This window comes from Salvia splendens, chromosome 1 (assembly GCF_004379255.2).
Source record: "Salvia splendens isolate huo1 chromosome 1, SspV2, whole genome shotgun sequence".
Taxonomy (NCBI): Eukaryota; Viridiplantae; Streptophyta; class Magnoliopsida; order Lamiales; family Lamiaceae; genus Salvia; species Salvia splendens.
Genome location: NC_056032.1, coordinates 14,439,950 through 14,512,038, shown reverse-complemented (window position 1 = coordinate 14,512,038; position 72,089 = coordinate 14,439,950). Strand labels below are relative to the sequence as shown.

At 39.3% G+C, this 72,089-nt stretch overlaps 3 protein-coding genes and 1 pseudogene across 8 annotated transcripts; 3 read left to right on the top strand and 1 right to left on the bottom strand.

The window, feature by feature from the left end:
• Positions 1–28,778: 28,778 nt before the first annotated feature.
• On the top strand, positions 28,779–38,678 carry LOC121801924 (annotated as a pseudogene).
• Positions 38,679–40,997: 2,319 nt separating this feature from the next.
• Positions 40,998–52,446, bottom strand: LOC121743495 (chromatin modification-related protein EAF1 B-like). 5 transcript variants are annotated; one of them, XM_042136805.1, is made up of 23 exons: positions 52,141–52,446; positions 51,081–51,280; positions 50,928–50,982; positions 50,759–50,856; positions 49,223–50,669; positions 49,000–49,119; positions 48,721–48,888; positions 48,086–48,271; positions 47,835–47,915; positions 47,531–47,588; positions 46,931–47,454; positions 46,798–46,851; positions 46,069–46,132; positions 45,802–45,992; positions 45,642–45,695; positions 45,457–45,537; positions 45,219–45,356; positions 44,949–45,065; positions 44,244–44,347; positions 43,894–44,106; positions 43,463–43,820; positions 41,578–43,278; positions 40,998–41,396 (listed from the first exon to the last, which is right to left on the bottom strand). In XM_042136805.1, the coding sequence occupies exons 2-22, from the start codon at positions 51,218–51,220 to the stop codon at positions 41,662–41,664; spliced, it is 5,868 nt and encodes a 1,955-aa protein (XP_041992739.1). In that variant the 5' UTR covers positions 51,221–51,280; positions 52,141–52,446; the 3' UTR covers positions 40,998–41,396; positions 41,578–41,661. The 5 variants fall into 5 exon arrangements, with proteins under 5 accessions (XP_041992739.1, XP_041992753.1, XP_041992761.1 ...); XM_042136819.1 differs by having other exon boundaries at positions 40,998–41,391; XM_042136827.1 differs by having other exon boundaries at positions 44,244–44,335.
• Positions 52,447–55,270: 2,824 nt separating this feature from the next.
• Positions 55,271–57,024, top strand: LOC121796458 (UDP-glycosyltransferase 87A1-like). Its single transcript, XM_042195309.1, has 2 exons — positions 55,271–55,773; positions 55,954–57,024. Exons 1-2 carry the CDS (start codon positions 55,278–55,280, stop codon positions 56,859–56,861), a joined length of 1,404 nt encoding a protein of 467 aa, XP_042051243.1. The 5' UTR covers positions 55,271–55,277; the 3' UTR covers positions 56,862–57,024.
• Positions 57,025–68,623: 11,599 nt separating this feature from the next.
• Positions 68,624–71,543, top strand: LOC121796448 (UDP-glycosyltransferase 87A1-like). 2 transcript variants are annotated; one of them, XM_042195308.1, is made up of 3 exons: positions 68,624–68,707; positions 68,849–69,407; positions 70,507–71,543. In XM_042195308.1, exons 2-3 carry the CDS (start codon positions 68,912–68,914, stop codon positions 71,400–71,402), a joined length of 1,392 nt encoding a protein of 463 aa, XP_042051242.1. In that variant the 5' UTR covers positions 68,624–68,707; positions 68,849–68,911; the 3' UTR covers positions 71,403–71,543. The 2 variants fall into 2 exon arrangements, with proteins under 2 accessions (XP_042051242.1, XP_042051241.1); XM_042195307.1 differs by having other exon boundaries at positions 68,686–69,407.
• The last annotated feature ends 546 nt before the right edge of the window (positions 71,544–72,089 follow it).

The following is a 72,089-nucleotide window of genomic DNA, read 5'->3' as shown; positions in this document are numbered from 1 at the left end:
CTTTAGTCATTACTACTTGTGCAATTTTCATCTCAATATTAAAAGTCAGCCTCTCGTAATTTTTTTTCTTTTGTAAAAATAGTAGAAAGTGCTCTACTTTTGGCTTATAACTCACATATAGAGAGGCTTCACAGTTGGTTTAGAAATTGAGCGTTTCCATCATACTTGCGTCATTCAAATTGATCAAGTTTTTGCAATCAAGTTTTACATGTGAGCATACTGAATCCTTTTCCTAACTCTCCCAAAAAGTAATCAAGTCTTCCATTTATCCAATTTCATGCATATTGCCTATCTATTACTACCTGGAATTTGTTATTTTTGAGAAAAATTTTAGCATGTATGATTTTATTGTAACTAACTCGTCCCCCCTCCCCACTGCATATGAACTCGTCCTCGAGGGACTGGATGCAGTGGAAACTTTTCACAGGCGATGGCATAACAACAATCAAGGGTTAGGCACAAGCGATGGCATAACAACAATCAAGGGAACTTTTCACACTTAGATCAGACACTGGGCTAAGTGTGAGGCAGTGCCGACAAACAAAAACTTGCTAATCAAAATAGAAAAACAGAACTTAAATATGTAAACGCAGGTAAACAGAGATAGCAAAAATATCATGCATACTTCTCACACTTAGCCCAGACATTGGGCTAAGTGTAAGAGAACAAAAGAGCATGAGTATATACAGACCAACAAAAAAAAATGTTTGTAAACTTAAAACGAGTGGAGATATGGGGGGTGTACTTCAAAGTTCCCTGGGGGGTTGACTCAGAGACGCTGAAGGTGGCCTGGAGGACATCCGGCGCCGAGGTGGAGGAGAGCTTGTAGAGGGAGGTGGTTGCATAGCGAGGGTCAATTGGTGAATAGCTTGCAAGACCCTGGATTGAGCGACCAGCTGGGCATTCGAATTCTCCACTAGCTGCGTTAGCAACTGCTCCACGCAGAGCCTCCATTCGTTGATAGCGCGTGCAGCCGCCTCTGGTTTTGCTATGGTTGTTAGCTCCAACCTCTGCCGTGGTTGTCTGTCGGGGCTTGCCGGTTGGTCCGTTGTTATCCTCTTGTTCCCGCGTCCGGCCTCCTCTGTCTCCGCCTGCCGGATCTCTTGTTGCTCTGCATGTTTCTCCTTCCGAGCCTTCGAGATGAAGCGAAGTCTCCCGTCGCGCAGTCGTTCAAGCACCTGAATTCTTACAAAGAAATCAATGTTAAACAGTTCAGGTTTTGGGCAACGACTGGGAAGCTCCACACCCTCCTGGAATTCAAGGGTCTAGTTTCGCCTTAGATATGCTCCGAGAAGGTGGCAGACGTTGAGGCGGTGGGCAGGGTGACTGGTAATCTGACTTATCGAGTAGGCAATCCAATAGCCCAGGTGCACCTTCCTTTGCTCTTTCATGCACCACATAAAGTAGAGCTCGGCCAGAGTAAGGATTGCCAATGTATTGGCTTGGTCAAGGAGATTGCAGGCTAGGTAGGCTTGGGCAAGGCGGAAGGCCGGATCAGCAATATGGTCCCCTCTGGACTCAGAAGCTTTAAACTCGGGGGGCACGTCCGTTGCACAGGCTTTGCCAGGCTGCCTGCTGATCAAAATCTGGCCTCCTCTGAGGATGGCCAATGTCGCACCCGAACCACTCTCCACTGGCTACCTGGGCCTCGGTATGGAGTGCCATCCTCACTGAGAACTCGTTCAGGCTCATCTTTTGTTTATGCCTGAACACCCGGAAGGAGACGCTCCTAGCCTCCAAGTTTGTACTTCCGGTAAACCGGAAGGATGTGAAGAATTCTTTGGCCAGGCTCGTGGGGACGAAGGCATCCTCGATCTCCAGCAACCAGTCAAAACCAATCCCAGTAATGTACTGGGTAAATCTATCCTCAACCCGGATCGTCTCCATGGCTGGCTGGTAGAGTCTCCTGCCTACATTCATCTGCTTTGTAGCCGTCACCCTATGGTGGACCTCCTCGTTCCACTTGGGATTTTCAAATACCAGCATCTGCCGGAGGAGGTCCGTGGTCAACTCCACAGTTTGTTTGGCATATTCGGCAGCAGAGGGTGTTGCAGGTCTTTGCGACTCTTCACGTACGGACACGCCTTTTCAGAGTGCCAGCTGGTAAAGCTTTTCTGATACGTTTCGTCCTTTTAATGCAGTAGTTGGCGCTTCCTGGCACCTCTTAAGTGACTGTGCACTCCCTTTCATCACCTGCCCTGATCAACTCAATCACTGTACCACCAATTAAATTCGAATTGTACTGATCAAGTAGACAATAGTTTTTTATGAAAAACTCCAATAGTTTCGCTTGATCAGTTTCCTTCCTTACTTCCGACTTTTAATTTTAAATTAAGAAAATAAATTAACATGATAAAAACTATTTACACTAGCTACTTAAGAAGTTGACCAGGCTCTCTCAGGATGTCACTTGATTAAGTCTTTGTCGCCTGATCAAGCAGTCTTCCCATAAGTGCCCAGTCAACCCTTTTTACCTGTCTACTGGAGAGAGTTAGGCATTAGTAGTGGAATGTCGTCCACTACAAAGGCCTTCATTCCTTCTCTGTATGGTTTAACCCTATGTCCATTCACTATGAAAGAAGGTGAATCAGGATCGCCTCCTTGGAGTTCGATTGCTCCATTCGCTCGGATGGCGATAATGGTATAAGGACCTATCCACCTAGATCTGAGCTTTCCTGGCATCAATTTCAGTCTGGATTGTAACAGCAAAACTTTATGGCCTATCTTTAGTTCCTTCTTGCGAAGTTCTTATCATGCCACATTTTCATCTTTTCTTTGTACCACATGGCAGAGTCATAGGCGTCCAGGCGAAGCTCTTCCAACTCCTCTAACTGCATTCTCCTTTCTGCAGCTCCAACCTCGGTATTCATATTCATTTCCTTGATCGCCCAGTATGCTTGATGCTCAACCCCCACCGGCAGATGGCACATCTTCCCAAATACCATTCGGTATGGGGCATTCCAATAGGCGTTTTGAACGCTGTCCTGTACGCCCAGGGTGCGTCCTCCAGTCGACGGCTCCAGTCTTTCCTCGTGGGATTGACCGTCTTCTCTAGAATCGCCTTGATTTCTCTATTAGAGATTTCAGCCTGGCCATTGGATTGTGGGTGATAAGGTCTGGATAGGCGGTGGTGGACTCCATATTTTCGCATCAGAGCTTCGATAGTTCTGTTGACGAAATGAGTCCCTTGGTCAGAGATAATAGCACGTGGCACTCCATATCGGGTAAATATGTTAGATTTCAAAAACTTCGCCACTTCTCTGGACTCACACGTCCTAGTTGCCTTCGCCTCGATCCATTTGGACACATAGTCCACCGCCACCAGTATGTAGAGATTACCTTCAGATGCGGGAAAGGGTCCCATGAAGTCCATTTCCCATACATCGAATATTTCACAGACAATAATGAGGATCTGAGGCATCTCGTCTCTAGTAGATGTTCCTCCAGTAATTTGACATCGAGGGCACTTCTTGCAGAATTCATAAGCATCTCTATGGATAGATGGCCAATAAAACCCACTATCAAGTATTTTCCTTGGTGTTTTCTTTGGCCCAAAATGACCCCCACAAACTAGTGTGTGACAGTGGATCATTACGTCTTCCTGCTCCCATTCTGGTATACAACGTCGGATTACTTGATCTGCCCCCATTTTCCATAGGTAAGGATCATCCCAATAGAAGTATCGAGAATCGCTTTTAAGCTTTAACTTCTGTGCTCTTGAAATTTCGTCACTTCTGGGTAACTCCCCAGTTACCAAGTAATTAGCCATGTCCGCGAACCATGGCTCCTTCCTCGTGTTCTGTCATTTGCTTCCTTGGTTGGCTTGAGAAATTTCTTCCGCTTGGTTGATCCACCGGCGCTCAGGTATTGACTTGATCAGACAGAGATGCTCTTCAGGGAAAGCCTCTGGAATGGCTTCACCATTATCTTCTTGCAGAATTCGACTTAGGTGATCTGCCACCTTGTTCTCACATCCTTTCTTATCCACTGCTTCCCAATCAAACTCCTCTAGAAGGAGTACCCATCTGATTAACCGCGGCTTTGACTCTTTCTTTGCCAAGAGGTATTTGATGGTCGCATGATCTGTATAGACAATCACCTTAGACCCAAGCAGGTAAGGTCTGAACTTCTCAAATGCGAAGACTACTGATAGCATCTCCTTTTAGGTCACATCATAGTTCTTTTGTGTCTGATTTAGAGTTTTGGAGGCGTAAAAAATGACGTAACTTTTCCCTTCGATTTTTTGACCTAATACCGCCCCCACAGCATAGTCACTAGCATCGCACATCACCTCAAAGGGGTGATTCCAGTCGGGAGCGCGTATTATTGGAGAGCTTATTAATCGGTCCTTCAGAAACTGGAATGCGGCCTTGTAGGCATCTGAGAATTCAAATTCTACATCGTTGTGGAGAAGTCTTGTTAGAGGTTGGGCTATCTTTGTGAAATCTTTGATGAATCTCCTGTAGAACCCAGCGTGCCCTAAAAAGGCTCGGATCTCCTTCTGGTTGGTAGGATATGGGAGTTTTGCAATGACTGCTACCTTTGCTGGGTCGACCTCTATTCCCCTGCTTGATACTACGTGGCCCAGAACTATTCCTTCAGTAACCATAAAATGGCATTTCTCAAAGTTCAGAACTAAATCCTTCTGGCGGCATCTTTCCAATACCCTGTTCAGACTATGCAGCCCTTGATCAAAATCATCCCCATAGACAGTGAAATCGTCCATGAAGATCTCAATACAATATTCCAACAGATCCGAGAAAATGCTCATCATACATCTTTGGAAAGTGCCTGGAGCATTGCAGAGGCCAAAGGGCATCCTCCTGTAAGCGTAAGTGCTAAAGGGGCAGGTGAACGTCATTTTTTCTTGGTCATCTGGGTTACAGCGATCTGGAAATAGCCACTATAACCATCCAGGAAACTGAAGTATTGTTTCCCTGCCAACTTCTCCAGCATTTGATCAATGAACGGCAGAGGGAAGTGATCTTTCTTTGTGGCTTGGTTCAGCTTTCTATAGTCTATGCACATTCTCCACCCAGTAACTGGCCTTGTCGAGATTAATTCGTTTTTCTCGTTTTTCACCACTTGAATCTCTCCTTTCTTAGGCACCATGTGTACTGGGCTGACCCAATTATTGTCGGGAATGGAATAGATAATTTCGATTGAAACCAGCTTGACAATTTCTTTCAGCATCTCTTCCCTCATGTTGGGGTTGAGTTTCCGTTGTTGGTCGCGGTGTGGCTTGGCTCCTTCCTCCAGCCGGATGTGATGCATACACAAATCTGGGTTAATTCCCACCAAGTCTGTCAGCTTCCAGCCGATAGCCTTCTGATTCCTTCGTAATACTTCCAGTAACTTGTCTTCCTGCCCTTGGGTCAATCGACTGTTTATAATGACGGGCATAGTTTTGTCTTCTCCCAGGAAGGCGTACTTTAGATGCGCTGGAAGGGGTTTCAACTCCTTCGCGGGTTTTGGCTCTTCGGTGGGCAGAGGGTTTTCTGCAGCTTCATCACCCAGTGGCTTTCCTTGATCAAGCTGCTTTGCTAGGCTGGATACTTGAGCTGTCTCACCCGACCCAGTTGGCCTTGGACGTTCGCAAAATTCTGTTATTGCTTCTGCGACGGCTTGGTCGTTCATTTCTCCAACCTTATTTGTCTCAAACCACTCTTCTACTTCCTTTTCGACCTCTTCATCTACAGCGGAATCCGTGAACTGCCTATTTAAAAATTCTTCTTCCAAAAACTCCTGTACCAAGGGCTCAGTTACATCCACGGAATACACGTTCTCTCCGTCGGCTATCCTTTTTATGGACTCATCGATATTGAATGTATATTGCTCTCCCTTGAAGTCCAGACTGATCGTCCCATTGCAGACGTCTATGATAGTGCTGGCCGTGGACAAGAATGGTCGTCCCAGTAGGACTCCACTCGACTCTTTTACCGTGGGTTCTGTCATCTTGATTACGAAAAAATCAGCTGGGTATAGAGAGTTATTCACCTTTACAATAACATCTTCCAGAATTCCTTCGGGGTGAATACATGATCTGTCGGCCAACTGTATCATTATATCCTTGTCGACTAGCTTGGCCTCTCCCGGCTTCCGATAGATGGAGTATGGTAGAATGTTGATAGATGCCCCCAAGTCGCACATGGCGTGCTCTACCTGAATGTCTCCGATTGAAATTGGGAGTGTGAACATTCCTGGATCAGTTTTCTTGGATGGGAGGTCACTTCTCTGGATTACGGCAGAGACGTTCTCATCTGTAATCAGTCTCCCTTCCTCATTGACCTTTCCTGCCAGGTAGTCTTTAATGAACTTACTGATCGGGAGCATTTTTAACGCTGTTAAGAGCGGTACCTTTACATCCACGTCCTTGAACATGCTTGCCACATCGATTGTGGCATCTTTTTTTCTTGTCACCATTCCATGGTACGGATAAAGCTTAACCCTTTCAGTTTCTTCCTTCTGACCTCCTTCCGAGGCCTCTCCTCCCACCTTTTCCTTGCCTCTTTCTTCCACTTGACCACCTCTACTGGATTCTCCATCTTCCTCACGGCTTGGTCCAGAATCAGTTGGTGGAGATATCGCAGGATGGCTGGGGCCTTGGTAGACCTTCCCTGACCGCAGGGATACTTCACTAATATTCTCATGACCAGGTGGTTGCATAATGGCTTCATTTCCCTTTAACTTGCCCAACGATACTGCAACTTGAGAGAGTTGTTTCGCCAGCATTTCCAACGCCGCCCGTTGCTCTTTTTGAGCCTCCTGGATTTCCCGCATTGCATCATTTGGATGGTGTGGTACCAATATTTCTACGTGGCTATCGTTGGGGTGTCTGTTGTATCTTTGATTCGGCGGTCCTCCACTATAGTTGGGCTGCGGGTAGTCAGATTGCCCGTAGTGTTCTTGCTGATATCGCGGCTGGTTGTATTGTCGATTTCCCGGGTGCTGATTTCCCCGTAGGTGTGGTGGGATGTACATGACCATCTGGTTGTTCGGCTGTCTTCCCTGGTTGCTAAACTGAGTGGCTTGGTGTTGGTACCCCCATTCTCCTTCATATTGTCGGCTTTACCAGTTAGGCTGTCCTCCACTTGACCAGTTCCCTTGAGGTCCACTTGACCAACCTGTCTGACCTCATTGCATTCTATTCCCTCTAGTGTTTGGTCTATCCAAGATTCGAGCTGGCCAGTTGGACTGCCCGTCAGAGGGCTGTATCTGTTGTGGTTGGCTTTGATTCTGATCAGTCCATCTAAAGTTGGGGTGGTCCCTCCACGGAGCATCTCTCTGCTTCCCCTGGATCCAGTTGCCATTTGTGTTCCAGTGGCCTACGGCGTTTACTTGCTCTACCTCGGTGGGAAACTCGCAGTAGTAGTAGTGATGTTCTTCTGGTGGGGACGGTTGCGGCACATACTGTGGCTCTTTTGGTGTAGGCGGTGGAGGTGGTCTGGTTTTTTCTACTGCCTCTAGCAGTTTCTTTTCCATTTGCTCAAATCGAGCTTCCAGCTTTTCATCATTCTGCGCCTCTGCCACGTGCACTGCACCTCTCCTATACTACCCTCGAGACGTCTCATACGACCGCTTAGCTTCGATTAACCTTTCCAGTATATTCTTGGCTTGGCTAAATGCGGTTTTCGAGAAGTCCCCTTGAGCAGCGAGGTTGAGATCGTTCTTGCTGTCCACAGTGAGTCCACCATAGAAAACAGAGTATATTTCCTTCTCATCCATTTTGTGATTTGGGCATGCTTGAAGCAAACTTTGGAATCTGTCCCAATACTGGCCAAGGGTTTCATCGTACTCTTGCCTCGCCTCTGTAATTTCCCTTTTCAGGGCACTTGTTTTAGATGCTAGAAAGAAGCGATCCAGGAATCTCATGTGGAATTCAGCCCACATCTTGATGGATCCTTCCGGCAGCCTTGACAACCAGACACCCGCATCGCCCTTCAAAACGAAGGGAATAGCCTTAAGCCTGTAACCTTTGGACGTGGATCCAGCTGGCATGGGCTGAATATCACAGTATCTGCAAAATTCTTCCAGGAAAGCATACGGACATTCCTTTGAAAGGCCATAGAAATGGGACAAAACGGCCAGTACTCCTGATTTGATTGTGATGGTCCACATTCCAGGAGTAGCGGCGATGACATGTGTGGGCTCTCTCTCATCATGAGCGTGTAGAGAGCCGATTCCTGAGTCGTCAGCGACAACGGCCATCTCTACTTTCGTTCGTTCTGGTGGTGGTGGTTGTGTTTTCTGCTCGGTGGCTGCTGCTGCTTCTAATGCGGCTCTGCGACGAGTGATGACAACGCCGGCTTCCTGGACTCTCCACTGAGTGTTAGTTCTTCTGTATATCAAGGGATGATTCCAGTAATCGCCTTGGTGGTACCTTCTCATCAACAGCAGGAAAAACAAAAAAAATGATAAACAAAATTATATACACCTACGCACTACGCACAAACATAAAGTAACACCATGCTTCCCCGGCAACGGCGCCATTTTGGAAGGACTTGGAAAGAGGTCGAAAACACGAATAGAATGCGGATCAAGTTATATGGAAAGATAACCGAACCGATTAGATCAGTTAGCAAATGTCGTTGCCACTTAATCAATGCAATCTAGCTCTCGCCCTTTCCGCCTTGCCAAAGTAATTTATAACTCCCAATTTTGCACAACTTTAACAGTAAAGCGGCAAGTTCGGGGTCGATCCCACAGAGAAGTTGGTGTGTCGAGTGTGTGAGTAGTGAACAGGGGGGTTGGCTGTTGCCACGCTTTAACTTGGGAGTTTTTAACTACTGGTTTTAATCTAGACAGAATTAAACTAGCTAGCTTGATCAATGAAAATTTAACTACTGGATCAAGTGAATTGCAGGTAATAACGGAAAAGTAAATGCGCGGATTAAAAGCGAAAATAACTTTGATTAAACTAAAAGCTGAGTACAACGTGAAATTTAAACTAAGCTAACGCTTTGGAATCTAAGAAAGCGGTAAAAACTGAGAAAAATCTCAGCGGGAAACTTAAGATAACGCTAACATAAATGAGTATTCTGCAGCGCTCCTTTTGGTCACCCTTTAAACTAAGCTAGAGAACTGAACTAAACTAAGCTAGAGAACTGAACTAAACTAAGATAGAGAGCTGAACTACGCTAAATAACTAAGCTAAGCTAAACTAGACGGAAAGTAAAGTCACAGATTCCTTCTTGTGGTGGCACACCCTCTATTTATAAGCTCGATTCGGCCGCCAGCTGGATAACGATCTTGACAGGGAATATTCGCTCATTCTGAGAGTGAGTGACTTATTGATTGCTACATGCTGTTCTACTAGAATGACGACGCTTTTTGGTAACAGATTCGTGACTCAGCTCCGTCCTTGCGTCTCATATTCCAGCACGTGTCTCCTTCTAGAACGTCGTCCTTGATAACAGAATGGTGTGCTATATCCAGCTCATTTCCTCACGTGTTCTTCTTCTAGAAGCCAGCGGTCCCCACCTAACTGCTTGATCGCCCCCCCTTGATCAACTCCCCTGATTATTGGCCTTTTATCGCCTTTTGTACTTGCTTGATCAGTTCGGCCTTGCTGCCTTGGTTAAGTGGTATTTCTGCACATTTAACACTTATTTTACGCGATAAACCGATCAAGTAGCATGTATTTCACCCTTAAACCGATGCATGAAATGAGCCTTATCAACATCTATCATAATCATGCATTTCTCAATTACAACAATTAGGCAAAAAGGATGTATCTAATTGGTAGCTAAGCAATTAGATATTAAAATCTCAATAATCAACAAAACCAACAAAATGAGATAGATAAGCATTAAACCATAGATTCAATCCATACAATCCATTCAAACTTCACCAAATCCCTAAAGGAAATCTAGCTACTCATAGTCAAACACAAAACAAAAGAAATACAAAAGAAACGAAGGAAAACATAATGGAAATGGAAATTAGAACTCCCTAAGGTGAAATTGATGTTGGGGAGAATCTTCTTCTTCAATATCTTGAAGATGGAAGCCTCCTTGACTTCAATCCTCTTCAATCTCTCGATTTCTCTCTTGATTTTGCAGTGTGAGAGATTAGGGCTCGAATGTGTGAAGTCCCTTTTTTACTCGGAGTGAAAATCAGCAAAATAAGGAGTCTGTGTAAAACGCACGACCGGGCGATCCGCAAATAACAAAACGCCCAACCGGGCGTTCTCTCTGGAACCCGCAATCACTTCAAAACGCCCGGGCGGGCGTTTCTTCGGATGGAAAATGCCCGACCGGGCGAACTTTTTGGAATCAACCGTTTGCTCCGTTTTGCCCGTTTTAACCTGTTTTTACTTCAAAACTCCAACAAACTCATTACTTCATCTAATTGATGACTAAATGGGTGAAAACCTATTATAAACACCTTAATTCAACAAAAACATGGGGTAAACACCTCTAAAACCACCCTAAACTATGAGTTTGTCAGTTGCTCGTTGTTGGATCAATCGCACAGACCGGAACCTGATCCACCGTATGATTTTTCTGGGTACTATGATGGCGATTTGGATCAGCATCCTCGTCAAGGGTCTCGTGGACATAAAATTTTATCTACTGGCGATCAGCCTCGCCCTCTTCAAATGGGGTACCCTCCCCATTTTCATGATCCAGGATATTCCGGCGTTTGGCGAATGATCCAGGATATTCCGGCGTTTCTCGTGGCCGGAATGACAGGTTTGCACGACCACAAAATGGTTTTCAAAATCAGTTAACCGAGGGAGCATATGAGCAGTTTCGCGGAAGATCATGTTGGGAACCACCTGGTAACTGCCAACATCACTCCAGATTGGGAGAAACTACCCCATCACATCATCAATCATGCTGGGAACCGCCTATGACCAAGAAAAACTTCAGTGCAAATCATTCTGATTTTTCGCCAAGACTAAAGATGTATCCTCCACATTTTAATGGATCTGATGCTTCCAACTGGATTTCTCGCTTTCAATATTATTTCGATCATAGTATGATGTCGGAGGAGCACCGACTTCATTATACGGTCATGCTTTTCGACCCACCCGTCGACGATTGGATATTCAATTATCGGGCTAATACGCAGTTTGTCACTTGGACAGATTTCCTCGAAGATGTTCGCCACAGGTTTGATCTGCAATGCTACGAGAATATATATTGGTCTTATTTCCAAATTGTGTCAGACAGGTTCGGTCTCAGATTATAAATTGGCCTTCGAGAAAATGATGAACAGAATATCTGGTGTACCAGAATCCACATTGTTGCCGATTTATATCACAAGGCTAAAACAACCTATTCAACGCCAAGTGAAACTACATCAACTAGCGACACTAGCATCGGCTTTTGCTCTTTCACAAGAGTTTTCGGCTTCTCATGCCGAGACCTTCCAGCCGGGATCTAGTTCTCATAAGCGTAATTGGTCTCCCTGAGAATCTCGGCCTCCTTTTCAACCACAGTCACCACATCTTGATAAGCAACCAGCCTCCACAAATCAGGCAGGACATCTTCCGTCGCTCCGTCCGCGTGATTTCTCTAAATTGCCTGTGGTACGAGTGTCTAACGCGGAGAAGGCCGAGCGCTCTAAGCGTGGTCAGTGTTGGTATTGCAATTATAAGTGGGCACCGGGTCATGTTTGCAAACAAACCTTCTTGGCATACATAGGCTTAGATGAGGATGAAGAGACTGGAGTGGAAAATGATGACGACATAGTCACGGCAGACTTATCTCACCTTCAATCTCGTGATGGTAGGAAGCTAGCGAAATCGTTGAGCATCATTGGCACGATTGCTGCATTCGAAGTCAACGTATTGATTGATACTGGGGCTTCTCATGACTTCTTACATCCTCGCGCGGCGGAGAAACTACAGTTACCGTTATCTCCTATAAAACCATTTTGAGTTTATGTGAGAAGCGACGAATATATATTATGCACTTATGTTTCTAAGCACACAACTTTAGTCATGCAAAATACAGCTTTTGTGTTGGATTTACATATTCTTGCAGCTTATGGTCCCGATGTAATTTTGGGAATGGAATGGCTACAATCATTGGGCAAGGTTACTCATGATTATCCCAAATGAACCATGGAATTCTACAAGGATGGCAGTCCCGTTCTCCTCAGAGGGATCACACCTACGCCACATCAAGTGTCGGTATGCATGTTGTCCGTTATGTTATCACGGACGTCTGACCATGAATTGTATGAATTGGTCTCAGTGGACCAGTCTGATCTAGCAGTTTCAGTAGCACAGTCTACCATTTTGCCGCCAGACGTGCCGGACATAATTCCAGCTCCCCTCAAACAACATATGCAGGTCTTTGAAGTGCCTACCGGGATGCCACCGCACCGGCCGTTTGATCACAAAATACATTTACTTCCTCATTCTCGGCCTGTGAGTGTTCGTCCGTACCGGTATCCCTATTTTCAAAAAAATTAAATTGAGCGCCAAGTTCGTGAAATGCTTGATCAAGGCATCGTCCAGCACAGTCAGAGTCCGCTTCTCCGGTGCTTCTCATTCGCAAGAAAGATGGCTCATTTCGGTTTTGTATTGACTATCGTGCTCTTAATACAGCAACGGTCCCTGATCACTTTCCAATCCCAACAACCGATGAACTTTTTGATGAGTTGGGATCAGCAAAATACTTCACAAAATTAGATTTGCACTCCGGGTACCACCAAATTCGGATGCACGAGGATGGTGTATTCAAAACTGCATTCAGGACTCACGATGGTCATTTCGAGTTCTTGGTCATGCCTTTTGGCTTGACGAATGCTCCATCCACCTTTCAAGCTGCTATGAACACTATCTTTCAGCCACTACTTCGGAAATCCGTCATTGTTTTTTTTACGACATTCTAGTTTACAGTGCGACCTTAGAGCTTCATGCTATACATCTCGCTGAGGTACTCTCCATATTGCAAGATAATCAATTTTTGTTAAGCTTTCGAAGTGTTCATTTTGTAGCTCCTCTGTGGAATACTTGGGCCATATCATCACGATGGGAACCTTCAAGCTGATTATGGCAAAATTGAAGCCATGACTGCGTGGCCGATTCCTACTACGATCAAGCGATGATAAGGCCTATTTCATGCATCAGTTTAGGGGTAAAATGTATGCTACTTGATCAGTTTATCGTGCAAAGCGAGTGTTAATTGTGCAGGAATGCTGCTTGACCAAGGGCAACAAGGCCAAACTGATCAAGCTGGCACAGAAGGCGAAAAAGGCCAAAACTGGGTGGGTTGATCAAGGTGGTGATCAAGCAGTTAGCCGAGGGACCACTGCATTCTAGAAGAAAGAAACGTGAGGCTGATGTGCTGGAAAACGATCCTCAATCAGTTATCAAGGACTACATTCTAGAAGGGGACACGTATCGGTGCGTAAGCTGCGCAAGGACGAGGGCGGATCCTCATTCGGTTATTGAAGAACCACTACATTCTAGAAGAAGGGCACGTATCAGCAGATGAGACGCTTGATCCCAGCAAGGACGAATATTCACTGCCAAAGTTGTTATCGTAGCTGGAGGTTGTGTAAAGCGCCTATAAATAGAGTATGCAGCGCCATAGTGAAGGGCTTCTTCCTCTTCCTCGCCTTTAGTTTAGTTTTCCGCATGTCCCTGGTTCCAAGTTCTTCCCCAGTTCCAAAATAGCCTAGTTAAATAGTAGAAATGGTCAGTTAGAATGAGACCGACTAAAGGGAGCGCGACAGAGAAATCAATATCTGTTCGGCGCCGTCTCAAGTTCTGACCGAGGATTTCTCGGCTTTATTCACTTTCTTGTTTTTTGAATCTGTTAGCTTAGTTAAATTTCATTTTGTTACGTAGTTAAAGAATAGTTCTTGTTTTGTATTTCGCAAGTTCACAACACTGTTTAGAGTTCTAAGTATAAAAATCAAAGTTGTTTGCTTTCGGAATTCTTGTTTACTGTTCTAGCTTAATTTAGTTCTGAAATTCCTGATCGAGTGTTTGAATCTTCATTATGTTGAATGACAAAGTGGTTTGTAGTTTCGTAGCATGATTAGGTAGTTAAGTCTTTATTTCAGCCTACCGTTTACTTGGTCAGTTATTTGTTGTCAGCATGATGAGTCCATTGATCAAGTAGTTAGCTTATATTCTGCCTAGCGTAATCCAGTAGTTTAAAACTCCCAACTTAAAGCGTGGCAGCAGCCGACCCCTGTTCACTATTCACACACTCAACGCACCAGTTTCTCTGTGGGATCGACCACGTACTAGTCGTTTTACTGTTAAAGTAGTGCATGTCTGGGAGTTATAAATGTTTTTCATGAACGAGAAAGCGCCTTGATCAAGTGGCAACGACATTTGTTAACTGATCCACCTGGTTCGATTATTCTTCCATATAACTTGATCCACGCAAAATCTTACATCTCTTCTCTTTCACCAAGCAACTTCGGGGGTTCTTAGGTCTCACAGGCTATTATACAATCCTAAGCAACTTCGGCGCTTGAAATAAACAAGCTCGACGTCAAAGGTGAAAACTGTTAAAGTTTGTATACTAGAAATCACCTTTCGAGTGATTGAATATTGTAAACACTCTTATTTTATTTTCCAAGGAATAAAACATATTATTTTTTATCATAATGTTGTTATGTTTTACATTTAATAAATGTTTATTGCATGTTTAAATGTATAAGTAACTTAACAAAGTCTAAGTCTTTGTTTTAGTAGACCGGTTGTGGGCGTCGTCCACTTTAAGGTAACACGGTCAGTTTTGAACAAAGACAAATAAGAATTTCACAGCCTAGATAGGCTTAGACTACCTATCGTGAAAGGTTGCAATGTCAGTCTGCATGTTTCTAAGCCTTACTGAAATAAGATGACATTGGTGTGGTAGAGCACTGAGTTGGATCTAACAGCAAGACAAATCTTTATGCTATCTACTGAAAGACGAGGTCTTGATAATTATTTGTTTCTTAATCAATGTACGTTAGCATTGAATATACGGTATTGATTATACACTACTTTGACTTACCAAATGGTGCGGGGTTTTCGCAACTCAATAATCCTGGTATATTGGGTAGTGGTGATTTATATCTAGCGGTGCTAGGATTGCTATTATGTTGAATCGTGTGCGAGGTGAGTCTCGTTTGATAACGTCCTCAAGAGGAGCTCGAAATAAGGCTTTATTATTCGGAACCTAGCTAGTTGGAGTTTGATTACTCTATGAATAATAAATAAGCGTTTCTTGCTGAGTCCACTCTTAGAATTAATAAGATGTTAATTAATTAAGTCTATAGCAGGCGCTAATTAATTAATGGATATTTCTATCTTAAGCGTGGGAAATAAATGACAAACAATGGAAACCCGGATTACTTATAATTTCGGATTTGGATGTAGAGTTCAATATTACTTCTGTAGTGACTGCTCGTAATATTCCAATTAAAAACTTATATTAAATTGAGGTTCAATTTAATTTGGAAAAAACAAATTGGGGGAGCCCATATCCAAAACATTTCATAGATCCATGTCTGGACCCAATATTTGACTTAATATAAATAGAAGAATAAATGAGACATAAAATACACTTAATTATACTCATAATTTTCGTCTCCCTCCCCTACACTGTGAGGGACGATTTTCTCTCCTCCGTGACATAGGTTTTCCGTCTTCTTTATTTAAGTCCTAGTATTATGGTGAGATCAGACCACCCTGATATCAGTTTACAGTCCGGGAACCAGTCAGAAGATCCGTGATTTAGTATTCAAGATCTTCACGTGGAGAAGACGCTAGCTATCTTCAATTCTTTGAAAAATCATCAAGGTAAAATAGCTAATCCGTAGAAAAGCATGTTTTAGGTTTCAATTATACTTAAAGCATGATTTATTTGAGTTATGAGAATGATACATGTGATAATTGCGCGAATAGAATTTGTCTAAATAATCTGCTCAATAGATAGCTTTCATCATCTTATTTATTCGTAAGCACGCTTCCACTGCCAACCCCTTCAAAAACTGGATCTGCACTACCGATTGTAATCTGGCCAACCAGAACCTGGTCGAACTAATTTTTGGTCTATGATTCCTACTACGATCAGACTATTACATCCATATATATATGATTGTATTCAATGTCGAACTAATTTTTGGGACCGAACCAGAGACCAAATCTCATCCACCCATTGTTTTAATCTCACGGTTATATTTAATATACCCAAGTTCTTTTTTGTATTCAATAAAATTGGAAGAAGGGTTGATTAGGAATTCCAATGTTATAGCACTTACTATATTAACATAATTTACGCCACTCAATTATGGAAACAATCTTCTTGATCTTTTTTTTCATCCAGCGTAATATCTTTATGGTATTCGTATGCAAATCCATTTCAGAAATAATTTTCTCAATTACGTTGTGATATACAATGATCTGCTTCTAATTCTCAATTTCGTAGCTCATTCTCCATGGAGGTTTCAATAGAAATAGATGTTTCTCCTATGACGTGACGTCAATGGAAGATATAAACAACCCCACCCCTTAATAGAACAAAAATGGAGAATTTAACCACCACCACGCCCACACATGATGATTCTCGACGAACATCAATGGAGGATGTAACCATTTCCATGCCCTCTTCAAATGAATCTCATGGAATAATAATATATGAGTAACATAGACTCCAATTGGATCGTTCTTTGATTCATAGTCGGAATCATCATAAGAAGACCTTCATCCATCTAAAGGCTAAAGCCCTATCATCACAAAAAGTACACTATTTAGTTCAATATTAACCAATCGTGTGGAGTAATTATCTTACGTAATGAACCATATTCGTTATTAAAATGAAATATTTCAAATGAATAATCCATTTGTAGTTAAACGTGTTAAGTATATTTTATTAACTCGCGTACAATGAAACTACATAATGAACTAAATGAATGTTACTGATGAACCAATTATCTCCTTGTAATGAAGCAAGTCAATTCATTTTCCTTGCTTTGCATTTCACAACAGCCATTCTCATTGCTTTGCGATTCTCTAAGTATGCTTCTGCTGCTTTTGGAGAAGTCATGTTATACGTGCAACATGAACACAAGCTATTGTCATATTTCACATAATTAAAAATAGAGCATTCAATATATGCATTTAGTTCATTTTTAAAGTAAAATAGTTCATCCCAATTAAAAAATAAACAAATATCATTACAAATTAAAATAATATCGTGAGCCAACAAAATATTCATCTGTGCACTTAGTTCATTCACATTGTCAAACATGACATCCAATATATGCATTAGTTCACCATTAAAGTAATACAGTTCATCCCATTTATCAAATGAACACAAGTTGCTGGTATATTTCACAGAATTAAAAACATGGCATTCAATATATGCATTCTATTCATTTTTAAAGTAATACGATTCATCCAAATAAAAAAATTAACATAGATCATTACAAAATTAAAATGGTGCATTTGGACATCAAATTAGTTCATTTGTACAAAATCTTAGTTCATTCGCGTTGGCAAACATGGCATTCAAACCAAAAATCATTACATAAGTATCCGACCTCAACTTCTCACAAACTCTTTCTTCTTCCTCTTCGACACTTACTATTTTCGTGAAAATTTTATTCACATCGAATGGACCAATTCGAATAAAAATGAAGTGAAGCACGGCCTTCATCATCTCTGTATTTCAAAACAAAAGCATGAAGTTCGTCAACAATTTCAAATATTTTAACGATTCAAAACAAAAAAATGCATTATGTAAATATAACCTTTCAATACTTCGACCGGTGTTAAGGAGACACGTAGGGCGTCCAACTTCGCTTTTAGATCAGTTTGTGTTTTTGCTGCGTTTCGATCGTTAAAGTTCTTCATTACAATCCCACAAAGTAAATAAAATGTGAAGAAAATTCTGAGTTCAATTTTTAGTCTACCTGGTCCAATATGTTTTAATATTCCCTTGCCAACATCTTCTCTGGTTCCTCCAACATCACCGTTCCCAACACCAATTGTAGTTTTCGTAGTTTCTACCTCAACTGTAACTAAAAAAGGCAACACGAAATTAAACCTAAACCTACTTCATTCGCATCATACAAAGCTTACTTCAGTAGATAAATAAAATAGTTCATTCTATAATGAACTAGGTTCAGCTAAAGAGTAAAGCGTGTGTACACACCAAAAGAAGGATAGGGAAAGATACAACTCTAAAAATAATAGAGAAACATAACATCCTGACAAAGCAACCCGACCTGTGAAATGCTAGTAGAGATAACTAATTACAATTATGTATTTAGAGGAGAGTTTCAGCAAACATTAATTATTACATCCTTCGTTCTTTACATGGATAGCACGAGCACATGTTTAATAGTAGCACACTTATTTTCTTTTTTTTGTTTTAGCATCTTACATATTAAAGTTATGATAAATATGTAATTAAGGTCGTGCATGTCGTTTATCATAAAAAAAATGTTACTGTGCCACAAATAAGATGAAACAGAGCGCATAACATAATTGTATTAAAAATTAAAAAGCCAACTTTATGTCTTACCTCAAACGATGAAAGGCAATAAGGAGTGCAAGAGCTCAACAAATAACCATTTTTATATGATCAATTTATTCTAATGTGGTCAACCAACTTTTAGAAAAGTATATTCTGGAAAAAACATTCTAGAAAAAGAAAAATAAACTCGCCGGTGGGGTAAATGGAAGATCCATTGCAGATATTAGTTGTCTCCACGTGGCGTGACTTTGCTAGGCAAGTCAAAAACCGAACTTCCACCATCCGCGATTTTAATATTGTAAATTTCTCACTGACCAATAATACTTCGTCCAATTTAAATGCAAACATATATTAATTACTCCCTCGTCCTACAAAGATTGTCTTACTTTGATCGGGCGCATGTTTTTAAAAATGTAATAAAATGTGAGTTGAAAAAGTTAGCGGAATGTAGTTCCTACTTTTATATATTAATTTTATAATAAAATGTTAATAGAAATGAGTTAGTAGAATATCTGGTCTACAAAAAAAATGGTAAAAAGTGAAATGAGACAAATTTTGTGGGACGGACGGAAATGGAAAAATGAGACAATCTTTGTGGGACGGAGGAGTATAAATAAATGGAGTAGATATTAGGTCTCTCCTTTATCCAATCTATGCTCGGGTAGTTAAATTTTGGTGTATTTATTTTCAGATTAATTACTAATTCTTCAAAAGTATATCGAGCATAGCTTGGGAGAAATGAAGGAGAATAAAGGTTTATTGAATACTTCTTGATGTTTTGTTCTACATACGGGAGCCCCTTTTATAGGTATTACATGAGACATATATATGGAATACATTTAATAGTATCAATCTCCTTTAATGCTATCAATCTATTCCTCTAATTTTGCCTAACTATTTCTAGAGCATCATTGAGATTGATTGACCTCAATCTTCCTTTGTTTAACACTCCCCCTCAAGTTGAGTGGTGGGATCTCCAAAACTCAACTTGCCCAATACACTCGTAAAGCTTCTCGAGTTAACGGCCTTGGTAAGAATATCAGCCAGTTGATCTTCAGATCGAACAAAGGGTAGCTCTACTGCTCCACTCTCAATGTTTTCCTTGATGAAGTGTCTGTCGACTTCGACGTGTTTCGTCCTATCGTGTTGTACTGGATTCTCGGATATACTGATGGCTGCTTTGTTATCACAAAAGAGTTGACTCTTTTCTAAAGTTAGTCCGATCTCCTTCATTAGTTTCCTTAGCCACAATATTTCCATTAGCCCACTTTTAATTCCTCTGAATTCTGCTTCAGCGCTGGATAATGCTACTACTTTTTGTTTCTTGCTTCTCCAAGTGACTAGATTACCTTCAACAAAGGTAAAATAACCTGCTGTTGATCTTCTGTCGACTGGGTTGCTCGCCCAATCAGCATCCGTGTATCCGTGTACTCCTCGGAGTTTATTCTTCTTGAACAGTATTCCATGACCGACTGTTCCCTTGAGGTACTTGACTATTCTTAATGCAGCTTCATAGTGATCCTTCTGTGGTCGATGCATGAACTGACTCACAATTCCGACTGCATAGGCAATATCAGGTCTAGTGTGGGATAGGTAAATAAGCTTTCCAACCAAACGTTGATATTGGCCTTGGTGTGCTAGCTGCGCCCCCTCGGAGATTTGTAGTCCGTGATTAACTAAGATTGGTGTATCGGCCGGTTTGCAATCCAGAAGTCCTGTCTCCGCCAGGATATCTAGGATGTATTTCTTCTGCCTCAGAAAAATTCCTCCTTCAGATCTTAGTACCTCTATTCCCAAGAAGTACTTGAGATTCCCCAAGTCCTTCATCTCGAATTCTTGAGATAGACTCCCCTTGAGTCTCTCGATCTCCTCTGCATCATCTCCAGTTATGATCATGTCATCTACATAGATGATCAAGCATGTAATCCGGCCATCCCGTTTTTTCAGAAATAATGTGTGATCCGAGTGGCTTTGTTTGAACCCATACTTTGTCATAGCCTCTGTGAACCTCCCGAACCAAATTCTGGGGGACTGCTTAAGTCCATACAAAGTTTTCTTCAGCCGACATCCTTCTCCCTTTTTGTACCCTTGCGAAAAACCTGGTGGTGCTTCCATATATACTTCTCTCTTTAGTTCCCCATGGAGGAAAGCATTTGTGACGTCGAATTGATGCAGCGACCAGTCTCTGTTTGCAGCAACCGATAGTAGCACTCGGATAGTGTTCATCTTTGCTACTGGAGAGAATGTCTCATCATAGTCAACTCCGTAGGTTTGCGTGTACCCCTTCGCTACCAACCGTGCCTTGTACCTTTCTATGGAACCGTCCGGTCGCCGCTTGATAGTAAACACCCATTTGCACCCGACTGCCTTCTTCCCGTCTGGTATCATGCACTTTTCCCAAGTGTTGTTCTTTTCTAGTGCACCCATTTCCTTTAGCATCGCCTCTTTCCAATGTCTGTGTCTCCAAGCCTCTTCCACCGTGCAAGGAATCTCTTCTTCTTCATAAAGTGCTGCTTCAAATGCATGCGCCATTTCGGAGAGTTGCCCTTTAGCCATGTTGGCTATTGAGTACTTAGCTTTCTTGCCTATGGCCTCAGGGCTGTATCTTTTTGGTGGAACTCCTCGGTTGGTTCTTGGCGGAAGTTTATATCCTCCAACTTCCTCATTCATCTGCTCTTCCAGTAAGTCGCAGATCTCTGGCTCAGTTTGGTTGTCTGGTTCAGGCTCACTATCTGTTTCATGGTCAGTCTCACTCGATATAGGAACCTCGGGAATATTGTTCCCGAGGCCAAATTCAGATGGAGTATCCGAATTACTTACAGTGGATATCAGTAAAGGGTTCTCCTGGGCGATGTCACTGATTGGTGTGGGCTGTATTTCTGAGGACTGCGCTGTTCCGTTGACGGTTCCCTTTGGTGGATCTGCCACTATTGAAGTATTTAACCAACTTAGTAGGTCACGGTCGTTCCTCTCCCCCGGACTGCTAAGGTGGTTAAAGAAATAGTCGGATTCAAGGAAATCACAGTTCATGGTGGTAAACATACGGCCGGATTTAGGATCAAAGCACCGGTATCCTTTCTGAGACGCCCCATATCCCACGAAAACACATTTTACGGCACAGGGTGATAGTTTGGTCCGCTCATGCTTGGGTATGTGGACATAAACCGAGCATCCAAATACTCGAGGCTGAAGGGTTAAGGGCAAAGGAATTTGAGCTTGTGTGGAAAGAACTTCTAGTGGTGTTTTGAGATTCAGCGTGCTAGAGGGTAGTCGGTTTGTGAGATAGACAGATGAGGCAATAGCTTCAGGCCAAAAATTTCTGGGGGTATTGGATTCGATTAGCATAGCACGCGCCATTTCTAGGAGAGTACGGTTCTTTCTTTCAGACACACCATTTTGTTCCGGGGTGTAGGGGCATGTAGTTTGGTGGACTAGACCCTTATCGTGGCAAAAGGTCTTCATGCTCGAGTTCACAAATTCTCCCCCGTTGTCGGATCTAAGAATCTGTATGGTTTTCTGAAATTGGGTTTGTACCAGGGTGTGAAAGTGTTTAAAATGTTCAAAGACTTCGTTTTTTTGTTTCATAAAATAGACCCATGTCATACGACTGCAATCATCTATAAAGAGAAGAAAGTATTTAAACCCTTGTCCCCCTATAACCGGAGATGGACCCCACACATCAGAATGGACTAGGGAAAACAACGAATCAACTCGGGTATTATTAGGTTTATAAGTATGCCTATGACTCTTGGCCAACACACAGGTCTCACAATACATTTCTTGACTAAATTTAGGAAAGAGAATTTTTAAATAACCCGAGGATGGATGTCCTAAACGACGATGCCAGAGCCATGCTTCCCTGTCTGATGATCCATGAGTTAGCAACGCAGTTCCTTGTTGATCTATTTCGTCCACATAATACAGCCCGTCCCTCTCAGTGCCACGTCCAATGATTACCCCTGTTCTGATATCCTGCAAAAGGCAAAAGTTGGGTTGCATTAGGAGAGTACAATTTAATTCTTTTGTCACATGACTAATTGATAACAATTTATGTGACATGGAAGGAACATATAAGCAGTTGGATAACGTCAGAGCGGATGAAATTCTGACAGTTCCTGCCCCTTCTACGGAAGTGCATTCTCCACTGGCCGTTTGAATATGAGTTTTTGGTGCCCTATGCATATTAGATATATCAGCAATATCATAAGTAATAGTGTCAGTGGCTCCGCAGTCAAAAATCCATTTGGCATTTTTATTTTCAGAGGAAGCTGATAGGGCATAAGATGTGGGCAGATTTTCGAGGATCTGAAATCACTTTTCACAAGGTATAGGGGCGGTTTGGGAATATTTGGGAACTTTAGGACTTAATTTGGCACTTTTCGAGATTCTGGGCTCGATTTTGGAATTTTTGAGTGTCTGGGGTTCGGTTTGCAACTTTCCAGGATCATAAGGGGGGGTTTTGGAAATATTTTGGATATGGGGTGGTCTGTGTAATATTTTAGGAGTTTGAGGGTTTGGGGATAAATCCCCAACCCTAATTTTACCTCCGTCGACATTAGGCGCCTCCACATCCGGATCGCCTTCCCCTCTGGCGATAGACGCCGTTCCGACCGCTCCCTCCGTGTTGCTCCGGTTGGTCGTCCCCGATGTGTTGCCGGTAGCTAGGTTGGGGGTTCCTTCTCCTCCGGCCACTGCTGCAGCCGCCCGACCTCCTTTGAACGGCGCCGAAGAGTTGTTCTTTGATTTCCTCTCCTGCCACCACTCCGGATAGCCGTGTAGCTCAAAACACGTCTCTCGTGTATGCTTCTTCTTCCCACAGTGAGAGCACATCAATTTTGATTTGTCTTCCTCCGGTCGTCTGTGCCAATTTCCACCATTCTCACCGCCGTTTCGTTGAGGAGGGTTGCGGTGTGCTGCCGGAATTCTCCATGGCTGGGTTACTGCCAATCCAGCCCCAATTCCTTGTGCGCTGGAGTCCCCACCTTGAAGGACGGCGGTTCTGGCGTCTTCTCGCCGGAGTGCGGCATATGCGGCCTCCACCGAGGGAAGTGGTTCTTGCCTCAAAATCTCCCTTTTTATGCTCTCATATTTGTTATTTACGGCTACGAGTAACTGGAACGGCCTCTGTTCTTGTTTCTCTTGGTGGTATATTTCAATGTCTTCAGTATACTTCATCCGATTTGGTTGTCTCCGGTCGATGGAGATCCATAGATCATTCAATGTTGTCCATATGTCTTCCAGAGATTCGTCTTTCTGTTTTAATGTTATTGCCTTCGCGTATAGATCGTACACTTGAATCTTGTCTCCTCCGCTTGAGTAGGTGACCTCCAAACTGGTCCAGATATCCTTGGCCGTTGGGTATTGGGTCAGGCGGCTGACTAGTCGTTGTTCAACATTCTGAATCAACCACGTAAACACGCAGTGGTCCGCTTGCTGCCATCTCTCGAAGGCTTGATCGGTCCTTGCGGGGGGGATTGGGACTCCCGTAAGGTGAGATATCAATCCCCTTCCGCTGACTGCTGCCTTCATGACGACGGCCCATGTGGAGTAGTTTTCACCGTTTAGTTTCTCTCCGATAACTAGCGGTGATGAATCAATTTTGTGAGCTTCAGTTTTTGGGGTTGGTAAGGTATCTGTGGTGATTATATCTCTCTGGTTTTGCACAATACTTGTGCGCATGAATTCGGCAAACATTCGAGCGAATTGCTCTGTTTCCGTTGGTTTTGTTGGTTCATCGTGTTCTGACATGGTTTATGGCTTTGGCAGGGTCTGCCGGATCTTGGTTAAGGGGTTCGGGATTGGTTTCGAGACAGTGATGAGACTACTCTGAGTCTCACCCCCGCTCTGATACCATCTTCAAAAGTATATCGAGCATAGCTTGGGAGAAATGAAGGAGAATAAAGGTTTATTGAATACTTCTTGATGTTTTGTTCTACATACGGGAGCCCCTTTTATAGGTATTACATGAGACATATATATGGAATACATTTAATAGTATCAATCTCCTTTAATGCTATCAATCTATTCCTCTAATTTTGCCTAACTATTTCTAGAGCATCATTGAGATTGATTGACCTCAATCTTCCTTTGTTTAACACTAATAAGTACTACAATGTTGCTAATGATCTAGTAGAATTCATTAGAAACCCATTGAGTATAATATGATATGCATATAGTTATATTGGTAGGGTAGTGATAAAATGCAAACTTATATATTGTATAAACTCCAAACTACGATCTGAACTGTTAAAAAGTATCAACAGATGACAAAATAGTAGCAACAGAAAATGTCAACACAATATCAACCGTTGACATTATGTTGACATTTTCTGTTGCTACTATTTTGTCATCTTTGACATTTTCTAAAGGTCCAGATTATAGTTTAGAATTTTTACAATATTTAGAGTTTGCGTTTAATTGCATTTCAATATAACACATGGAGTAATATAGTAGTGTGAGTGAAATCCCAATATTCATACTAACGAAAGATAAAAACACAGTATTCCAATTTGGCACATTCCCGTGCCGTCAGTTTCTCATTCGCGCGAAAGCAAAAAAGTCACACCTCCGCCGTTAAGAATCTCTTCCGATACTATTCTTTGAAAGCGAAACGCTTCCTCTCCGTGTATATGCTAATATAAACTGGAATCCAATTGTCATATACTCATATGAATGTTTTTTTCTACAAAGAGAAACGAACAAACTGAAGGAAGCTTCAGCTGATACTACACGTGAATCACACATTCGTATGCAATTTTTGTAGTTCTATATATATTCTGGCTGATCGAGGTTCGAATTCTGATGCAGCTATTGGTTAAAGGTATTGATCGATATGGAGATTTTGATACAGCGACATAGTAATATTTTGATTACGATTTTCTGTTTTGTTTATTTGGTTGATAAATCATGAATGTGTGGAATGCTGGTTTACTTTATAAAAGCCCCTGAAAAAGTTTACTAAATTCTGTTCTATCACGGATTTTGTAATCAGCTCTTTGGAATTTTTGGAAAATGACTATTAGTTGAGAATCACCAAGATACGAAATCTTTGCTTCAGAAGGTTGAATTGCTTTTCTGCCTCCATAAATCTTTTTACGCCTTTGGATTTTCAGAATTTGAGTTGAAATTGAAATAGCCTTTTCCCTTGCTTCTACTCAAATGCGAGGGTGTTGATCGCTGATTTTCCTGTTTCAAATCTGATTGCTTGCCTTTATTTGGTTATTGGAACTATGGACTTGTTCACATCTGATTTACTACATATTCATAACTGGAAAAATAAGTGGTGGCTGCTGACTGGTGGGAAACATGCATGATTACTTTCATTGAGAGTTGGCAATCAACTCAATTTAGAACTAATGGAAGTGTGCAAATGTCTCTCGCTAGTGACAGCAACTGTTTGTCAAGAACTCTTCTTATTCATCTTCTATTGTTCTGAGAGAAGGCTGACTAAACTCTTCGGTAACATGAAAACCCTTGGCTGGGGGACTTGAAATAGATGCATGAAAAGAGGCTGCATTTGAAAGTATTGCGATCAAGTGGTCTATGAAGATATAACCGATCGGGTGGATCAGTTTGCAATTGTCGTTGTGACTTGATCAAGGCGCCCCTCTCTCTTTCAAAACTATTTATAACTCCCTAACATGCAACAGTAAGCGGCAAGTACGGGGTCGATCTCACAGAGAAGCTGGTGCGTTGAGTGTGTGTTTAGTGAACAGGGTTTTGGCTGCAGCCACGCTTTAAGTTGGGAGTTTTGTTTTTAACTACTGGATTAAGCTAGGCAGAATGTAAACTATCTACTTGATCAAGTGACATATCATGCTGGAAGCAGTGAACTGATCAGGTGAGCGACAAATTAAAATAAATGACTTAACTACCTAAGCATGCTACGAATCTACGAAATACCTTGTCATTCAACATTATGCAAGTTCAAACAATGGATCTGGAAATTTAAAACTGAAACTGAGCTAGAACAATTGGCGAGATTTATGAAAACAAATAACTTTGATTCAAAACAATATTCAGAACAGAACTTGGAAAGTGCAGAAAACAAACAAGAATGATTTTTCAACTACGTAACAAACACGGAATTTAACTAAGTAACTAGAACTGAAATGTAAGAAAGCGATAAATCCAAAGGTTCTCGGTCGGAAACTGAAACTGCACCGAACAGATCTGGGTTTCTCTGTCGCGCTCCCTTCCGTCGCACTCCTTCTTGTTAGGATTGGTATACTGAAAAGCATATTTCGAGCATGTTGCACGGATAGAATTGCTTGTATACAATAAACTCTACAATCCACTTTTAACCCAAGGCGAGAAGAATTAATTTTATCGCATTGGTGTTTGCTTATGCATTTATAAGATGTTTCTCAAACATTTAAATGTATAAGAAGCAAATAAATCTAATTCTTCTGCATAGTAGACTGGTCGTGAACGACGTTCACAGAAGGTGACGCAGTCGGTCCTTTGTAGAAGAGAAATAGAATTTCACAACCTAGATAGACTTTGGCTACCTATCGTGAAAGGTTGCAGTGTCAGTCCGCATGTTTCCATACCTTTGGAAATAAACGACACTGGTGTGGTATAGCACTGAAGGATCTAACAGTTGAGATAAGTCTTTCTTGCTATTTACTGAAAGACGAAGTCTCGGTGATTGTTATTTCTTAATCATTGTAGACATAACATTGAGCATACGATATTGATTATGCACTACTTTGATTTATCAAATGGTGCGGATTTTTCGCAATCCAAGAATCCTGGTATCTTGGGTAGTGGTGATCAATGTCTAGAGGTGCTAGTATTGTTATTGCAATGAATCATGTGCTGGGTGAGTCCAGTTTGATAATATCCTCAAGAGGTGTTCGAAAAAGGTTTTATTATTCAGAAACCCGGCCGGTTGGAATTTATTCCAGAATAATAAATAAAGATTTTGAACTAGACAACTCTTGGAAAAAGATATTAATTAATTAAAGTCAAATAGCAGACTTAAATTAATTAATAGATATTTATATCTTAAACACGGGAAATAATAAATTAAAGAGGTAAAGCCCGGATTACTCGTAATTTGGGATTGGACAGGCAGTCAATATTATTTTACCGTAGTGGCTGATAATAATATTCTGTCGGACTTGTATTAAATTGGGGCTCAATTTAATTAGTAAAAGTCCAACAGGTTTGACCCAAGTCCAACCTCCATGGATCCCTAATCTGGCCCAATATAACTCAATATAAAAGGAGATTAGAAAGGAGATTTAACAAGAATTAATCATAAATTTTCGTGCTCCCCTCTAGGAGTGGACGAAAAACCAGTTTTTGACAGAACTGGTATTCTATCTCTTTTCTAATCAAGTCCTTTCCAATTCTGACAAGCTTTGCCCACCCAAAGGTCAGATTCTGAGTTCGGGACACAGATTAGAAGATTCGTGATTGAGTACGAAGAACATCACGTGGAGAAGACGCAAGCAATCGTCGATTCTTTGGAGAATCAGATCGGTAATCCTAAACCGTAGAATATCATGAATTAGGATTTTAATTCCTTAAGCATGATTTTTGTGCGTTCTTGTATGCAATTCAATGTTTAACATGTGAATCAATTAATCCCATAATCGGTCAAATAGATCCATATGTATGATTTATTTGTGAATGCATGTCTTCCGCTGTGCAAGGGGCTCCAAACCCCAGCAATTGGTATCAGAGCCAATTTTTGGCTCTGATTATGTGGATTAATTTCATGTTGTGTGATTTGCTTGAATGCATGAATTTCTTCGTTTGGTTTGTGTTTTTGTTTTTATCGAACTTGAAAAACACTAAATACGAAGAAGACAAAGTTGCGCGTGCGTATATTTCTTGTGCGATAATGTGATGGTTTAAATTCAATGAATGGGTAATCATTACATGGATTCAAACTTGGTTCTCTTATACGTGATTATGCATTCAATATGTGATTTGGTTTACAATTCGTAATGGATGTGCGTGATTTGAATCAAATCGCGGAATTCTCCGTCGGGTTTCAAGGGGCAGGCTGCGTCGGCAGCCCAAGCCTGTGGGCTAGGTAGTTTGTGCGACGCGGCACAGCAGGTGCAGCGAGAGCAGCGACGCAGCTGCAAGATAGCAGCGCCGATCTGCAAGATCCAACAGCAGCGAGGCGGCGGCGGCGAAGTCGACGTCGCAGCAGCGACGACGATTCAGCAGCAGCTTTGATAGCAACGACGCAGAACAGCGGCGACAGTTTTTCGAGTGGGAGCCTCTCTTGGGCAGTTTCCGGGCTCGGAGGAATCTGTTGTCGGAGCCGCTGAGAGTGCGACATCGCAGCGGCGACGACGCAGCAGCAGCGGCACCATGGGGACTGCACAGACAAGTTGTGACGCTGGGCAGGCGATCAGCGTGCAGAAGCAAGCAGCGCCGGCGAGCGACGTCGACGCAGCAGCGTCAGAGGCGTCAGGCTCGTCGAACTCGCGGGACGAGTGGGAGCCCAGCGGCGGCTGTGGTTCAGTGGGAGTACGACGACGCAAGATTAGTGTTTCCCTATGCGTGACGTCGAGACGCCTCGTCCCGTGACTTCGCTTTCCAAATTTTGATTAGGATTTCAAATCTTTGGATTCAATTTTGGAAATAATTCAAGATATGATTTATATTAAGATTTTAATATATCTTTAATTGGATTATCTAAAATTTAATTTTTAATTAAATTATGGATTAATTGGATTTTATCCTAATTTTATGGATTTGGATAGATTTAACTCTATCTAGATAAATCCTAGATAAATTAGAATAATAATTAAATTTATCCTTCTCATATGGATTTAGATAGATTTTATTCTATCTTGTTGAATCATTGAATGACTACTATAAATATTAATTAAGTTTATCCATATCTTGTAGATATTGATATATCTTTATCTATCTAGAATATATCTTAGTAGATTTGGATAATTAAAATCCATGTTTATCTTTATCTCGTGGATATTTATAGAATTAATTCTATTTAGAAAATATCCTAGTAGATTTAGATAATTAAATGTATCTTTATCTTATAGATATTGATAGATTTGTATCTATCTAGAATATATCTTAGAAGATTTAGATAATTGTTAATCCAGTATTGTAATTATCTTTTGGATTTAAGATAGATTTAGTTCTATCTAGTTAAATCCTAGTTGAATTAATTAATATTAATTCTATTCTATCCTAATTTTATGGATATAAATAGATTTATTTCTATTTAGAAAATATCCAAGATAAATTTGGATAAAGATAATAAAAGATAATCCTTTATCTAATTGGATTTTGATAAAATTAATTTTATCTATAATAAATCCTAATCGATATGATATGTTCTAGTTTCTAATTCTAAATAATCTAAGATTTGCTTAAATCTTAGAATGATTAGATTTTATCTTTATCTTATGGATTTGGAGAGATTTATTTCTATCCTGAAATATCCTAGTATGATTTAGATAATGATAATCCAATGTCAGTATTATCTTGAATTTTAGGATTTGATTTTATCCATGTAAAATCTAGAATAATCCTAAGAGGATTTAGATAGATTCAATTCTATCTAGATAAATCCTAAATTAATTTGGATAACCATTATCCAAGATAAATCTTAACAAATCCGAAATTCCTATTTTGGATAAGATAAGCAATTAATTATTTAATTAAATCTTCCTAGATTTATTAAATAATTTAAATAATTATCCAATGATTAATCACCATGAATTAAATGGATTTATCTGTTTATTTGGTGTTAATCTATTTTAAGTGGATTATCTGCCTTATCTACTTATGTGATAATTATGCAAAAACCATGTTTAAAATTACTAAGCGATAATTACAACAGTGTGTTGTATATGGTCTCCATAAATTGGTCTATATATGAAGCAGTTTCTAATATTATCGCGACCCACCTTAGTGGGAGCAATAATCCTACGAAATAGCAAGTTCATAAGATTAGACTTCTTAATGGTAAATTGTTTAAACTGGAAGCATGTTTCTAATATTATCGCGACCCACCCTAGTGGGAGCCATAATCCTACGAAATTGCAAGTTCATATGTTTAAACATATTTATAAGATAGCTATGGAATTTTGTTAGTGGCGTGCGACCTTTCCTAGAAGGAGTATCAAAACAGAAACGAAATTCCTAGATGCTAATATTTATGGTTAAAGCTTAGGCAATATTTGGTGGCCATGCCACCTTAGTGGTCTCTGGACTATTCGTCGGTATTGTGACCAGGAAATTGTTGGAATCCAAATTTGTATGATCTCCCTAGAGGCGTACTTATTTTGGTTTTCACAGTTGTGAGATACATAAATTGTTTTGTGGTTGTTTGCGATTATGTATCAAGCATAGTATGTGATAAATAGTTTTATTTCTTCTCAGCCAAATTCATAATAATGTATGCGAACCTTAATGAAATCAAACTCGAAGGCCAAAATTATGTAGACTGGAAATGTAAATGGATAAGATTCTCATTGCTGAAAACTTAAAGTTTGTATTCACCAATTCATGTCCTCCATTTCCCCGACAAAATTCCACAAAGAAAGTTTGAGAATGCATTTTATGCATGTACTTGACAAGTTCTTTGAGGAAGAAGATCAAACTATTTTTTTTTAAGTAGTGAGACAAGTCTTGGTTTTTATTGATGATAAAGAGATATCCAATAAGGACGTTGTCCAGATTCTATTGGAATATCCACAAGAGATAGAATGTTTTGAGGAATCTTCTGATTTAGTTACTCAAATATTTTCTACACTCAGTTCATCGCCAAATGTAATAAGAAGTGAGTACAAGAAGGTTGTTACTGAAAAGTTGGAAACCTTCAGCATTGTATTCACTTTATTACTTTTGGAGGAAGATAACATGATAGTTGACGAATTCATTAAGGCTGCATCTTTCCTATGTCTTAATTCAATCGAACAGAAGACTAGCAATGGAAAGAGGGAAGAGCTGAATTGTCATCAATGCATGCTGAAAGCAAGAAAAGCAAGAAAAATTTGGTGAAAAGGCAAAGAGAAGATGCATTGTAAGTCGGATTGACCTCTTATATAGAAGGACAATGGCTTAGATAACAATGCAACTTCTAAAGGAGAGATCTACATCCAGTTGGGCAGTTGTTGCAGTGGGAGCTATTTTTTATGCTCACTTTATTGTTTTGTTTTGATGTATAAGACTGTTTTATTGGTACAGTTTAGTTTAGAAAGAATTTAGTTTCAGTTTCTAAACTTGTTTATGATTAAGCGATGTTCGATATCTCATTTTATAATGCGTGCATTATTGAGAAATGTGATTCGAATATCTATCATAGTACCATAGAAAAACAAATTGTACATCATAGTATCTAAACAATATAATTGCAACAAGATTGAGTTTAACACAACAGTTCAACTTCTTATATAATGAACAATAAAGTATTTATGGCACTTAGACTTAAGGCCAAGAAAGTACTTAGTAATTGTTCAAACTGATTTTGTCTAACTCAAGTGACTATCGAGATTTTAACAACTTGCTTGTTAAATAGCTTGAAGGTCAAGAAAGTCTGGTTGATGCACTATAAGTTAGAATCCTTTGGTGGTTCAAGGGATTCAGAATACTTATAGAGATGCAACATAGAAAGACTAGTAAGTCACAATGGTTTACACCATATGAGACGAGCAAATGAGTTAAGATCAGTAGTGGGAGTTAAATCCTAGTTGACTACTCCAAGCGTTCTTCTAAAGAATGGGATAGTCATATAAGAAGATATCGAAGTCTCTCGAAGACAAGTTCAATAAGTGAACAGTTTTACTCAATAACACCTTATCATTGATGGGATATACGTTGGAAACAACGAGTTATACCTTAAAGAAACTATCATAACATCCGTACCTTCTACAACACACGAGTTGTGGACTAGAGCCAAGTTTAGTCCAGCACATCTCAAGGTGTGGAGTTATTCCAACACATGTTTTGGAAAATGTATCCAAGTAATTGGAGTTGTGTACTGAGGTATGTTTTAAGGTTGTCCCAAATGATATAAAAGGTACATGTTCTATAATCTTCACTGCAAGATATGTGTTTGTTTACACGAATACTAGATTCTTTGATGAAGATCATGAGGAGAACTACAAGCCTAACAAACATGGTAATTCTCAAGATAATGAGAATATCTATTTTCCATCTTAACCAAGAAGTCATACCATTAGAAACTTATGCACTAAGAAAATCAACATTTGTACCTAAGATTGTAAGAGTCGTGTCGTAGTGGGAGCGTTCTTTGCGAACATAATAAGTTCATGGGTCTAAAAGAGTCTTAAGACTCAGTCTTAGATCAACTTGAACATAATCCCTGTAACTACAAGGACGCAATGACTTTTTCAGATAATCATTCTTGATAAGATGATAGATTCTGAATAACAATCTTAAATAGACAATAATGTTTGCAAGACTTGCGATACTACCCATAGACTATTTCAGTCAGTGGGATGCTAGTGACCTGCAAGTGTAAGCATGGATCTCAAAAGGCTAGAATAATGGCAAAGGGTTATACCCAGAGAGAATTATATATTCTCGTCTGCCATTTTTGCCTAAGTCGATCTGTATATTGTCTATTATAGCCTACATAAATTAGGATGTATGTACTATGATTGTCAAGACAGTTTTCTTTAAGTAGAAGTCTTGAGGAGATCATCTGCATGGAACATCTTAATGGTTATGTAATACAGGGCAAGAAAGTTGAAAGTGCACTATATTTGGTATTCTTGGTACTCTACGATGATGACATCTATAAAAGTTGATAAACAACTCAGAGGGTTATCTAGCGTAGGAAACTGGTCGTCTACCCAGTTTAAGGATGATGGATTTAAGATTATCTAGTTACATTCTAAGCATCTGTGTCATTAGATTGCTAGAAAAAGAATGTATGTTTTCTTAAAGAATCTTACATCTACACAATACTTAGACACTTTAGCATTGAAAATTCCAAGAAAAGGTTTTTCTTTTTCTAGACGGAATTATTTTGTCTCAAGTCAAGTGTTTTTCGACATTGAATGAGATCAAGAAGAATGCGACAAGTTCCATAATTGGAAGTCTCATATATGCTATGATGTGTACTAAGTTAGATATTAGCTTTGCTGTTGGCATAGATGCTTGATATCATATTAACCATGGCCAAGGACATTGGATTGGTAAAGAATATACTATAGTACTTGAAAAAGACTAAACGGTATGCTCTAGTTTACCAGACATCCATGTTATGTCCTTTAGGTTACATCGAATCGATTTTATAATTGATCGGTGATCGAGTCATCCTCTGACTATGTGTTCACTTTAAGATTTGAATACTGAGACATGAAGGAGTGTTGATCAAATCATAGACTCTATCATGAAAATTACAAGTGTGGTTTCATCGAAAACTACTAAGGTAGTTGTTCATCTCAGTAACTTTCTAAGAGCTTTGACCGTGATTCCGAGTATGCCTATGAGTATTATATTCTGTTATGATTACTCTACCCATGTGTCTAACTCGAGGGAAACACGATCTGATAAAGCTAAGCAATCACATAGAGAGGAAGTATGAAATTAATTAAGGATTAAGTGCGCAGCAAGACGTTATGGTTTCCAAGATATCATCAGAGAACAACCTGGCAGAATTTTTCACAAAATGCCTATATGGCAACATGTTTTATACATGAGGTGAAAAGTATGGTAGTTCGATGTATCATGGCCCGAGACCTGCTTAGAGTATAAGTGGGAGAGTTTTGGCAGTGGGTATACTCGAAAGCATGATTTTGAGTATAAGTGGGAGATTGTTAGGATTGGTATACTGAAAAGCATATTTCGAGCATGTTGCACGGATAGAATTGCTTGTATACAATAAACTCTACAATCCACTTTTAACCCAAGGCGAGAAGAATTAATTTTATCGCATTGGTGTTTGCTTATGCATTTATAAGATGTTTCTCAAACATTTAAATGTATAAGAAGCAAATAAGTCTAATTCTTCTGCATAGTAGACTGGTCGTGAACGACGTTCACAGAAGGTGACGCAGTCGGTCCTTTGTAGAAGAGAAATAGAATTTCACAACCTAGATAGACTTTGGCTACCTATCGTGAAAGGTTGCAGTGTCAGTCCGCATGTTTCCATACCTTTGGAAATAAACGACACTGGTGTGGTATAGCACTGAAGGATCTAACAGTTGAGATAAGTCTTTCTTGCTATTTACTGAAAGACGAGGTCTCGGTGATTGTTATTTCTTAATCATTGTAGACATAACATTGAGCATACGATATTGATTATGCACTACTTAGATTTATCAAATGGTGCGGATTTTTCGCAATCCAAGAATCCTGGTATCTTGGGTAGTGGTGATCAATGTCTAGAGGTGCTAGTATTGTTATTGCAATGAATCGTGTGCTGGGTGAGTCCAGTTTGATAATATCCTCAAGAGGTGTTCGAAAAAGGTTTTATTATTCAGAAACCCGGCCGGTTGGAATTTATTCCAGAATAATAAATAAAGATTTTGAACTAGACAACTCTTGGAAAAAGATATTAATTAATTAAAGTCAAATAGCAGACTTAAATTAATTAATGGATATTTATATCTTAAACACGGGAAATAATAAATTAAAGAGGTAAAGCCCGGATTACTCGTAATTTGGGATTGGACAGGCAGTCAATATTATTTTACTGTAGTGGCTGATAATAATATTCTGTCGGACTTGTATTAAATTGGGGCTCAATTTAATTAGTAAAAGTCCAACAGGTTTGGCCCAAGTCCAACCTCCATGGATCCCTAATCTGGCCCAATATAACTCAATATAAAAGGAGATTAGAAAGGAGATTTATCAAGAATTAATCATAAATTTTCGTGCTCCCCTCTAGGAGTGGACGAAAAACCAGTTTTTGACAGAACTGATATTCTATCTCTTTTCTAATCAAGTCCTTTCCAATTCTGACAAGCTTTGCCCACCCAAAGGTCAGATTCTGAGTTCGGGACACAGATTAGAAGATTCGTGATTGAGTACGAAGAACATCACGTGGAGAAGGCGCAAGCAATCGTCGATTCTTTGGAGAATCAGATCGGTAATCCTAAACCGTAGAATATCATGAATTAGGATTTTAATTCCTTAAGCATGATTTTTGTGCGTTCTTGTATGCAATTCAATATTTAACATGTGAATCAATTAATCCCATAATCGGTCAAATATATCCATATGTATGATTTATTTGTGAATGCATGTCTTCCGCTGTGCAAGGGGCTCCAAACCCCAGCACTTCTTACTCTCTAGCTAACCATTGCTAACTCTCTAAACGAAACTCAAAAGATAAAAGAAACGAAGAAGAAGATTAAAGGCCGGAAGGAAAAGAGCTTCTCTCTATGGCGATGCGTCCTCTATTTATAAACTCTTCATAACAACCACCAGCTGTGATAACAACTTTGGCAGAGAATCTTCGTCCTTGCTGGAATTGCGCGTCTTATCCGTCGAGTCAGCGTATACGTGTCCCCTTTTCTGTTTCGCCGTGGTCCTTGATAACCGATTGATGATCGCTTTCCAGCACATCGGCTATACGTGTCCTCTTTCTGCAATGTAGTGGTCCCCGGCTAACTGCTCGCATGTCACCTTGATCAAGCCACACTGTTTTGGCCTTTTTCGCCTTCTGCACCAACTTGATCAGTTTGGCCTTGCTGTCCTTGGTCAAGCGGCATTCCTGCACAATTAACACTCGATTTCCGCGTGAAACTGATCAAGTAGCTTACATTTTACCCTACAAACTGATGCATGAAATAGGCCTTATCAATGCACACAAAATACTGCATCTATTCTCGAGTAGGCCATACTACACCTCCAGCTGTATCACAGTGTCACATTTTGTATTCCACGTGATATCATCTGCATTGACACTTAGTGATGCTTGTTGAGCTGAGGGTAGTATAACTGATATATTTTTCCCTGACCAGATGAGATACATGGGTACCACTGGAGAAACTGTGTTTAATGATGTCTACTCTCTTAAATGTCACCTTAATCAAGGAGAAGTTAATCTAGAAAAAAAATCCTACCCGAAGCAAATAATAATTTATTTTTTATTTTCTGATGAAGAAATGAATGAGTTTTGAGATTCTTGAAAGCTAGAAACTTCGACCCTTCATATGTGGGAAGAAATGTTGAAGTGGAGGAAAGAGAATGGAGTAGACTCTATTCTTCAGGTATTGTTCTCATTTTCTGGTTTACCCACGTTGCTAGGAAAGTTCATTATACCCACCTTTTAGACTTCCAACATCCATTTCCCATCGGATATGGGACATTGCATACTGTGTTGAAATTTCAAATATCATTCATCATACCATCCATATAAATGTATTCTTTCAAATTTATCTGCAGGATTTTGTCTATGAAGAGTTTGAAGAAGTTCAGCACTATTATCCTCATGGTTTCCATGGTATTGATAAAGGAGGGCGGCCTTTGTATATTGAAAGACTAGGAAAAATTGAACCGAACAAGCTCGAGTGTCACAACTGTGGATAGGTTCTTAAAATATCATGTTAGAGGTTTTGAATTAACTTTTGTAGAAAAGTTCCCAGCATGTTCTATAGCAGCCAAACGGCATATTGGTTCAACAACAACGATTCTGGATGTACAGGGCCTGGTCTGTTCCAAACTAGATGTTTTAAGCTTTTGGTTACTCTATTATATGTCTGTCTATCATGCTTAGATTATTTTGTCAATGTTTATCATTTGATCTAAATGTGAACATCAAATGCAGAACTGGATGAGTTTTGGGAAGGTCGCACATGATCTAGTTATGCGCATGCAGAGAATAGATGGAAGCAACTATCCTGAGGTACCTCAGCTTCCATTTGCTCAACAGAGAGGCAATTCTTCTGTTAATGGTTTATGTCGAACTAATATACTTACTATTCTTTTATGTTCACAGACTCTACATCATATGTACATATTAAATGCCGGTGGTGGATGGAATTGGGCTAAAGGCCTTCTTGATCCAAGGACCACAATGAAAATTACTGTAAAGGATCCACATCTTTCTAGAACTGGATATGATTTGGGTAAGAATTTGAGAATGTCAATTTACCAAAGGTTACTCTCTTACAGGTTCTAGGGACTAAATTTCAAGATAAGCTATTGGAAGTGATAGATGCTAGGTGAGAACCTCTCTCTGGTAGAGCAAGTTTTGTAACAATTTGTATTTAACTTTCTCCTCATACAGTCAATTACCCAATTTTCTTGGAGGTTCCTGCTCATGCCCGAATCAAGGTGGTTGTCTTAGATCTGAGAAGGGCCCCTGCCAAAATCCACAACTGATGAAGGTGTGGATTTATTAACACCTTCAATTATATACTACCCCCATCTTTGAAAAATAGAAACATTTGAAACGGCACGGGTTTTAATGCACAATTGGTAAAATAAGACAGAAGAATTGGTAAAGTAAGAGAGGGGGAGAGAAAAAATAGTGGAAATAGAGTTAGTGGATTGTGGGGTCTACTACCTAAAATAGAAAGTTTCTATTTTTAAGAGACTGCCCAAAATGGAAATAGTTTCTATTTTTAAGAGACAGAGGTAGTATATAAATTGTTTACGTGCTGCATCAACTTCCCATTATCATTTTTGCACTTAATTAGAGCTATCTAACTAATTGCAGCTGGTACACACATTACTGAATGGCGAGTCAATTTATCGGAGAAAGATGAGCTTTTATGACAATGGCGATATTGAAACTAAGCTAATTGACAAGGTAAAATGATTTGGAGATATTATTTATTCTACATTTTTTCCATATTCAAGTGAAAAAATAAGACTACAATTGCTCTTCTAACAGGGCTTAGAAGTGATATTTTTCATGTTGGTTTTTCAGAAAGTGATGATTTTGAGATGCAGCTGATTGATACGAAGGTAACAAATACTAGTATATAACATCTTAGTCACCCTCATGAGTCATGATGTGTAATAAGTAATAACATATGCATACTTCTTGTTCACGTGCTTAGCTAAATGTTTTGCATCCGTTCGTATAAATTCTATCACTTGCATTTCTAGAGAACTTCCAGCAAAGCTTGTTTGGAGGCTGGAAGTTTCTAATTTATCTTTTGTTATACTTCCATAATAAGCAAAATAAAATCTTCTTAGTAAAACATCATTCACACGTATCCCTCTCCTTCGTGACCTTGCAGCAGGAAACAATGTCGCTAGGAGAACAATATAAAGTTGGCGCCGGAGATGAAAATCATTGTCCACCAAGTAAGTAACCATATCATTTTTTGCTCAGTTTATTTTTGCATGAATGAGAAGGGAATACGGAACATATATATTTAAGAAAATTATGAGAAGATTAAGGTTTAAACTCTAAACACCCATCACTATGAAGATCAAAGCTCACAACAGTATAATTCCGTACATAAAACTTGTCAGAATGATTTAAAAAGGAACAGAGAATTTTACCTGTTAATGTGAAAGACATGAAGTATGTATCACCAATGTTCTTATTTTATCCCTGCCAGAACTGACCACATTGGCCCCAGAAGGGATTGATCTTTACCAAAGTGACAGATGTACTGTTGAGATTTCTAGCATGCGTTTGTTTTTTGCTCGAGGGGCTGTTCAGGATATTTTTCAAGATGCAAAGCACTGAGATGCTAAAAGAAATTAATCCCACTACTCTGTTACCAAATTCAGTTTCTCCGGATGAACAGGGCATCTGTGGAAGTCCCGAGGGGCTTATCCATCCGTGTTAGCAGAAGTTGCAGCATTTAGAGAATTTGGTAAATGAGCTTACAAAAAGGCCAGCAAAAATTCCACCAGAAAAAAGATGAAATTTTACTTGAATCTATGAACCGCATCAAATCCATTGAGCATGACTTGCTATAGACCAGAAAGGTAACATATATTGTGTTTGTACTACAATCTTTTAACATTCATTCTTAAATTTTCTACACTGGCTTCTGAATTAATTGTTGTCAAGAACTCACGATGCTTGATTTGATGTCAGGCACTTCTTGCCACAACATCAAAACAAGTGGAACTGTCTGAGTCATTGCTGACTTTGAAGGAGATCAATCTAAAGGTGAGTCGGTGGACTTGGCTCTCTTTTCATTAATAAAACTAATTTGAACTACAAAAAATGATATACATGAGATATTGAGATACTTCCATGCCAATGACAAGGAAGTAGACGCTGTTGGGTACGAAGCAGCAAGTCTCTACCTCGCGCAACCTAACACTCATGCACTAACACCAAAGAAGAGTCTGCCCTTATACCCTTATACCTCAATCCTTTTCTAACATCTTTAGATTCAGTTGCTCGGTGGATCAGAAAACTTGAGACAAGAACAGTGTTATTCAGTTGCTCGGTGGAACAGCAAACTTGAGGTACATTATGTGTCGTTCTCTCTGCACATCCAGGTGCATTTGTGGATGTGCTTTTTCTACTAAGTTTACTGGTTAATGCATTCAGGTTTTGGTCCTGCTCCATTTTTTTATCTTGGAGCTGAGGGCTAATAAGTGCAATGTGAAGATTCTAATTGAAATATCTGGAGATTGTACATACTCCCTCCGTCCCATTAAGTATGAACATTTGCTTTTCGGCACGGGATTTTATGTAGTGTTTTTTTTTTGAGTTAGTGAAGAGAAAATAAAGTAAGAGGAAGGGAAAAGTACTATTGATTGTGTTTCAATTCCAGGAAACGTTTTATTTTTAATGGGACAATCCAAAAAGGGAAACGTTTCATTTTTATTGGGACAGAAGAATTTGTTTCCCTATTTCTCATAGTTTGAACAGAGTTACAATAGAGAAATAGTTTGAACAGAGTTAAACTCCCTTTTATTGGTCTTCTATTGTAGACATACTTTCATTTGATTCTGTGTAGCTCAGTTTACTAATTTGAAGTTTTCAAGTTCAAGATCGCCATATTTATTCAGTTTAGCCACCCTAGCTTTACTTTTTGCACATTTCTTCAAAAGGCTGCAATCTTTGTCATTTCTCTTTTCAACGTTATATTTTTATTTCACAATCACAAATACACACATACTCGAACCTAAGGGGCTGTCATAGATTCATGGAGGATACTGGACTGGTGTCGGCCAGCAACTTGGCCTACACTCGCTTCGCCACTAGTTGTGTGTATATACATCTAGCTTCAATTTGAAGAAAAATCAATTTTGATATTAGAGGCTAATAAATCATATATTTACATTAAAAAAAACACTCCGAAGGAGAAACTAAAAAAGTACTAGTAAAGATTGATATAGGCATAGGCAAATAACATCATCTCCTTTAAAATAAAGAAGATAAGATTGTAATGTAATCAAATTCGGTACGCAACAAGTTTTGATTTAAATGGATTTCATGCTGTGTACATATACATCAACACAAACATTGTGAAACAATACTTTTCTTTTATTAAATCGCCTGAAAAGGTCTATTTTTATTAATTCCAATCCCATTAATACATAATGCCCATATATATCCCACCACGCATCGACATATTCCATCTCATCGACACACAACGCCTGGTAAATATGAAACAAACAAATGGAGAGATGAGCGATAAGAATGATCAGTTTTGTTCGTGGAATACTGAAGCCGCACAGACGATAATAACTATTTTTGACAAATTGTGGCTCAGTGTATACAAAAGGAGAGACTAACATTCACAAAATTTCCACAGCCTTCGGCCATACAAGAAAGATATTCACGAGCCCTTAAGCATTACGGCCAATAATACACGACTCATCTACACAGGCGTCAACAAATATTAGCTCCTCATACGAGCACAAAAAAATCATCGACACCACCTAAAGGAGATGTGAGATACTGTACACCTATCTCTATTTGTCTACATAATATACACAGCATCCTAACAAGAATTTGATCGATGAGCATCTTTCTGACTTACATAGAAGTCTTACCATCGATCAGTGGTCATCTTCCCCTCATCCTTCTGCTTCCCACGGGCTTCTCTGAACAAAATGCAAAACCCAGTTAAGGAGAAACTCACTAGTTTTTTTCATTATTTGCATTTGAAAACAGAAGTTCCAGATATAGATGTGAATTGATAAAAGCATGTAAGAATCTTAATGAAGCTAAAATTTCAGAGTCTAGATCAAGGAAACATGCATGAATGTTACTGAGATAGCATACCTGTACACTGCTATCGCAAGGGTATGATGACCCAATATGGGCACGACCAATATCTGTCGCACTTACGTGTTGGGTGGCCTTCATTCATTCCAATCTAGTGTCACTCGACCTACCATACAAATTGCGACTTCCAGCTTGAAGAAGCTGTGCCTTCGGTTGAGAATGTACCGGCTTCGGTGGCTGCTGAGGTTGGGGTGCCAGAGAGGGAGGCTGTAGTGACGGCTGCGGCTGCTGCCTTAGAGCAATAGTGTCATGCCTAGCTATGGGTAAGCTGGAAGGTGGTCTATGGCCAAGCCCTTGGCCTGCTTGTGGCACAGGCTCACTTGAGTCAGACGGCTTAGATACCAAGCTTTTGGGTGAATTTAATGCAGTCGAATCCACTAATGGTTCGGAAGCATGCCACTTATGAGAATTTGGCTGTGATACAACTGGAACTGCATTTGAACCGATTTTAGAAACCTGAGGTGATGTGGTCATTGCATCCATTCCAGCAAAGCCACTTGCTGGATGATGATTGACATCAGAATCTCTGCTTTGGGGTTTACTTGATGCGTCAGGAGTAGTCTGGCGATTTGGTTGACCAAGTCTCTGGAGAGCTGGTTGATTTTGATTCACAAATTTCTGGTGAGATGGTGCTTGGTTGTTTGGCCCAGCAATAGCCAAAGATGAACTGGGTTGTTGCACAGATGAAGCAGGAGGAGCAGCAGCAGGACCACGACTTTGACTGCTACTATCAGGCTGAGGTGCCAGTTGAGGATGTTTTAGTGATGAGGATGCTTGGTCTGAATACATCTTTTGCTGAGGCAGAGTTTGATTGGGTTGCGAAGCCATGTATTGCCTTGATGGTTGCACAGAATTTTGTGCTGGACCAGTATACAGACCTTGACTTTGCATAGAATTGGTGACAGGTTCTGCTTTCTCCAAACATTGGTTCCCAGGAATTGGTGAAACTCCATTCAGTAAGACAACATCAGTTGAGATATTCTGATGCATCATCAAGTTCCCTCGACCAACTCCCTTGACAACCTTAGCTTGCTGCTGAGCTTGTAACTGCTGTCTCTGCGGAGGATGTTGCCTATTAGCCTGTGAAGGCTGATGTGGTTGCCTTATCCGTTGTTTACCCATCTGATTGTTTAAACCACTACCACCAGACTGAGCATTTCTTGAAACTCCTTGATTTGGCATTTGATGTTTCTGTTGGTGCTGAGGCATTGCATTCATCGACGAAACGGATGTCAATGGAGAAAGTGGTACCGTTGAAGAACTTGTTTGTGGTTGTACTTGTGGACTATTTTGCATTGGAGATGACGATACAGGAAGTTGAGTCTGTGACTGCACATTCGAAATCAAAGAATTTGATGCAGCAAACTGTTGCTGCTGCTGCTGTTGTTGCTGCAGAAAACGCTGTTGCAGCTGCCTCTCTTTGGCCAAGCGATATGCATAGGCTTGCTGCTGGTTGTTGGGAGCAAGATTTGCTGGTCCTTGAAAATGTGACTGATGTGGACTAGGAACTTGAGGCTGCTGTGGAGATATCGGATGGGATGGCAGATGATGAAGAGGGTAAGATGACACAGGCGGTGAAGTTGTTGGGTTAGTAAAAGAGGAACTTAATCCACCACAGTGAGACACTCCTTGGCTGTTGCTGGGCGTTTGAAGGTCAGACGCCATCATTTGCCTATGTGGATCTTGACTCATGCCAGGCTGCATCACCAGGGACCAAACAATCATACATTAGAGGCAGAGAAAGAAAGACACAAATGAGATCAGGAATGCAATCATGTTGGGAAGCATAACCTAAACCTAGTTGTCTAAGATGTAACTGTGGCAGTGCTTGCTTTCTTAAAAGACATAAACCAGTTACATGTATAACATATCCAAAGCTTACCCGCTGCATGTTCAAAGCTTCACGAGGTCTGACCATTGAGCTTCCCTGAACAGCACCTACCCCAGTGTGCATATTTCCAGATGACAAACCAGGGGAAACTGCACTGCCAGAATTAACCATAGATGACGAAGGAACTCCTTGCACCCCAGGCCTTGCTATAGGCATGTTTCTGTTAGAACCCATTCCATTGCCACCAGAAAGAATACGAGCACTACAATCAGGTCCAGGGATGGCTCCAGGAGCAGAGATACTGGATTGTGGTATACTTCTACCAGCTATCATTTGATTGTAGAGATGCATCCTCTGATTTTCTTCAGCAGGCAATGATCCAGACCTTGGAAGTCCATATCTAGCATCCCTGCAGTAAGAAAGGAATGTGGCCTTAGAAAACAACAGAATCAATGGCAAAATTTTGAGTCCTTCATAATTACCTAGCAGATGTATTATGGGGACCCGGTGAAGATGAGAAATTATTGCCAATCATATTTGAGGCTCCCTGCAATGGAGCAGTGGCACCAGATGCAGGAAGCATTTGAGTCATGGGAGCCTGATTAGGAATAACCAATCCGCTAGAATGTGCCCCTTGATACCCAAGAGGAAGTACATCGGGCCCAGAAAAGTTTGCATCGCACAGATCTAAAGGCCTTCAAAGAAGCAAGGGTTGCGAAATGTGTGAGTGGGTACTTAAATACAGGGGATCCAGTTTAGGCATACGCATAATTGCAAAACATGCAAAACTTAACATGAAAAGAAATAGAAGCAACTTAGTTGCATGGCTTACGTTAAAACAGGGCCTCCATTTGGATTATTTGGACACACTTGAGAAAGAGCAATTGTGTGAGAGCTGTGAGGGCGCTGAAATTGCTTTGGATCCTGATTATCATTCTTAAAAGAAATTGTACTGATTAAAAAAATCATAAAACAGATAGATCAAGGAAATTAAACAAAATAACATAGCAAATCGTTGTACTCCCTCCGTCCCACTCAAGATGGCCACATTCTGGAGTGGCACGGGATTTTAGGAAGTGCTGTTAGGTGGAATAAAGTAGAGAGGAAAAAGGTAGTTGAATATTTTAATGGGGAGAGAGGAGAGAGGAGGTTATTTCCAAAATTGGAAAGTGGCCATCTTGATTGGGACAAACAAAAAAGGAAAGGTGGTCATCTTGAATGGGACGGAGGGAGTACTAATTTAGAAGAATGGCTTAATCTCATCCATGATAATTGAATAAGTGGAATGCTAAAGGGTTCTATGAAGAATTTAATGTGGATTAAACTTTCATATATAACATGAAATATTCCAATAAGAAGGCATAGAGGATAACACTTTGGAAAAAGACCACAGATAATTATGAGATGACCACATTATGCTAAAACTCAGCCGAGGGTCTAAATAAAAAGTCAAATAGGATACTACAATAAATATCTTGAATGCCATCCCATGTTCAAGCTTTTGTTGTACCTAGAAAATGCATATTCATGGCAATACCTGAGTTTTCAGATAAAGTTGTTTTTGTCCAATCACAATTATCTTCTCAAAGTGAGATTTCAGGGTATCTTCTTCCATCGGCCCCTGTAAACGTTGAAACAACTGTCTGGCACTTCCCTGCATGACAGGCAAACAGAAAAATTATTATCACATCACCTGCAAGTTAATAAGATGCTTGGCAATAAAAAAGACTTGAGATTAAATAATACTACATGGTAGTCACAATTAGATTACCAAAGCAAACAAGGAATGTAGAAATTGGCACTTTACCTTTGGGATGCCAGGTAATGTAGATGGATAAGGTTGTGAAGACCCAGAGTCATCAGCACTATCAGCCCCATCACCAGAACTTCTATCCATCAAACATATATGCCGCTCCTTGCATTCTTTAGCTTTGCGGAATATACACTGAAAAAACAAAATCATATGAAACAAGGAGATAATTAATTTTTACTACAAAAGGTTTTTTTGAAGAAAGATGTAAATGAGAAGTTTCAAATAACCCTACCTTGAAATGCAAAGTGCTATTAAAAGCATCACTTACAAGCTCCCAGTTGGGCCCCAGGTCATGTGCAAGGACAACCAGGGCCTAACATGAACAAATAATATATTTACGTTACAGTCATGCTTCAGCACATAATAATCTGTGTGCTAATACATGCATAGTATATATACTACTGCGACTAAACCAACCTGATCCTCGAAGAGTGACCACGTACTTCCTGACGCTGACTGCCCAGATGGCATCTGAAAGAAATCAAAATGCCTCAAGTTAAGAGTTTGTACTACATGCTGTGGTATCAGGACATAAAATTGTGAGCAGAAAAAAGGAGATGGCAATCTGCATAAATACCTTTAGAGATTTAGGTTTTCTGCCCCGATCCCGACCACCAAGCATTTTAATGAATTGGTTTGGATTGGACATATTACTCATCTGGGAGCCCGCTGGAGAAGGAACAGACAGAGCACTTGGGATGTCAAAAGAGTTATCTTGAGATTGCCGCATAAGCTTGGGTTTCTTTGCAATGTGTTGACCCAGTAACCCTTTCAAATGGATATAAAAGGATAAGGAAGTGTGTATCTACAAACACTTTAATGTCTTTAATAATACAATTTTTACCATTATTTCCATTTGCCTCTGGGTGATGAATCTCAGACCTCTTTTGGTAAAGATCCCTATGAAACTGGTGGACAAAATAGAGACACATGAAAACATAAGAGATGCAACAAAAGGACCTAGAAAGAAAACACTCTTGCAAGAAATTTTAATTTAAAGCTTATATGAAGATGCCTACACTTTCTGATGGAAATAATCATAAATATCCTATCAGGATAGATAGATACTGCTCAGTTGACACTGTCTTAACAATGAAACCAACCAATGCTTTAATCTCATAAAGATAACAGAAGTCGGTCTACCTAATTTTGAGGTATAACATATTAAAATATAACTTCTCCATGTTTCCCAATGTTTTAAGAGACCCTCCATTCCAAGGTAGATGTCACACTTTCCTTTTTTGTTGTCCCACAAAAAGATGTCACATTTACTTTTTTGGAAAAAGTAAATCACTATTAATACATCAAATCACAATTTCTCTCTTCATTATAACTCAATTTTCCCTCTCATATCAATATATTTAAATATATTTTCTTCTCCACTTAACACACTAACAATATCTCCTAAAATCACGCGTCATTCCCAAGTGTGACATCTATTCCAGGACGGAGGGAGTAATTTGTTAAAGAAGAAACGGAACAAACACCTAATCATCAGGTCAAGTGCACCAACATGCCTACTTATAACGGACAACCTAATAAAGTAGCTGAATTCACTGACAAAATGATTCACCTGCTCATTTTGATAACTCGAATCACTAGGCCATCTCTGTTCATGTGATGCATTCTGCCAAAATTCCAAAGTTGAGTTCTATAATTTGAGACGTTCACAAGAATTATGATATTAACAGTGCATTATAGTGTACCGGATGCTTTGCTTTTTTCTTCTTCTTAGGTTTTGTTGATACTTCAGCAGAGCCAAATGGTAATTCCTTTTCAAATTCCCCAGCTGACTCAACTTCCAAGCTATTTGGAATAGCCAATCCACCATGTAGGGTGCTATGATCATCCTGAAATGAATTTGTATCACAACTTGAAGCATCTGTTTTATTTGGAACCTGAATGCATCCAGATGCCCCTGCACCAAAAGGACTTATAACTCTCCGTGAAGCAGTTCGCATCCGTTTCGTAGGAATTGACACGTTTATATTGCTGCCTGGTCGTTTTGCCAATATAGCAAACTGTGGAGTTACTAATCTATTTTCCGAAGGCTGCATAGGTAACAACTCAGAGCCCAGTTCATATGGCCTTGCACCATATGCTCGAACTAAGTGTTTACGCTTCTTTTGGCCATATCTTGAAGATTTGGTACCTTCAAAGGCCATCGACATGCTGTAAATGTTTGTTTCTACCTCATCCTCATCATATCCATTATCATGAGATTCAAAGTCTGCGGTAAATAAACTTCCAGTCAAATCATAATAAGAAGTTAAAGTGGAAAAAAGCAGAAATTGACTAAGATTTGCCTGCTGCAGCATCACAAGCAGATGTCTCCACTTCCTCTCGCGCAGAACTCCCAATTCTCTGAGGAGGATTAGAGTAATTCAGGAAAGTGAGTATTAGAAAAACCAGAAACCTAAAGGCTAAAAGAGATAATATATTCTTCATGTAATATTCGCTGATCACTAATGAACCATTGAAGAGAGCAGAAAAGAATGTGGTAACTGCTCCCTTCAAAGGAATAAACCATATTGCAAAACATGCAGCAAGCAGAAAAATATAGATAATGATATATTCAATAATGCAAACAGTTTCAGCAACAAGCTTTACCTCAAACTGAGCCACGTGAGAATTAAATGTCATTCTGTAGGCCTCGACAGCTCCAGGGGGTACTGCATAGAAAAGGTTCTCCTGAATGATAATGGAGGAAACGTAGTAAGCAGATGAGTAAACACAGCACGTTGATAGCGATATGAGATTAAACAAACTATCTGGGAGATAGAGTATGCAAGAGTCTACGGGGTGAGAGGAGAGGGAAGATTCTCATGAAATATACAAAGATATAGTGTGATGATCCATACTTCTGTCAAACTATCCTCCCATGAAAGGTCTATTCCAGATTCAGATATTCTATCTGGTGTTAATGGCACCTCTGCTTGGTTATATAAAACATCTGGTTTATCACATTTCAAGAAACTGACTGCATAAGCCTGGATTGAAAGTGCCCCGTTTTTTCGACGATGCTGCTCCAGTTCTTTGCTTGTATCCTGCAAACCACAAAATTAAACAAAAAAAACAGCATGTATATTTCATTTGAATCCATTGACTCTTAGTTAATGTGCTGAATTTAACTACAACCAAATTGTGCCTGAAAACATACTCAGGGAAGGAAGCTGACATGCATACTAAGAAAGCTAAGGAAAATAGTAATACATGGATCAAATTTCTATTGTTTTAACCCACTGTAGAAGACATGGATCAATGATTGCTTTACAACTTTAACATAGTATATCATATCATATCATATCAAAGATAATGCATCTAATTGAATAAAAGAAAGCTATACAACATCAAAAAATTTCTGGTAAATAAGGGACAAACAAGAAGCTGTTCCAAGTTCCAAGCTCCAATCCATTATGAAATAGATAAAGTTTGAACCACATTAAACAGTAAACGGGATCAGAGGAAATGAAGCAATAAAAGTTCAGGTCCATACGTGAATTTGCAACTTTATAGAGTGCCAAAACTCCATGACGGCTTTAGCCAATGAATGGGCAACTCCCTTTGCATCCAAGCCCAAACGGCATTCTTGTTTTTTCAACCGGGAAGCAACAGCAACTCGGTAAGATATTTGAGATGCGGCAGCTAGTTTCCAAATACGCTCCTACATGAGAAGATGCAATACATGAATGTTTACAAAAATGAATTTTCAAGAAAAGTTTGAGGGCAGCTAGATATCCACACTGAGAATAAAGAGCTACAAATGAAACCAAACCTGTGCAAAATCATTAGCCAACCACGCCATTTCCTCAAGTACATAATCCCACTTAGATTTCTGGGAGATCTCCACTGGTGATGTTACAATAGACAATTCTGCAATTCTCTTCCGTTTGGCCTGTTTATAAATTGCATTAGACCTTTTTGCCCACAAACGAATTAAGTAACTCTTAAGGCATATATAGACGACACAAATCAAACACAAATACTTGTACGATAACCTCTATAATTTGTGCTTCTTTCAATACTGAATCTTCATCAATTCTGCTTGCCAATTTTGAGTCGGACCCGGGAGAAGTTTGAGCCTCATTAGGAACAGTTGAAACCCTATTTGAAAATGCAACATCAGGGAGATCTGATTTTGAGGGATTAAAAGTTTCCTGATGCCTAATAGTCGAAGATGTTTCTTTGGGCTGTCCAGGATTATCAATCAATGGAACAGTGGGTTTCGCCCCAGAATCTGATTGAGTGGTGCAAGGAGCTTCCATGCCCTCAGTGGTACCTTGATCTTTTACCTTGTCTTCTAATACAGAATCAAATTGATCTACTTCATTTTTTGGGGGGAGTAAAGAATCTTTATCCATCTTACTATGACAAGCAGAAGTGCACTCCTTGTTCACAAAATCAGGGCTGTTTTTATCTTCAGTATCTTTCATTTCTTTTCCAAACTTGTCACTTTCTGTAACAGTGATGCCATCTTGTGGAGTTCGACTTTTAAGATTCACATTGGCGTCAAGATTTCCCACTGCAGTGCACATCTCACTGTCATTGTTCCCATCAATATTTAGGCTGGTCTGTGTGCAATATGACTCAGAATCCAAAACCTTTAGGCCACGGGAAGCACCATTATTATGTGTGTCGGTCATGGTATCATCCCCTATCTGTCTGCCAAAACCATTATACTGGCATGAACTAGATTGATTCTCAACTTTAATAATAGTAGCACTTGGCAGACACTCAATAGCTGCAGAAGTTATTTCTGCTGTCTGGATTGCTTCAGGCCTATTAGAATCTATCTGTTTACGAGTGTCTGTGACCACCAAAAGTGATTGTTGGTTAAGTTGTCCGTTTAAAGGGTTCTCAGAAACATCTGATGCAGCATCCAAGGGAACACCTTGTACCTGGTCCTTTGTTGATTTAGAAGACTTCAACTCCTTCAACTCAATATCCTGACAATCCATTGCTACAGCCTTAGAGATGATATCATTACTTGGGCTTGTAGGTTTTAAATTCAGACGTGACATTATATTTTTATTATCTGCATCAGATGACAATACTTCAGCATCCTTGGGGACATGGCGATAAGGTAGTGGAGCTCCATGGAGGCCCTGAGGAGGATTTACATCAGTAGAACTCGACCTAGCTCCATCACGATTGGACTGGGATCTGTTCCTTCTCTTATATGCTTTTCTAGGAAGAGAAAAAATAGCTGAATCGCCTTGTTCCTGAGTTTTAAGACCCCCATCCATTTGGCATGATTTTTCAGATTGCATAACACTACTCCTACGGCCCAAACTCCTACCACCTTCAGAAAATTCATTTTCAGCGTCAAATAACAAGAGATTATCAGCACTGTTGGGATCGCAAGGATTTGTCCCAGGTCTATCACTACTCTCAACAGAGTCTCCATGAGGTGATGCTGCAAACGCAAGACTGCCTTTTGCTTCACTATAATGCAGAACAAAAATCTGAGCAAATAGAAAAACTAAATTGGAAGTCAGATTACATAACTTATAAAAGCATCTGGCAAAGGGTACCTGGTCACAAACTGGTCAGGATGTTGGTCGGTAATAGAAGTAGACTGAACACTAACTGAAGCAACGATCCCAAAATTATAGTCTAAGGGATTTCCACCCTGACAACAGAAAAGAATCAAGCACTCTACAAAGAACTATATTGAAAAGACAATAAAGTTAATCATCATACATTCTCAAGAAACTCCAATTCTCTTTTTCGTTCATCCCGAACGCCACATTCTTGCCTGTAGGACAAAATATGTTATTACCAGAACATGAGTACATGACAATAGCATCTCATGCTTCACCCCATATAAAAGTAAAAGCACCTTGGTAGCATTACCTGAGCTCCACTTGAACCTTCTCGATTGCTACTTTATGCAGAGAAGATTTGATAGCATTTCCAACTCCACCCTCAACAACACCTCCCATAGAATCAACTTCGGCATTGACTATGCGAACATGTGCTGAACTACATCCCATGCATTCCCCACTTCAACTGCTACACATGGTCTCTACTATAATCATGGAAAAGAACTCCTACTAAGAAGATTAAAATATATTGCAAGTTAATAAAAGGAATACAGAGAAAAAATAATTGATTGCATAATCTAATTATCAGCAGAATTAGCACGTATATCCACAAAAAGCAAACTGAATGTGGCAGGTGGCACAAACAAAGAAAGAGGCAAGAAGCATAATCATGCATGTCCGAATATCCAGAAGCACAGAAAAGATTCAATATCATTCCCTGCTAATTTAAAAGATAAAGAAAGACTCCAGAACACCTATTGTGAAGAGCAGCGAGGTGGAAAGTTTCATTAGTGATGATTAAATGTTCATTTGCTTTTACCTAACTAAGATGATGGCAGGCATTAAATCAAGCCATATGGCACACTGCTGGGTGACTAACTTTAACCAAAGCCAATCAAAGTTAACTAAATCATTTAACCAAAATCATACTGAGGCTCTTGTGTTTCACACTAGCTCAAATATATGCATATGTGTTCAAAAGAGATACACATCAACTAGTAATATATTCCCAACGCAGACCTCACAGACCGTATTATCCAACCCTCATGCTCAAAGTTACACAAACAAGCATCTGCAGCTCAAGGAAAATCATAACGCACGCAGTTAAAGCAGAATTCAACTAATTCAGCATGCAATACGCTAAAGAGATAAATGCTTGAATGCCAATAGTTGGACGAGCTCGTATGTTATGTCACAACTCATACCACATGCCGTCACTGCATTTCAACCAAAATGCATGTAAAGGAAGACGTAAATGTTAATTCCCCCAAATTCAATCAAGAATTGGGCGGAAATTTTCTAGGGTTGGAACGAACTTGAGCAGAGTTCATAATTCTAGGGTTCCAGAGCTAGGAGGAAGAAAATATTACCTGAATTACGATTATGAGGGAACGAATTGCAATCTAGGGCTCGTAAAACGTGAGGCCTCTAAGAATTTTGGTCCTGCTCTAGGGTTTTGCTTTTGATGCACAAGGTACCTCAACTCAAAGCAAAGGACTATTTGTGCCCTAGATTACGTGAAAATCATCAAAGCAGTTCCGAAAATATGAATATGTTGGTTGATAGATAGGCAGAATACGTGTATGCATATGCCAGTGTGTGTTCTGCGTGAGAATTTAATGTAAAAATGGTGTTTTAGAGTTTAGAGGTCTTTCGTCTTCGTTTTCCTTCACTTTTTGCAAATTTTTTTTTATATTTTGATTTATTTTATTCTCTGTAAAAAAATGTCTGATCTATTTTTCGGGTGTCGCTCGCTCTGTATGGGCTACTACGCTGGTAATTGAATTGGACCCGACCCGTCTTTGTATTTCAGATTTGGGCCTATTTTTATTTCATTTCTTAATTTTGATTTTGTACTCCATATCTACATCTTCATAATTTTTAGTTTTTAATTCTATACATGTTGGATTTGGGAAAATTGGTGAAATTGAGATAGTTTGTGAGAATCAAACCCCTGAACTAATGAATCATCGTGATGATACGTAGATGGTGGAAAACAACTTCTTGTATGAATGAGGGAGACAAAATTGGGATGGAGATGGGATTAATAAAAAATAAAAAAACACTTGGTTGAAACAATATTATTTTGAGCATCATAACATGACATCATTTTGAAGAAAGGACATTTTGTTCATGTCTAATATTTCCGTTACCACTTCACTACCAATTCGATACTTGGAACGATTGTGAAATGTTGACAAGTTGTGGTTTTAAGTTTGACTTTGATTTTAAATATTATGGAATTAACTTATAAATTTCTAATTTAAATTGCAATTACTTTTTAATCATCAAATTTTAAGATATTAGTGCTGCACGCATGACACCATATTTTATGGGCTGAAATTTTGAACCAATAATCTCTCAATCACAGACAAATTCATGGAATATTTAATCATTGGGCTTCATTCCAATCACAGCTGAATTATATTTAATTATTGGGCTTTATTTCAATCAACATGAATCATTATTTAAAAAATAGAAATACCTTTATATCCGTTTTTATTATCTCTTTTATATTATTCTCTTCATTTAACATACAAAATAAAGTCGCATAAAATTAAATCTCAGGCCACCCAAGGAATGAGTCATCTTCTTCCTTGGAACGGAATGAATACTAAGTACTTCCTCCGCTCCTTAATATGTGTCCCACTTTGACTCGGCACGAGTTTTAAGAAATGTAAAGAAAATTGAGTTGAAAAAATTAATGGCATGTGAGTCTTACTTCTATATATTAGTTTTATAATAATATAATTAAAGAGAGGTGCATCACCAAAAATAGGGTAAATTAATAAGAATTGACCAAAATGAAAAACTAAAACAAGTTATGGGGACATAGAAGTACTCCCTCCGTCCGCCATCAGGAGTCCCGGTTTACTTATACTGTAAATGTTAGATAGACATCATTTTCCACTAACTCATTCCAATCACATTCTATTATAAAAATAATACTCCCTCCCTCAGTCCGCGAATAGGAGTCCCGTTTTTCATTTTAGTCCGTCCGCGAATAGGAGTCCCGGTTCACTTTTACCATAAATGGTAATAGGGTCTCACATTTCATTAAAAACTAATATATATATATATATATATATGTGAGACTCATATTCCACTAACTTTTTCCACCCACTTTTTTTAACATTTCTTAAAACCTGTGTTGTCAAGAAATGAGACTCCTAATGGTGGACGGATGGAGTACTATATAAAAATGGACCTCATATTCCACTATCTTTTCTCACATACTTAAAACTCGTGCTAAACTCAAATGAGACCCCGAATGACGAACGGAGGAAATACTATTTCTCTATTTATTGTAAAAAAGAGTTTCTAATGAGATAAGTCATGATTTCCATTAAATGAAAGGATCATTTCTCAATCCTATATTGGCCAGTATATTGATATAAAATGAATCATGCACAATTCCTCAATAAATGGCAAACCAAATATATATATATAGGATAAATTACCCCCCTCCCATTTAATTCTCGTAACTTTTATTTGTACCAAAATTGTCGATTATATGTATAGGACTTTGATCTAAACAATAATTAATTTTAATACAAAATCAAGACCAAATTGTCATGACTATGAAATTTTGCCAATTTGATGATTAATAAAAATATATCTTATAAAGATGTCATTATTAGTTAGTAGTTTCTAGGGTATTTTATAAAATCCCGATTTAAGAACAATTTTAAAATTATTTTAGGCCAAATCTTTCTAAAGTGATATATAAGCTAACTTACAATGACATCAGTTATATTTAAAATTGACCTTCGTATGTTAGTCATGTGTTTTAGATTAAGATTGAGTTTTGTATAGATAAAAACCCTATAACAGGGAAAAAGTGAAGAAAATACATATAAATGTGGCAAATATCAAATTGGATTACCCAAGCGCCACCTACTACATATTGACACGGTCAAATGGCTATTGTTGTTTATATTTGAGTGAGTCATATATAATCTACCAAAGTAGGTATATACTTACACTAGGTAAAGTTAGTCAAGTCGAATAAATATATTTCAAATAGTTTTCTTATTAAAAAAAACATTATTTTCAGTTTTTCCCCTTTTGGTAGGTTTGAAATATAGTCGCCTCACCTTAATTAAAAGAATAAACTCAAAAATATAAGTGTTGTTTTAAACTCCCATAAAACAGTTAACCCCGAACACAATCACTATAAACGAAAAAGTAAAATAATTCAATATTATTATGAAGCAATTAACCGTAAATACAAACGATTACTAAAAAGTTAACTTTAAACTAAGAATAACAGTAATTCAGATTTACGAAAATGAATCCCAAGCATAAAAAATGATCGGAATTTAGAATGATTACTAAGAGACAAAAAACAAAAGCTTACAAGTAGTAGAAATCAAGTTAGAATGGAGTTGGTAGCTGGCAGTAAAAAAAAATGAAATTAAAATAAAAAGAATACTAAGGTTGTCGTCAACTATAAATACTTAAATATCGACGAACTTCCTATTCAACACACAAAAAAAAAACTCATATGGCGCCGGATGCGAGGAGCGAGCCAATTACAGCGTGCCATGTGGTGGCCGTGCCGTATCCCGGCAGAGGCCACGTCAACCCCATGATGAATCTGTGCAAACTGCTGGCGAGTTTGAAGCCAGATCTCCTCATCACCGTCGTCCTGACGGAGGAGTGGCTTGGCTTGATCGGCGCCGAGGAGAAGCCGCCGGGTATCCGCTTTGCCACCATCCCCAACGTGCTCCCCTCGGAGCGTGAGCGCGCCGCCGACATGCCTAGCTTCGTCGGAGCCACACAGACTAAGATGGGCGAGCCGTTCGAGCAGCTCATGGCCCGGCTCAAGGAGCCGATCCATTTCATAATTGCGGACATGTTTCTGTTCTGGGCGATTGACTTCGGAAACCGGATGAATATTCCGGTGGCATCTCTCTGGCCGATGCCGGCTTCCGTGTTCTCGCTGTTTTACCATTTAGACCTCCTCGAGCGGAATGGCGATCACCCCTTTGACGTTTCAGGTTAGCAGCACGCCCTTTTTAGTACAAAGTGACTGTTGAGTTTGTTAGATAAAATAATCATGAAATGTAGTTTAGAAATTGAAGTGTGTGATTATTTTAGTTGATTATATAGCAAACAGAACAACCTAGAAATTGGATTGTTAATACTATTGATTACTAATATTGGATTACGATTTTTAGAAAGGGGAGAGGAACGAATAGATTACATTGAAGGAATCGAGTCGATCCGGCTGATAGATATTCCATCAATCGCCTACATGAAAGACCAGCGCCTTATCAATCTAGTCCGTCGAATATTCCACAACTTAACCAAGGCTCAATACCTATTAATCTCTTCAATCTACGAGCTGGAATCCCAAGTAATGGAAGCCCTAAACCAGGAATTCTCATTTCCTATATACACTTTTGGCCCTGCTATACCTTATCTCAATCTCGAAAAGGTCACGGCTCTCTCAACCAATAAAACCGATGACGATCTGCTCTATTTTGATTGGTTGAACTCTCAGCCACCGACTTCGGTTCTGTACGTCTCCTTGGGGAGCTTTCTGTCTGTTTCGGCTGAGCAGATGGATGAGATTGCTGATGGATTACGGGCAAGTGGGGTGAGCTTCTTGTGGGTGGCTCGAGGGGAGGCGAAACGGTTGCAGCAACGGTGCGGGGAGGCAGCAGGGAGAGTCGTGCCGTGGTGCGACCAACTTAGAGTGTTGTGTCATCCTAGTATTGGGGGATTCTGGACGCACGGCGGATGGAACTCGACTATGGAGTGTCTTTTCGGTGGGAAGCCTATGATCTGCTTTCCGATAATCCTCGATCAAACTACAATCCGGAAACATGTGGTTGAGGATTGGAAGATCGGAGTGGATTCCAAAAAGGATTTGGCGCCAGGAGATATACTGAGGAGCGGGAAAATAACTGAGATTGTGAAGAAATTCATGGATGCAGATAGCAGTGAGAGAAGATATATGGTGGTGGGAAGAGCCAGAGAATTTCGAGAGATAATTCGACAAGCGGTTTCAGAGGGAGGTTCTTCTTTGACAAACCTCACTTCTTTACTTGATCACATTCAGCTGGCTGCTTCTCATTCTTAATTGTTTGTGCTATTTTATTTGTAAGTGTCACATTATTACATTACAATTGTCTGTCATTTTATTTTACTTGAATTGGAGTGTAATAGTATTAGAATCGTTTGTTACTGCATTTTATTTTAATGGATGTGCAACATTAGAGTGGGCACAAGTGCATGTTTCTGTTCTCGGAGTATTTCTAATCAATTATTATGATCACTAGCAAGTATACTAGGAAATTGTTCGACTTGCAAGATTATATCTTATGATTAAATAGTATTACGTTTAGTTTATGAGATTGAATCTCGCAATTTATATCTAGATGGAAAATCATGTAATAATTAGTCACAGTCATCTCCTCCAACTAAATTAATACCACAACTTAATCATATATGAATTTTCATATGATAATTGGTCATAGAAACCGAATGACATCTATAAGTATATATCCAGTATTTCAATAGGGCCCCAAAGTACGTAATTTTTACCTAATTTTATTAATATTAGAAATGAGACTATTTTTTTGGACATCCAAAAATGACAAAATTAGACTATTTTTGATTGACGGATGGAGTATTTTACATTGACGGAAATATAGTAGTACTATAATTTTCAGATGTAAAATTATAGTACTATATTTGACCACACAAAATTTATTATCATGAAGTCCAAGTAAAATAATCCAAGTATTCAATATGTTACTTCCTCCGTCCCTAAAAAGTACTATACAACATTTAAAATCACATAAATTATAAAGTACAATTGTCATGGCGCGGCGACCGCCGATAGTTGCGGCAGTGCCACCTCTTGATTTTTGATTTATTTTTAAAATCTTTATCTATAAATAATCTATTCCTAAGTCATTTTTTTCATTCCATTCCATTCTATTTATTTTTGTCCAATTATTTTTTTTCCAGTCCAATTAAAATATTCCAACAATTGATAAAATAATGTGATTTTTGGCTGTGGCTGTGGCGTGACCACTATTAGTCTGGACAAGTTTTTGTGGCTGTGGAAGAGTTTTAGTGGGTATGCCTTAGCGGAATCGTGGTTGTGCCACTCTAATTTGAACACTTATTGCCCACGTCGCATCTCCTTTTGATGGAGCCGACACCGATATGAAAAATTATACTACAAATGTTTAGAATGACTTACTCTCAACGTCTAAATCTTAGCTTTGTCACTAGTGGTATATGATAAAATAATTACAGGATTAAATAAAATATAAAAAACAGAAAAAAATTGAAATATATTTTTTACAAATCATGCAAAAATGCATAAAATCAAGGAATAAAAAATAACAATTTTTGTGATAATATTTATGAATTTTTTCATTATAAATTAATTAGATAATTAAAGACTCAACCAACTTTAAAATCGAAATTTCAATCGACCTAGTCATGCAAATCAAATACTTAATCAAGTCATATCTTATCACTCAAAAACCAAATTCATTATAAATCTCTCCACTGAATTTCGTGAAGATTTTTCCAAAAGCTTTAAACTTGATACACAAGATTCAGACTTCCACGGAGCACCAAATTTTGCTATTATTTTGATACACAGCCTAGTTTATGTCATTAAAAGGATATTTGTTGCAAAAAGTGGTTATCATAATGAAAATTCAAAGCACATCCTCCATTTTTTAATGAATATATTGATGAATGTACAATGACTATCAGCTGGAAATGTCACCGTTGCTTAATTGATTAACAACATCCTTTTTCCTCTCCGCAAGCATTATTTGCTAACATTTGTTTATCATGTAGAACTCAACTTAATTAGTATCATCCCCAAATCTATAAAAAATAGTCTTCATAATAAATGATAAGGCTCGTGACGGGTTGTTTTCTCCACGCATTGTGTAGTATATAATATGTTGACATGGATTCGAAGATGGATCAAAATGCATAGATTCAACAGGTATTGAACTGGACGACGCTTCTACATTGTAATAAAATCTCCAATCATAGTAATTTGGTATAAACCCCTTCCTCACAAAGTGTTCTTTCACTGTGTATCAGTAGAAAGAAATTTGTTATAATCACGACGTGCACATGGACATCAAAATTTTGAACCATCCATTTTAAGAGGTATAGCACAACAAAATTTATAACATATCTAACCTATCTGTAGGGATCAAATCACTCGGCATTCACTAATTATCGGGACCTCTTTTGTATTAGGTCACCACTGAGATGGCTAATCTCAGTAAGAACAAGCCAATGAATACAAAAGGAATTAGAACTATTACAATTTATGACTAAGTACAAGATTACAGAGAAACCCTACCCTTTATCAGATCCTTAACCGATCTAATACTTCAAGCTATGCTCCGTAGAAACCCATGCACACTGAAGTACATAAATTAGTAACTCAAGAATAAGATCCTTTCGGATCTAAATCAGAAAAGACAAAGAAAAGGGAATAGAAGATTTAGGATATGGCTCAGGTCGCACACACGACTGCACAGGGCCAAGGACCTCCTCAATCTTCACCAACAAGTCACAAGGGAGCACCGTGAAATAACCAGACTCCAAACCCTTGGGATACTCCGATTACTACAACACTACAGCACCCTCAACGCACAATCACCACAGGTCTCACAATCACTGCCAAAAGGCCTCAAGAACACAAGAATCTCACAGATCTAAGAAATCAACTGAGGATCTTCTACCAAAAGAACTGATTCGAACCCAACCGTTCGAATCCAAAGAAATCTCCAAATCAACACACAGAGAAGAGAGTCGTCGGAGAAGAAGATCGGTGCTCATTTCTTTAGAGAGAGAGAGAGAGAGAACAGTTCTTAGAGAGAAGGCAGAGCAACAAGCAAAGAGAGAGAGAGAGTTGTGTCTAGAATGAGGTGAGGCGGATAGGGACGAGTCTTTTACTCTCCCCAACAAAACACACCCTAGATCCAACGGTGTACAAGCAAGATCCAGGTGAAATGCCAAGTGGTAGCCATCGGAGCATCCTCAAAATAAGTATTGGGCTAACCCAAAAAATGGGTCACCAATAACTGAATGGGACATATGATTAATTCAGCCCAGCTGATTAATAACAAGCCCAACCAATTGGAGTCCATAATATCTCACATACTCCACCTTGGACTAAATTGGGTAAACAGAGGAGAGCCTTGGTCCACGTGTTGCTTCATCACAGCCTACAAGGTTATCTCAAGACACCAAAGAGTTAAAGACTCATTAGTCGAGAAAATAACCAAGTTGCCTAACAAGACACCAGAAGAGAAACCAATTAGTCTTGTAGGACTTAATTGCCTTGAGATTTCAATAAGTCAAAGCCTAAAGAATCAACAAGGTCTTCCCTCGGGACATGTACATGCACATGCACATGCTAACCACAGTCAAAATGCAAACTTCTAATGCAAGTGAGCAATTTATCAACAGGTAAGCACTTAGTACCCATATCAGCAGGGTTCCTATCAGTATGCACTTTATGCAATGAAATCTCTTGTTTTTCAACCACATCTCAAATGAAATGGAACCTAAGATCTATATGCTTAGTTCTATCATGAAATACAGGATTTTTGCATAACTATATAGCAGACTGACTATCAGAATAAACAACATGAACAAATTTCAAGAATTTGAGTTCAGAAAGAATTCCCTTTAACCAAATTGATTCTTCCATAGCCTCTGCGATGGCTATATATTCTGATTCAGTAGTGGAGAGGGCTACTATATGTTGTAGTTGTGATTTCCAGCTTATACATAATCCACACACTGTAAACACATAAGAATTAGTGGACTTTCTCTTGTCTCTATCATTTGCATAGTTAGAATCTACAAAACCACATAGATTTACACCATCATCACACTTAGAAAAGCACAGACCATACTTAGAAGTATGTTTAAGATATCTCAGAAGCCATTTCAAGGCCTCCCAGTGCACAGGTCCAGGATTTAACATATATCTACTCAAGCAGGACACAACATAAGCAATATCTGGCCTAGTACTAACCATTAAGTACATAACAGAACCTATAGCATTGGCATAAGGGATCTTTTTCATAGCATTGATATTAGATTCAGACTTTGGACACAGATCTTTACTCAACAGAAAATGAGCAGCTAAAGGCACAGAAGCAGTTTTAGCAGCAGACATGTTAAACTTTTGCAAGATCTTAAGCACATATGGTTCTTGGTGAAGCACAAGGACATACTGCTTTCTGTTCCTATAGATATTAATGCCCAAAATCTTTTGAGCATCACCAAGATCCTTCATGTCAAAGTTATCACACAAAGCAGATTGCACATACTTGATGGCTTTAAGGCAGGGTCCCAAAATCAGCATATCATCAACATATAGCAAAAGAAAGACATGAACCTTATCAAGATTTTTCACATATAGGCAAGCATCAAAGGTACTTCTCACAAACCCAAGTTTTTGCATACAAGAATTAAACTTGATGTTTCATTGTCTAGGGGATTGCTTTAAATCATACAAGAACTTTTTCAGCAAACACACATGATTGGGATACTTGGAATCCACAAAACCCCCAAGCTGCTTCATAGAGATAGTTTTATCTAAGTCACCATGCAAGAAGGTAGTTTTCACATCCATTTGTTTCAATTCCCAATCAAAATGAGCACATAGGGCAAGCATTAGTCTAACATTAGTAAACTTCACAACATGAGCAAATATTTCAGTGTAATCTACCCCCTCTTATTGAGTAAAACCCTTAGCCACAAGTCTGGCCTTGTACCTCAGGCCATCTACCTCATTTTTAATATTATAGAGCCACCTACAGTCAACAACAGAAGCACTAGCAGGTAGAGGAACAAGCAGCCAAGTACAATTAATTTTCAAAGAGAGCATTTAATCTTCCATGGCTTTTTGCCATTGACTCCAAAACTTAGATTTAACAACCTGTTTATAAGACTGAGGCTCATCACCATCAGATTCATGCACATTAAAAGCTAAAGTAATCAAGTTGACCAAACCAGTATATCTATTAGGCTCATTAATGTGTCTCCTGACTCTATCTCTAGACAGGAGATAATTTTTCAAATCTGGACCAGGGTTAACAACAGGTTCAGTCTCAGCAACTTGGTCATCATGATGAGTCACATTTTGGTTGTGAACAGGTCAGGGCTCAGTCTCAGGTTCAGGCTCAGGGGTGATAGGATTGGAATTCCTGAAGTGTTCTACCTCACTTGGAGCATCCTTAGATGACTCCACATCAATGGGAGTGTCAATGGACTCCACCTCACTAAGAGGCTCACTGTCAACACTTGTTAGAGAGAAATCAGGGGCAAGTTTAAGACAGGGAAATTCATATTCATTGAAGACTACATCTCTACTTATAGTGACCCTGAAACCAAGCTCACCCCTATTCCAGATCCTATAACCCTTTACACCCTCGGGGTATCCAAGAAACACCCCTTTCTTGGATCTGGGGTCCAGCTTATCAGTTTTGGTATGAATGAAGACACTACAGTCAAAGACTCTCAAATGGGATAAAGTAATTTTTCTACCAGTGAAAATAGCTTCTGGACACTTCCCCTAGAGGGGAACAGAAGGAGACCTATTGACAAGGTAGGCTGAAGTCAGTAAGGCTTCACCCAAAAATTTTTAGACAAACCACTTTTAGATAAAAGACACCTAACTTTTTCCAAAAGGCTTCTGTTCATCCTTTCATCAACTCCATTTTTGCTGAGGGGTATAAGGGGTAGTCTTGTGTCTTTTAATTCCAAATTGAGAACACATAGAATCCATTTGGGAATTACAAAACTCAAGACCATTATTTGTTCTGATCACCTTAATGGTTTTTCCGGTTTGATTTTCAACAAGATTTTTCCATGTTAAAAATTTTTCAAAGACTTCAGACTTATTTTTCATCAAAAAACACCAAACTTTTCTGGAAAATCATCAATAACAGACAGAAAGTACACAAACCATGAATGAGTAGAAACGGAGGATGGACCCCACACATCCATGTATAGGTACTCAATAACACTATGACTGATATTTTCAGTTACAAGTGTTGGGAAAGACACTCTATGTTGTTTGCCTAAAACACAAGTGTCACAGAAGGGCAGACTATTTTGAAAATCATTTTCAGACAACAACTCATTTTTCTTCATAATATTTAGACCCTTCTCACTCATATGACCAAGTATATTATGCCATAACATGGTTTTATCAACCTTGACCACATTTGAAACATTATTCACACAGGCCAAAGACTGAGCAGAACACACATAGAGATTATATGTCTTCACAGCTTTAAACAAGCACATAACACCTTTACAGATTTTCATAGCACCCTGCACCCACTTTCCCTCAAGCCCATCTTGCTCTGAACAAGTACAAGAAAGCAGGTTGTAATATAAATCAGGCACATATATCACATCCTTCAAATTAAGCACATAGTCATTGCTGAATTTCAAACACACAGTTCCAATGCCAAGAATCTGACACTTTTTGTCATTAGTCATAGACACAAAAGTATTTTCAACAGGTTTGAACTCAGAAAACACAGATTTGAAGGGAAAGATATGATAGGTGCATCCTGAATCAATTAGCCAATCATTCATGGAAAAAGAACAGCCAAGAGAGGATTTAACAGACAGAATATCATGAGTCATGAAGCAAACACCTTCAGAATCATTATTCTTAGTCAGGTTAGCAATTGAATCCAATTGATTATTATTGTTTTTCTGCTTTTTGGGATTAGGGCACTCCTTTTTATAGTGATCAACCTCACCACAGTTAAAACACTTTCTATTAGCCTTAGGATTCTTGCTCTTAGACCTGGACCTACTCTTGCCCTTCTTTTTACCATTACCATTAGAGTTACTATCCTCATTACCCCCTCTTGTTTTAGATTTGTCCCTAACATTTAAAGCTTTGGACTGAGCAGATTTAAAAGCCTGATTTTCTTTCATTTCAATTTCCTTGGATTTTAAAGAACTAATGATCAAATCAAGAGGGGCACTATCCCTGCCATACTTTATTGCAGCTTTAACATCATTATAGGAATCAGAGATATCATTCATTAGAGCAATACTAGTATACTCATCAATGGTTTTGTCACCAGACCTTTTAATATCTTGAACAAGTTTTTGAAAAACATCAATGTTATCCTCAATGTCCTTTGAAAGATCAAGTTTAACTTAAAAAGTTTTTTCAACAATACATCCTTGAAGACATTGAGGTTTCAGTATACAGAGTATCTAGCTTTGCCCATAACTCAGAAGCAGACTCAATGGCCCCAACCTTTCTGATCACAAAATCAGAAAGGTTGAGGATTATAGTAGACTTGGCTAATTCATTCATTTCAGCAACCTTATCTTCAGATTCAGTATCAAGGATAGTTTTCTCTACTGACTTTAAAAACTTTTTGCTGAATCAAAATACATTTTATTTTCTGTTTCCAGATAACAAAATCATTTTTCCTATTGAAAGGAACAATACCAACTGGCTGAGACATTTTCAGGAAAATTTTACACACACAAAAGAACCAACAAGACGAAGGCACGGCAAGCAACCCTGCTAGCACAGAAAGTGGACTTAAACACAAAACAATCAGAGAGTCCACTTAGAACAGGTATGCAGGGATTTTTCATGCAAGAATCACGGATGCACACTTACAGCAAGGCACACACACAGGAGACATGTCAAAGTGATTCCAGACACAAGAATCAAGTCCAAATGAGTTCCTCCCTATCTGTCACGTGTACCCCGACAAGAGGATTTCCCAGTTCACAATCACCCAATGTATGGGGGCACAGGGGGTCACTCAAGGCGGTTAAGGCACAGGGTGGATAGATAATTCACTCAAGACACAGAAACTAAGTTCTGGAATACACACTTTGAACACAAACAAGCACACAGAAAGCGGCAACCGAAGTAAGAAAGCTGTAAAGCACCAAGAAACATGCAGAAGACAAGAGCACAGAAAACCTAAGCCACGGCCAGTGGCTACTACCAGCAACAACTGCCCACCCCTAAAACTAGAAAGTAGTAAAAGTTTTAGGGTTCAAGCCAATTTACCAGAGTGGATACTCTTCGTTAAGGTGTATCCGTCTTACCTCATGGCTTATACCGGAGGCCAAGCTTTACTCTGAAGAGCCCACCTCCTTTTAATTTGCGACCCGGCATGCCCAAGTGATCCCCCCGTGGCTCTGATACCACTGTAGGGATCAGATCACTCGGGATTCACTAATTACCGAGACCTCTTTTGTATTAGGTCACCACTGAGATGGCTAATCTCAGTAAGAACAAGCCAAGGAATACAAAAGGAATTAGAACTATTACAATTTATGATTAAGTACAAGATTACATAGAAACCCTAGCCTATATCAGATCCTTAACCGATCTGATACTTCAAGCTATACTCCGTAGAAACCCATGCACACTGAAGTACACAAATTAGTAATACAAGAATAAGATCCTTTCGGATCTAAATCAGAAAAGAAAAAGAAAAGGGAATAGAAGAATTAGGATATGGCTCAGGTCGCAAACACGACTGCACAGGGCCAAGGACCTCCTCAATGCACAATCACCACATGTCTCACAATCACTGCCAAAAGGCCTCAAGAACACAAGAATCTCACAGATCTAAGAAATCAACCGGGGATCTTCTACCAAAAGAACTGATTCGAACCCAACCGTTCGAATCCAAAGAAATCTCCAAATCAACACAGAAGTTGAGAGATCAACACCCAGTTCTCACAAAAACAGAGAAGAGAGTCGCCGGAGAAGAAGATCGGTGCTCATTTCTTTATAGAGAGAGAGAACAGTTCTTAGAGAGAAGGCAGAGCAACAAGCAAAGAGAGAGAGAGAGAAAGAGTTGTGTCTAGAATGAGGAGAGGCGGATAGGGATGAGTCTTTTACTCTCCCCAACAAAACACACCCTAGATCCAACGGTGTACAAGCAATATCCAGGTGAAGTGCCAAGTGGCAGCCATCGGAGCATCCTCAGAATAAGTATTGGGCTAACCCAAAAAATGGGTCACCAATAACTGAATGGGCCACATGATTAATTCAGCCCAGTTGATTAATAACAAGCCCAACCAATTGGAGTCCATAATATCTCACACTATCAATAAAATCATGATTGAATTCTCTGGTGGGATATTTTTTTCTCATACATCCACTTTCGTCCCGAAATTTTATCCATTTCACAATCCTATAGTATGAAATTAATATATATCAAAACAAATATAATAACATTTTTAATTAGTTAACAAAGAATTTAGAGAAAATAACTAACAAATTAAAATTATACATTTAGATAACGAAAAGATAGCGAGGCGGGGTGGCTACGAGCAAAGTGACTACTTCCGATTTGTAGAAATAACGGGGAAAGATAGAAAAATTGTAGGAAAAGATTGAAGAAATCGCACTGGAGAGAAAATGAAAAAAGTAAAATGAGAGAGGGCGAGATGCGGAATTTTTGAGCACCTTGCAAGTGCTTGGAATTTTCCATGCACAATCAAGTAGTGCTCAGAAACATCGGTGGAATAGAATTTATTATATAAATTTATTAAAAAATAAATTGTCTAAATTTATTTGGAACCATTCGTTTATTATGCGCTCGAGAATTCCTAGCACATTCTTAGTGCTCGGAAATCTCACAATATCTACAACGGATACAACCGAGCACAAAAGTGCTCAGAATTATTCGTTTATTACGAGCACATAGTAGGTGCTCGGGAATTCCTAGCACATTCTTAGGATGCTCGGACATTGCTCGGAGTTGCCAAATTATATTCTGAGCACTTTGGTGCTTGGAAATCGCATAGTATCTACAATGGAAACGTGCTCGGAATCTCTCTAAAATTGTGAGCATGTAGTAGGTGCTTGGGAATTTCTTGCCACATTTATAGGATACTTGCAATTGCCAAAACATATTCCTAACCGTGCTCGAAATGTGCTCGGTAAGTGCACAATTATTTTATCGGTCCAACTATTTTTCTCATATTGGTGCTCATAAACATTTGCTAGATAAGTAGTAGTAGTAGTGACTCAACTTATTTTAACACAAGTGATACCCGCAAGTGTACGGGGCCAGTGTAGCAATTAGTAAGCAAGAGTATCGTATCCCACAGAGACAATTTTGTATCACTTAACTACCACGAACAAAAATCAACTACTATCTAGACAATCAAGAAAAGATTGGCTTGTTCTAACAACTAATAAAAGCATATAGTAAGCAAGTAACAATTAAGAACAAGGAAACACGGTGTAAAAAGGATGTGAAAAGATAATATGGAGAAAATTGCAGAACTCAAGGATCCGATGCACAATTCCAAGATCTTATCCAGTCAATTCGCTTTACCTTTTGGTGTCTCTAGAGTTACTAAGCCGACCACAATTATAGATTAAACCCCCTCCCGAGGTGAGAAACCTGTAGATTAGGTGCTATGATCGAAGTCCCCTTCTAATCCTAAACTCCTAACTCCCAAAAGCTCGATTAGGTCAATGACCTCACTCAAAACCTCAACTCTCCCGAGTTCTATTGTATTAAGGGTGTGAATTATTCTTCTTTCCGGATTAATTATTTCATCTCCCGATTAATCTAATTAATCCTACACAATCAAGCGGTGATCAAGCAATTGAAAGGAATAAACCCAAGAATAATCAAATAACTACAAGAGCAAGGCAAGAACAAAATCAATCGGATAAAAACTATGAAATCAGTGCATCATCACCAAGAATTCTACAAGAGATGTTTAGCTACTCATGTTTATAGAGAAAACCATGTTCAAAACAAATGAATTCAACAAATACATGAAGTAAAGATTAAGATACTCCTGTAAGAATGAATCTACGGAATGGCAACTTCAATCTTCCGATTGGAAGTCTTCAATATTCAATTCTCTCTCTCAAAGTGTTCTTCGGGGTGTGTGTGAGTGTTGGAGGTGGTAGGTGTAGAATGGAATGAACCCTAGGCTTCTTCTCCTCTTAATCCCCTTAAAAAATCGCGTTTTTGGCATAAAAATACGTCAAAACAACGTACCCGGCCGGGTGGAATTATAAAGGGTAAAATTCACCCGGCCGGGTGATGATTTTCGACCAGATTCTTCTCCATTTGAGACACCCGGCCGGGTGGATTTACAGGGTAATAATTCACCCGGCCGCGTGAGATTTTCTGGACAGCGCAGTGTTCGTAAAACAGCCATATCTCTCTCATCCGAACTTCGATTGGGGCGTGTAAGGTACCTACGCGAAGCTCTTTCGAAGACGAAGAGAATGATGTGCATTGGGGGTTGATTGGACTTCAAAATCTCCAGTAAAATTGTCTCATGCCAAGACTGCTGCTCATCCACCTATTTTGCACATTTTTCTACACATTCTTAACAAAATGGTCAATATACTAACATAATACAGAAGTAGATGTAAACACGCCTAATAATAGATGAAATATGATCAAATTCATACAAAACCACCCTCTAAAACCATGTAAAATCCAAGTGTGTCAAGTAGTGTTTTTTAATTTCATAGTGTATTTCATTTTACCAATTTACAATAGATCGGGCACCCAACAATGAGATGAACCACAAACAAAACAGAGCCACCCGGATGTGTGGTACATCTATCCACCCATATTTAATTATACTATAATCATTAAATTCTAATTACACATAAATATTAACTGATCTAAGATTAATAAACATAATTGGAATAATGACTTGGGGGGTCATGCACAGATTCAAACTTCCACAAAGCAGCAAGTCAAGTTTTTGCCATTTGAAAAGTATTTGTGAGAGAAAAAGGTCATTGCATGTGTAGAAAGCTGAAACCATATGACTACTCCTGCCCGCACAAAATTTCCCAAAATTAATCAAATAAATACAAAGACAAATACAAAGTCCAAATCGCGAACGAATCACAACACGGTACTGTTCTTAATTGATGAAAAACTTGTGGACTTGTGGTTTCGTTTCCTTTCCATAGCCGCGATTTAGCATTTTATAATTTTATTTTTATTACTATTTTTGATGAATATATACTAACTACTCCATAAATCTGATATTCAGTTCCACACTAAGAGAGTAATTCCTTTATATTTATTCCCCCAATCAATAAGGTTAGCCACAACCATGTCTCCGGTCCACGAGCAGCCAATCCCATCGCGCCACGTGGTGGTGATGCCGTACCCTGGGCGCGGCCACATCAACCCCGTGCTCAGCCTCTGCACAGCCATGGCCGATCGGAGCTCCGACATCCACATAACCGTGGTGGTGACAGAGGAGTGGCTCGGCTTACTCGCCTATGAGAAAAATCCGTCGAACGTGGCTTTTGCCGCCATCCCAAACGTGGTGCCGTCGGAGAAGGTCCGCGGCGACGATCTTCAGGCCTTCGTTGCAGCGGTTCTGACCAAAATGCAGGCGCCGTTCGAGCAGCTTCTGGACAGCGGATCGCTGCCGCCGCCGGATTTCATTATAGGCGATGCGTTTATGTCCTGGGTCCACGAAGTCGCCGCCAAACGGAATATTCCGTCGGCTCATATGTGGACCATGTCGGCGGCGGTGTACACTGTGTTTTACCATTTTGACCTTCTGGTTCAGAACGGCCACTACCCCGTTGATTTGTCAGGTTTCATTTTTTTCTCACTCGTTTTCTACATATATACTCACGTCACGTCTATAACTTTTCGTTTCCGATTAATTGTTATTAGTACTCGTTTTTTGCTCAACTATTTTATTTCATGTGTATAATGATATAATTATGTGAGTGATAAACATGGATTTTGTAATACTACCACTAGTATATATACATTAAAAATAAATCAAGTTAACAAAAGGGGGATGACTAATTGATTGATTTGCAAGAATGATGACAGAATGAATTTAGTTTAGACTAGCAAGAAAGAAAGTTTCGATTTGATTTGTCTATCAATATATAGTCTCATTTTTCTTATTTGAATGCAGGGTGGGTGATATGACAGATTTTCTCCTTTTGTTATTTTGTTACTTAGTATCCACCAATTAATAATACTCCCTCCTTTTTTTTAAAAATAACAACTATTTCTATTTTGGATCATTCCTTAAAAATAGAAACATTAGAATCTTTCTATCTTAGGAAATGGACCTCACAATCCACTAACTCTACTTTCACTACTTTTTCTCTTCCTCTCTTACTTTATTCATTTTCCTTTCCTCTCTTTTACTTTATCAATTGTGCATTAAAATCCGTGTTGTTTCAAGTGTTTCTATTTTTTTAATACGGAGGGAGTAGAATAATATTTTTTTCATTTTTAGTAAATAACTTCGTATCATGCCAACTCATTACACACACTTTACTAAACTAATACTCCTCCACTCTAAAAAAATATAGACTTTGGGACGGCATAAGTTCTAATACGAAATTGGTAAAATAGGAGAGATAGAAGGAAAAAAATAATTTGAGTATTGTTAGTGAAAAATGTGACTTATCTCATAAGAGAGAAAAACAAACTAAATATAGAAAGCGATTAATTTTATGGGAATAACCAAAATGGAAAAAGTAAGCTATTTTTATAGGATGGAGCGGAAATAGTATATGACTCAAATTCAATTAATTTTCCATCTATTTTCTTTATAAAGTCAATCAATTTTTTAAGACTTGTGTCGATCAAAATGTGTATTTAAATGGCATATGGACTGACGGAGGAAGTACTAATAATCTAGAAACTGACATCATGTATTTTCCACAGTTAATGGAGACGCGGTTGTGGACTATATTCCGGGGCTCCCACCAGTTCGTGTTGCTGACCTCCCACTAATCATAAGAGACCAGGAATCCATGCCAAAGCTCATACATATATTACCCAAAGACTCCAACGCAAAACACCTCATTTTCACATCCTATTACCACCTGGAATCCCAAGTTATCGATGCTCTGAAGCACAAATCTTCACTAGCAATCTACACCGTGGGCCCCGTTGCCGTATATTTGAGGCTCAGGGATTTGAAAATGAGCAGTGGCGTGGCCGCAGCCGCTGATGACTACTTGAGATGGCTAGACCACCAGCCACCAAGCTCAGTGTTGTACATCTCGTTAGGCAGTTTCTTGCATATCTCAGCACCCCAGATGGATGAGATTGCTGCAGGGTTGCAGGAGAGTGGTGTTAGGTTCTTGTGGGTGGCTAGACGAGAGGCGGCTCGGTTACAGAAGATGTGTGGGGAAAAGGGCGTGTTGGTTGAGTGGTGCGATCAGCTGAGAGTGCTCTCTCATCCTTCTGTCGGGGGGTTCTTGTCGCACTGTGGATGGAACTCGACTAAGGAGGCACTGCTGGCGGGCGTGCCGGTGCTTACTTTTCCTATCATTATGGACCAGATCTCGGATGCCAAGGCCATTGTTCAGGATTGGAAAGTTGGTTGGAGGTTTCTGGAGAGGGAGTTTGATGACACAAATTTGAAGAAGAGGGATGAGATTGCTGGGATTGTCAAGAGGTTTATGGATTTGGAGAGTTCACAGAGGCAAGAGCTTACAAGAAATGCAACAAAATTGAGGAAGATTTGTGAGGCAGAATTTGCAAATGGAGGCTCACACCAAACCAATCTTGCTCATTTACTTAAATCAATCTATCTTGATCCACCTCAAGCCTAGTAATAATCGAACAAGCCATATATATATATATAGAGGTGTGATCAAATACAAACTCTCTAAAATACAAACTATACAAACTATGTCACCGGAGTGTACAAATTATGTCAACGGACTGTACAAATTCTGTCACCGGGGGTCGATGTCAACGGAATGTACAAATTATGTCACCGGGGGATGTACGGAGTGTACAAATTCTGTCGACGGGGGTGTCCAAATTCTGATTTTTCGATGTCAAAATGTTGACATTAGAAAAATCTCTTATATTAACCGTTGATTAATTGTATTAAGTGAGTATGATTAAAGTTTGTATAGTTTGTATTTTAGAGAGTTTGTATTTTATCACACCCCTATATATATATATATATATATATATATATATATATATATATATATATATATATATAGGGGAGCGTTATTCTCCTTTTCACATCTTAGATTCTTTTTCCTTCTTAATATTACGCGTTAGATCTAAGGCATCAACGGATCAGATTGATTCTATAAAACTGGTTCCGTGTTGCATTATAGAAGGTGGTTGTATGCATTACAGGGTTATTATTGACATTTGACGGAAAAGTAACTGCCACATTTTGGTATCTGCGAATAATGCACCACATGGTCACGAGTAATGCATATAATTGACTATATAATGCACAATATGTGAACTGCAATGTATACGAATAAGATGTA

Bases quoted from the DNA above. Each gene is read 5' to 3' on its own strand.
- LOC121796448 (XM_042195308.1), top strand. From the start codon at position 68,912: ATGTCTCCGGTCCACGAGCAGCCAATCCCATCGCGCCACGTGGTGGTG. The intron at 69,408-70,506 runs GTTTCATTTTTT...TATTTTCCACAG, and splicing joins CTACCCCGTTGATTTGTCAG to TTAATGGAGACGCGGTTGTG.
- LOC121743495 (XM_042136805.1), bottom strand. From the start codon at position 51,220: ATGGGATGTAGTTCAGCACATGTTCGCATAGTCAATGCCGAAGTTGAT. The intron at 50,670-50,758 runs GTACCCTTTGCC...TCTGCATTATAG, and splicing joins CCTGACCAGTTTGTGACCAG to TGAAGCAAAAGGCAGTCTTG. The intron at 48,272-48,720 runs GTATGGACCTGA...TGTGGTTTGCAG, and splicing joins CTATAAAGTTGCAAATTCAC to GATACAAGCAAAGAACTGGA.
- LOC121796458 (XM_042195309.1), top strand. From the start codon at position 55,278: ATGGCGCCGGATGCGAGGAGCGAGCCAATTACAGCGTGCCATGTGGTG. The intron at 55,774-55,953 runs GTTAGCAGCACG...TACGATTTTTAG, and splicing joins TCACCCCTTTGACGTTTCAG to AAAGGGGAGAGGAACGAATA.